Source organism: Neophocaena asiaeorientalis, unplaced genomic scaffold (assembly GCF_003031525.2).
Source record: "Neophocaena asiaeorientalis asiaeorientalis breed wild unplaced genomic scaffold, Neophocaena_asiaeorientalis_V1.1 scaffold59, whole genome shotgun sequence".
Classification (NCBI taxonomy): Eukaryota; Metazoa; Chordata; class Mammalia; order Artiodactyla; family Phocoenidae; genus Neophocaena; species Neophocaena asiaeorientalis.
This window is the reverse complement of record NW_020174268.1, coordinates 14135876-14207964: the sequence shown is the minus strand read 5'-3', so window position 1 is coordinate 14207964 and position 72089 is coordinate 14135876. Positions and strand designations below refer to the sequence as shown.

The 72089-nt window shown below is 37.9% G+C and overlaps 1 protein-coding gene across 2 annotated transcripts; it reads left to right on the top strand.

The window, feature by feature from the left end:
* Nucleotides 1–38735: 38735 nt before the first annotated feature.
* Nucleotides 38736–69674, top strand: RFC3 (replication factor C subunit 3). Of its 2 annotated transcripts, XR_003004584.1 has the most exons (10): nucleotides 38736–38931; nucleotides 41485–41622; nucleotides 44258–44325; nucleotides 46242–46339; nucleotides 48381–48562; nucleotides 49607–49743; nucleotides 49834–49932; nucleotides 51990–52059; nucleotides 53253–53517; nucleotides 69626–69674. XR_003004584.1 is itself a non-coding variant. In XM_024755462.1 (9 exons), the coding sequence occupies exons 1-9, from the start codon at nucleotides 38845–38847 to the stop codon at nucleotides 53442–53444; spliced, it is 1071 nt and encodes a 356-aa protein (XP_024611230.1). In that variant the 5' UTR covers nucleotides 38737–38844; the 3' UTR covers nucleotides 53445–53541. The 2 variants fall into 2 exon arrangements, 1 of the variants encoding a protein (XP_024611230.1); XM_024755462.1 differs by lacking the exon at nucleotides 69626–69674 and having other exon boundaries at nucleotides 38737–38931; nucleotides 53253–53541.
* Nucleotides 69675–72089: the final 2415 nt, after the last annotated feature.

The window sequence follows — 72089 nt, the reverse complement described above, 5'->3', positions numbered from 1 at the left end:
TACTCTGTCAGAGTACCAGAATAATAAGACTGGCATGTTTTTCAAAGCAGAAATTATGGAAGTTATCACAGTAAAAACTCCAGAGTAATCTCACATACAACAGATTCTCATTCACAAATGAACATATGATTCTGTTGGAACAGGGGCCTGAGGCAGTTTCATTTCTCTACTCTAAAGAAATTCTTCGTTCTTTGGAGATCAGCTCTGATATTCCCATTGGGGCACTCTTACCTCAACATCTAATTTTCTTCTAAGATGCAAGATTGAATAAATAGCTCGGCTTGTTTAAGAAACTGTTTTTGGAAGGAATAAACATTTTCAGATCTTGCTATTAAAGCTATTTTCATTGTACTCTGTGGATTTAACACTTAAGGCTTTACCAAATGCATCTGCAGAGGGCAGTATGAGGGAGCAGCCTAACAATTCTGGCCCAGAATTCTCAATGCAAGCATGCCGCTGGGATGGGGGAGACCGCAATTTCCACATACACACAACCAGGATTTTATGAGAACACCTGTCTTACCTCTGGGCTGCTTCACTTAATCATTCGGGGATCTGAGAGAGCTCCCACTGAAGGCAGGTGACAGGGTACATTGGGAGTAGGGTCGTATCTTCAGGAGCCTTGTGCTTTCTCTCCTTAGTACATCTCAAGGCTTCCAGGGGTGTTCCTTGCTCCTCGATATCCAATCCACTTGCCATAGAGCTTAGTTGGAAGGATTTATAATGAGGAAGTTTATTTATCCAATTGACACTAAAGCAATATTACGCTTAGGGAACTGTCAATAAAAAGGTAATAATAGCCGCAGTTCTTGTGTTCTCACGCTTACTACACTCCAGACACTGCAGTAAGTTCTTGTTATTTAATTCTCATAGCAACCATAATACAGGCAGGGAAACAGAAACTTAAAGGTTTAAGTAACTTGCCAGGATATGCATGGTATTGACAGGATTTGTACTCAGTCCTGACTCCAAAGCCAACGCTCTAACCTCTAGGCCACACTGACCTTGAGTTTGGTAGAAAGCCTTCTTTGAGGGAAAGAAATGTACTTATTTGGAAAAAAAATACATCTGCCTATAATATTTGGTAGCGTTTTCTGTCTGGTAGGTGCAGTGCAAATGGATAAATATCAGGGGATTTTCAAAAGGGAGAGGGAAAGAGTCTGGCTGCTTTTGAAGATCTCAATAAACCAAGGTCTCTGGGTTCTCATTCCATAAATGTTCCCTCCTGTGTCACCTCCCACTTCATCATGGCAGATCTCCACACCCTCTTCCTTTATATGTTAGCAGCCTCCAATTGCTTCTGCTCATAGCTCTTTGGCTTTGGATATATCACTCCTTCTTCCCAGAATGCAGCCCCCGAGTTCTTTACCATGAGGATTACTACTGATTCTTCAAAGTCCAGTTCCGACACCACTGCTTGGGCAATCTCCTCTGACCACTCCAAATAGATGAGACCCCTCCCCGACCCCACGCAGGACCATTTTCTATTTCTTGTGCGCACACTTGTCATTGCATTTATCACACTGTGCTGTCATTTCTTCCTTGTCTCTCTCATATCTCCCCAACTGTAAAATAATGCACGGGGACTGTGTTACGTGTTATTCACCTCTGTATCTCTGCTGAACAACCTGCAAATATAGGTGCTTAATAAATGTGGTAGAACTGACTTGAAAACTCTTCTGTACTAGAGCCATGAGCTACTTCAATAGCAGTTCAAGATGAATGAGGTTAGTATCTTGAAAGCAGTGCATTGTGCTTTTTTCGTCTTCAGCTGTAAGTGTATTAAGGATGAAAGATGTGTGTGTACTACTGCAAATGTTTCTGGAAGTAGCCCAGAAAAGAGGAATGAGACATCTAGCTCACAGCTCACCACTACAGAGGCCTTTGGGTTGGGAACTGTTTCTAAGAAAAACAGCAGCGTCAGACTGATGCAGAAATCACCTGTTTCCTTCTGTGTTGTCATTAAGAATTGTGGGTGTGTGGCTTTTTATTTATTTAACTTTTTTTTTTTTGCAACAGGCAAAGGATTTAATGCTACAAAATGATGTATGATTTGTAGTTGGTTCAGCTGGGTAAGCGTTTGCCTCAACCACTGTGAACTTATTTGTTCATCAGTCATTTTAACACTGTGCTACAAACCAGAAAATAGGAGGTTTAAAAAGAATAATATCTTGACAGAATCTGCTCAGAGACCTCTGATGTTTGTAAACCTCTGACTGCTTAGTTGGTAGATTGTCTTAAAGAGAAAGTGCACAGAATTTGATCATTTAATTTAAGACAAGAGCTAGATATTTCTAAATTTGAGGAAATTCTCACATATAATTGAGAAATTTTTACCTATAATCTTTCTCTAATATCCCTTACGCTTGCAACCCTTTCTCCTAGGAGAGGCAAGAGGAGCCACAGGAAACCAGTTTGCATTTACAAATATAGAGAAAACAGTGAACTTGACCAGCAAGTCTAGGTAGAGTTTGGGCACTACCTCTTTCAGTGACTTTGGGCAATTACCATCACCTCTTGGAACCTCTGTCCACAGCTGTAATTTTGGGATAATATGTGTCCTGATTATATCTCAAAGAAAAATGAGTTTCTGAAGATTGTGACTTTGAGGCCGTTGAGATTGCAAACTTAACTTTTGACACTTCAAATCTGAGACCTCTGCTGTCAGGCCATTTAGAATGAACCAGAAGAACGTGGGGAGAGTGTCTGTCTCCTGCTGAGTGGAAGTGGAGAGGTGTGTGGAAAGCCACTTGCAATTCACACATATTTAAAAAGCATGGTACTGAACCCCGTGGCAGAGTGATTACAGAAAAAAAGCCTGATTTAAAACTATCCCCAAGTTAAATGGTTTTCTTTGGTTCACTATTTCTGGCTTGGCAAGTCCTTGATTACCCCTATTACTGGACATCTCAAAATCAAAGGCTGACAGAGGCCACAGATGTAGGTCATATGTGTTGAGGTGTGTAGCTATCAATTTACATTTGCCCAGATAGGACCCGTGACTTGGGTACAACATTCATCACTGCAGACAATAGCAGCTCAGTATCCTGGGCTGACTCTTTGACCCTTATGTTATTGGGGTCTATTTCCCTGCTGACCCACAGGCTACACAGGTTGTCGGTCCGGTTACCTGCACAGCCAGATCATGTTCAGTGCTATAGAAACTGCCTTTGGAGATGGCTTTCGGATATCTCTTTCTCCTGCCCTCTGCTCCATTCATTTATGGACAGCGTGTCTCCTGACTTTCTTCCAAATCTTTAGAGGATGAAAAAGGAAGAAAGAAAACCAAAAGTGATGAGGATAAGCTAGGTATGAAAGTAACACTAGAATCATATACAGTGATCATATTTCCTAAAACAAGAATTGTAATTTGTGATCTGACAATAGACTAAGATATTTAAAATCCAAACTTGCTTAGAAGACTAGGACACATGGTTTTCTTGTTGACCACAATTACAGTAAGTTGTCGATATATTTTCTAAGATAATAAAAACTAGGATGGTTTAAAGAGTTGGATAACTCATTGTCAGAGAGGATTAATGGAATAGGTAGAAAGTTGGACTTGTTGACCTGTAGTTTTATTCTAACAAATTAATTTATTCCTTCATGTACTCCTTCATGCATACACTCATTCAACAAACAGTTATTGAGTATCTACCACATGCCAGGGACTGATGGAAAGAGGGTTAAAATTAAGGTGAATTGTAGAAAGCAGAAGTTTACATCTTTTGCACCCTGATTTTATGGACTGTGTTGTTTATTTATTACCTCCTATGTCTGGTAAGAACCACTTATATTCTGCTTCTAAAGAAGACTGTGTCCAGTTTGGTTTCCAAATTTTAAATCAGATATTTTGGAAATGATAACAAATATTTTTAGACTAGGACAAGAATGGTAATTGAAGGTAAGTAGGATCCTTGAGGATACCATGAAGACATCGGAAATGCTTTACCAAGGCATTAACGATAGAAGTAATGGTGAAAGGTACTTCTGCTTACCAAGCGCCTCCTATATGCCTCTCATATACTAGGCACGTGGATATGATGTCTAGCTCCTATTTCAATGGCCTCCAGAGAGGGCAAGACAAAACACAATAAATATTAACCATGCCACGCTTCCTTAAAACCTCTCAAAGGCCTATAGCAAGTCATGAGAAAGGAATCTTTCTGATCTGTTAAAGCTATGTACCTACAATCAGTAGATCCAGCTGAAAACTGGGTAGTTCGACGAGTAGAATGATATAGGAAGTCCCATGCCTGTCTAGTGTACTATGCACACACCACGTGTGGATTAGAGTAGACACTGGAGACGGAACTTATTTGTCTCCTAGTTCTGTATTAACAAACTGCTTTTCCAAACTTGACTTTCCACATCTCATCACTGACCCTAAGATTTAGCAAAGCTGAATTACCAGCTACTCAAAGTCTATAATTTCATGCCTCTCTGACTTACTTGCTCATCTTACTCCCACAGCTATGAATTCCTTTGATGACCTAGTTCAGTATTGTCTCCTTGAGTTGTCTCCTTGGCTTCTTCAACTATATGAAGTCGCTTTCCTTGGAGTTCCATAGCATTTTACTTGTCCTTCTCTTGTGACAGGGACCTCATTCCCCTTTGAATTTTAATTATGTTGTACCTGGCTTCTCCTCCATTCTCAGGACAATTGTTAGCCACCATTAAGCAATTAAATTCCTTCTTTCTACACCAAGGAGTCCAAATGGGAAGCAGCTCTGTCACAAACCACTATCTGCAATTTGGAATGTCTGCCCTGATAACTTATACTTTGAGACTCATGTTTGAGATCCCTTTGTGTAGGTGATTTTGGTATTTCTCTTCCCTTTAGCAGCCATGTGGGCCTCTAGCTGCCCTTGGGAGATGTCTGTGGTATCAGTTAGGGTTCTTTGGTTGAAAGCAGCAGAAATGGATATTGGATAAATGTTTTTTAAAAGTCTTTATTAAAAGACTATATAGAAGCTTACAGAATGCCAAGGAAGGCAGAAGAACCAGGCATAAAACAGAGACCAGGGACCTACTACAGGTATTACTTCCAGGAGAGGAAGGGCATCATCACTCAGAATCTACTCCTGGGAGGAGTCTAGTCGTTTATTGTTATTATTTTTGGATTGCTCTGATTAAGATTCAAAGTCCTGGGAGAGAGAGGCTGATTAGGCAAGCTTGGTTTACTTGCCTGCCTCTGGGTGTTCTCAGAGGTTGGGGGCGTGTACTCAGAGGAGGCCCTTCAGCATGTGTTGTGAGAGGGCCGGATCCCTTGATTTACCATCTTGCTGAGACTGCACACCAAGGAGGAGAGGTAATGTCTCTCCAGTTCTGACACCAATTCTGGTGTGTGTGTGTATGTGTGTGTGTGTGTGTGTGTGTGTGTGTGTGTGTGTGTGTTTTGTTCACACCACCAAGAAATTAACTCAATTCTGACACTATCTACCTGGAGATAGCATAAGATCCTAGAGGTTAAGGCTCAGTTCCACAAGATTGCCCCCGCTTCAGGTGCCAGTCCAAAGTCCAGGTTGTCACCTTCAGTTAGCTTCTAACTGACAGGCTGTAAATTGGAGGTTCCAAAGATCTCCTCCTTGGGTTCAATTAATTTGCTAGAGGAGCTCACAGAACTCAGAGAAACATTTTACTTACTAGGTAACTGGTTTATTATAAAAGTATATGACTTAGGAACAGCCAGGTGGATCTTCCCGGACCGGGGCACGAACCCGTATCCCCTGCATCGGCAGGTGGACTCTCAATCACTGTGCCACCAGGGAAGCCCACATGTGTTAAATATTTATGTATACAAGGTATGGGGAAGGGCAGGGTATGGGGAAAGGGATGCAAAGCTTTCATGCCCTCTCTGGGTGCACGACCCTCCCAGCACCTCCATGTGTTCACCAACTCAGAAGCTCTCTGAGCCCAGTCCTTTAGGGTTTTTATGGGGGCTCATTACATGGGTACGATTGATTAAATCATTGGCCATTGGCAATCAATTCCACCTCCAGTCCCTCTCCCCTCCCCAGAGGTTAGCAAGGGTGAGACTGAAAGTTCCAGGCCTCTAATCATATAGTGGGTTCCCCTAGCAAACAGCCCCCATGCTTAGGTGCTTTCCAGTAGTTACCTCATTGACATAAACCCAGGTGTGGTTGAAAGGGATTTGTTAGGAATACCAAGATACCTCTGTCACTCTTATAACTTAGGAAATTCCAAGGGTTTTAGGAGCTCTGTACCAGAAACAGGGAAGAAGGCCAAATATGTATTTCTTAATATAAATCACAATATCACTTCCTCCAGAAGACAAGGTACTGTTAGAGGCCAGGTGGCCCCGAATAACTGATATCTGGAAAGACAGCCTATCTGATTGAGGGATTCGCCAAGGTTCTCTTAACTGAATTTCCAGTATGCCCACATAACCTGTATTTTAAGTCTATACATCCCAAATATGCCTTCCAAATTTGGTGAAAACTGTCCAAAAAAGTTAATATTAATTATTTAGATATACAGGCTTGCCTCCCTTTTTATACTGAAAACTTTTTTTTTTTTTTTTTTGCGGTACGCGGGCCTCTCACTGTTGTGGCCTCTCCCATTGCGGAGCACAGGCTCCGGACGTGCAGGCTCCGGACGCGCAGGCTCAGCGGCCATGGCTCACAGGCCCAGCCGCTCTGCAGCATGTGGGATCTTCCCAGACCGGGAGACGAACCCGTGTCCCCTGCATTGGCAGGCGGACTCTCAACCACTGCGCCACCAGGGAAGCCCATACTGAAAACTTTTAAAAAGAGGTTTTTTTTAATGTCTGATTCATCTTTGAATCATTCTCCATCTTTGCACAGAATCAAGGCTCAACAAATATTTGTTGAATAAGTGAAATGTAGACATGATACACTTAAGTTTCAGAGTTGAACATACCTATATGCATGATTATTATATGAATAAATAAAATATGTTCACATGTGTTAAATATCTATATCTATATCTATATATCTATATCTATATCTATATATTTTTGCGGTACGCGGGCCTCTCACTGTTGTGGCCTCTCCCGTTGCGGAGCAACAGGCTCCGGACTCACAGGCTCAGCGGCCATGGCTCACGGGCCCAGCAGCTCCGCGGCATGTGGGATCTTCCCGGACCGGGGCACGAACCCGTGTCCCCTGCATCGGCAGGCGGACTCTCAACCACTGCGCCACCAGGGAAGCCCACATGTGTTAAATATTTATGTATACAATCATGCAAATAGAATTTGGTTTATAATCACCAGAATCCCTGTCAACAATAATAGGGAAAAGATTACATCATTAGCTGTTAATTATTTCCAGGCTTTTATTACGCCATGAAAGAAGTAATGGAAAGATTTTGTCCATCTCTCAAGCTTACCCTCTAAGCACTTTAGCCTTTAGTTCTCAGAGAATATTTTGCTGATGTTTTCCTTTCCTCTATTCTTTGTCGAAGGGCTCATGTCTTATTCATTTTCAATAAGGCCTAACAGTACTCAGTAAATGTCTCATGAATAAATTATAGCAATTTAATATTTGCCCTGATAGTAAGGGCTAAAACCGCTTGTCAAGATGTTGGGCCACAGCAATTATGTATTCGTGAGAAGCCAGTTTTGGCAAGAGGTGACTGTGGATCATGGGGAGTGGGGCAGCCTGGGCATGTTTTGTAGTGGGTCCCAAACAAGCCCTTCATCTGGATTGTTCTTGTTAACTGATGAGAAGGCAGGAGATGGAAGATAGAGCAAGAGGATCAGGTGGGATCCAAGACAGGCAGAGAAGGACCTGGCCTCCTTAAAAGATAAGCGACCGTTCCCAGCCTACTTAGTGGGAAGTTTGACTAGTGGGTAGGTGACTAAACCGTTGGCAAGTTCTGCTCTTACAGATGATGTTTCAAAGACCTGAATGATTACGCAGGTAACCAACTCCACTTTCACTGTCCTTTCCTCACTTAATATATTAGCAATGTTACACCTGACAAGCAGTGAGCAGCAGAAGTAGGAAATATGTGCAGAAGAGTGCCAAAGTATATTTCTCCACTTCTATTCAAATCTTTACTTACCAACAGCTTGCTATCTGGCTGGGTCTGGTTTATTCCGGGTTGTGGTCGCTCCTTTGCATGACCATTGCGTGGCATTTTCTTGCCAAATATAACTATGCTAGCATTATTGTGCTCTGAGCATCGGGAGGACGAAGGATGTGCTTTATTTATCTCTGTATCTTCAAGCTCTAGGACCGCTGCCTGGGATGATAAACTCTCAATAAATATGTATTGTTTAATATACAGAAAAAAGATAGAAGAGGAAAAAAGACAAAGGAACATTAACATTGTGATAGCCCCATGAGAGTACTCCTATTGACGCCTTCCAAGGAGCCTGCCCTTCTACTGAGGGCTGCTGCTCTATTTAACGCTTGTGAGAGTCCTGAAAACAAGTCAGTCTCCTTGTCATTCACCTGAGGTACAAATCCCTTGAAACACCCTCACTCAAGCAACATTAACTCTTTCCATAGTTAGGTCTATGCCTTTTTAAGCCTGGGCCTGCTAGGACAAGTTGTTTTGGCAATCTTGAGATTGGAAAATCCCACCAGGCCTCACATTTCCATCCAAGGTGTTAGAAGCCCCATTGAGCATCCCCCACTTTCCTGTGATCTCACACCACGGGCTGCTGTGTAAGTATTTCACCTGGGTTAAAATTATATTGCTTATTGCCCTTCCCTTCTGCTCCCTCCTCTTCTCTTCCATTTCCTCCCCCTCCTTTCCCCTCACAAGCCTTCCTACTGGGCTTTAGAACATTTAATATAATAAACGAGGCTTTGGCATCCTTAACGTCTTTATTGGAGACCACATGCACCTCTCCTTAACTGAAACCTGACCTTCCCTTGAAGACATGCCTCGGCCCTTTTAAGTACGTTTGGCCTATTCTTCCAACCCCATATAGATCTGGGCTAAGATTTAGTCCCAGCAGCTTTTTGCTACTGCATGACACTTTTGGACCATTAGTCCTTCAGCCTCATGTAAAAACGGTGGCTTCTTAAAGCCTGTACCTCTTCGGGGAGCTGTAAACTCTTGACAGCCATCTATACTTGGTCCTTATTTTACTTGTGATTTTTAAATAGCACTTCACACTGTTGACCACTCCCTCCTTTTTCCTCTGGCTTCCAACACTTTCCAACACAGCAGGAGGTGTTTATTGTTTTACTGCTTTTCTACCCGACCTTTCAAACTTCTGATTTTAGACTTCTCTTTATCTGCTCACCCTGTACATATCTGCATTTCTCAGTGTGGTGGACATGGAGACCTGCTGCCCAGATCCCCCAGGGGAGGGACCTGCTGTCATAGCTGCTGGGAGGACAGACAAGAGAGCTTTCAACTCAGCCTTGTGTGGTCTCAGCTGCAGAGAGAGCTCTCAGAGCTCTCACGTAGGGTCCATACCCTTCCGGGATGCATATCCAATGACTGACTGACTAAGGCAGGATATAAAGGCCTTGTTATTTTGACCGCATGTAGGACAGCTCTGATAGGTCATTCCACCTGGAGAGACCTTCTTGGAGCGGCACTGCAGCTCAGCTTCTCCCTTTGCCTAACCCCGCCTCCTCCACACCCCTTTTGCAGGTGTGGATTCCAAGTGCACTCCTCAATGAACATCTTGAGCACAAAACTCTGTTTCAGAGGCTGCTCCCTGGAAAACTCAAACTCCAGCATGTGGGCTATATTCTTTGCCTCTTCTCTTTTCACACTGCATAGTTTTCCTTGGTCATCTCATTCACCACGGCAACATCAGTTACCTTTGTTATACTGAAGCCTGTATCTCCTGTCTAGATCTTTGTGAATGCTGGATGTGCATAGTCAAGCTCCTCCTTTACATTTCCACTGGGATGGCCCATAAACATCTTCGGCTCAAGGCAGCCAAGACCGACTCATTTTAAATACCCCAAGGCACACTTCAAGCCTGCTGTGTACTGATTCCTACTGTTACTGAGAGAGTCTATCCAGTAAATTCATTCTCACTTGGGCTGTAGGGAATTGTTTGAGCACAACAAGCAGGGGAGCAATATTTATTAACAAGGAATTGTCCTTTCTTATTGCGCCTGCCTGGTCTTCCTTACAATTACCATGTAGTATTCGACTTACGAGTAACATTTATCCTATGCTGGTGCTAAAGTAAATAGATTTTCTATCTACTATTATTAGCATGAAACAAGGGAGCTATTAATTATCATTCTTGTGTTCATGAAATGTAAGTATCACATTTGTGACCTATTATAGATAGACTCCCAGTAACAAACAAAAAGAATAAGACAGGGACCTAATGTGGAATAGTGTATTCTTTCTTTGAATATTCACGTTACTTTTTCTCTGATTCCTTGGGCAAATATCGCTCTCTGTGCACGACAGGGGTTTGGATCACTCAGGTGGTAGCATGGTGCTTCACAGGGAGGTTGGCAGAGCATGCTCTTTGGTGATGTTGTAGTCTCCTCATTGGCCAATCCCGAGGAATTGCTTTCTCATCCACCACGTAACAATGGTAGCAATTTAGGTAAAGTCTTCTGTGCCTTGACTCCATGTAAACAAGCTTAAACTCATTACAACACTTTTTCCTTTTCTAAATACAATTTTTAAAGTTTGCTTTCCCCTATTACAGCATTTTTGGAGAAATGTATAACCACCATAGTTTGGTAAAATGTTTAGTCACTATGCCATTGATCTGGATGTCACTGTCATCTCTGGCCAAAGTTGCATGTTTTGGGAAGGTTCTGCCTTTATACAAGATTCACCCACAGTTTTCAACTCTTCTCCCATATGACGTTTGTACCTGGCAGGACTTGTGTTATGAAAGAGAATACAAATAAACACATGCACAACAAACTAGAATCTGTTAGCAAGACCTCAACAACCGCAGGTAACGATACTTCATTGAAAAAAGCAGCAGCAGCCCTCTGTGATGCTGGTAAAATCATGAGTTGCTCCAGAACCTGGTATTGAGAACAATTTCCTGGACAACTGTGAAGAGGAGTGGGAATATAAGACTTAGCTGAGAGAACTGCCCAAATCTGTAGCTATATGGGTTCTTTTTCTTCTGGAACCCTTCTATGTAGCAGGTCCTCCAAAATGACCGTAAGTGTCCTTTCCCAACCCAGCCTTTGAAGAGAGTGCCTGTTTATCTCACGGCTTTCCTCTGTCATCCACACAGTATAAATCCTGTCAAATTCTTTCCTTTGGCAAGTGTCCAATGCTGAAAAGTTTTACATTTTGGTGGCCCTTAAAGGTGTTCTATGGGCATAAATAATTATAATTTTTAACTCTTAGTAGCTAAAGAAATATTGATACACAAATGCCCTTTGTTTTAATCTCACTACTCTCAGACACTTGCTATCTTGTAGTGTCTTGAAGACACTTGCAGTCTTGAAAACTCAAATTAAGCTATCATCATCTTTTGTACTTAAATGAAAAGTCCTGTTTCTAATGTAGGCGGTTTGCCTCTATAAGTTTGACAAGCTGCTTGGTACCAGACAGCCAAAAGTGATGAACAGTCTCAGCAGATTAAAATGTAAATTTGATTGAAGAAAACAACCTACAAAAATTTATGCTTCTGTGTAATCTATGTGATTAAATGTTACTTGTTTCAAAGCTAATGTTTCTGACACTTTCGATTACAGCGTTTGGAAGTTTTATTCCACATCATTTAATCTATTTTAAATAACTCTCCTTTTTAGGCTCCACACATAGTGATGCATGTTTAGCATGAATCTCCAATGCAAATTTGGAAATAATCTCTGTCCAGTCTGCAGCAAGACTCATTTTATAGGGAGATAACAAGCTTTAAAAGCAAAACCTGCAATCCTCTTTCTTATACTGAATCTCAGTATAACCACTATTGTCTTTTTTAAAATCGCGGTAAGATACATAACGTAGAATTTATTCTCCTCACCACTTTTAAGTGTACAGCTCATTGGTGTTAACTATAGTCACATTGTTGTGCAACACATTTCTAGAAATTTTTCATTTTGCAAAACTGAAATTCTATATCCCTGAACAACAGCCCCCATTCCCCCCTCCCTCCAGCCCTTGGTAACAACCATTCCACTTTCTGTTCCTGTGAATTTGACCACTTTAGATACCTCATATACATGAACTCCTACAGTATTTGTCTTTTTGTGACTGAATTATTTCACTTCGCCTGGTATATTCAAAATTCATGAAGCAGGATTTGTAGCATGAGACAGGATTTTTGCCTTTTTTAAGGCTGAGTGGTATTCTGTTGTGTGTATATGCCATTCTCTTTATCAGTTCATCTGTCTATGGACATTTGCATTGCTTCTGTCTCTTGGCTGTTGTGAATAATGCTGCACTGAACATGGGTGTGCAAATGTCTCTTCAAGATCCGGCTTTCAATCCTTTTGGGTATATACCCAGAAGTGGGATTGCTGGACCATATGGTAATTCTACTTTTACTTTTTGGAGGAAACTCCATACTGTTTTCTATAGAGGCTGCAGCATTTTACATTCCCTCAAAGCTATTGTCCTTTTTATTACAGATTACATTAACTAAATATTGAATGTGTTAGTAATTATTAACTAATAATGAAATCCCAATAAGACAAGATTATTTACTGTCATATAACTGAGCTTTCGGTAGTTTGCATTAATTTGAAACAGTAAATTTAGTAGTATGCCGTTTTGCTTTGTTTTTATTTTGGTTTTGTTTTGTTTTGTTTTTGTTTTGTTTTGTTTTCTTTTGTTTTGTTTTTATTCATGGATTTGGAGTGTCAGAGCACTGCTCTACCATAAACTGATCTAACTGAGATTTCCATGTAATTCAAAGAAAATTATAAGCCAAGGAAAGGAAAGAAAATTGCCATTTCCAATGGTTCCCTCAGTCTGAGGAAAATTCGATGTGAGCTACTAGGGTAGAAACCTCTGATAAAGCCCCATCAAGTGAGCAGTGCCACCTTTTGGCCAACGTTATCTTGACATCCTACCTGGGATATGGCATTGATCCCTATATAGCACTTTACATCCTACTCCATTTCCCATTTGAACCAGTGTTCTGGGTCACTTCTGTTGCAAAAGAGGGTCCTATAGTCGTCACTGCTTCACTTGGTGGACATACTTGCCCAAATATCATTTGAATTTGTGTGTGTGTGTGTGTGTGTGTGTGTGTGTGTGTGTGTTGTCACTGTGAAAACTTTACCATGGTTTTCCAGAAGATAAAATGATTTCATATATCTAAAAACACTTTAACTCCAAATTGATTGCACTTAGTGCAATTCCTATCGAAAAACAGCAAGGTTTTTTTATAGACACAGATAAGCTTATTCTAAAATTTCTATGAAAAGTCATAAAATCTAGAATTGATAAAATAGTTTTGAAAAAGCAGAATAAAGTTGGAGACATCGCTACCTGATTTTAACTCTTACTACATAGAGTCAAGATAATTGGCAGAAGGATAAACACATAGGTCAATGGAACAAAACAAAGAACCCAGAAGTGAACCCACACAATATGCCCAACTGATTATCAAAAGCACTCTAATAAAGAAAAGCCCCATATTATCACAAAATCCTATTTTTATTGATTTCAGCCTCTCTGCCTCTGGATTTTTATTTGTATCATCTGCTCCGATTTACAGTGACATCTCCGCAAATTGCATGCTTCTGCCGCCTTCAGAGAAACCTTCCCTGACCATTCCAGCCTGAAATAGTATTTTCTACTTCTAACCTTAGGAAGAATCATTTAGAATTTTTGGTCAGGGGTCTAACATGAGCAATGAAAAGATTTTAGTGTTAAAGATTAAAGCAGAAGGCTAAAGTAGAGTAAAACTAAACTGCACAGATGGCTGTGGCCTGATTTTCTCTGTTGCGCTTCAGAACTTTTCTGAGAAGGGCCAGTAAAATAGGCTGTAAACTTGGTGAGGGCAAGAGCTATTTCTGTCTTATTCACTGCTGAATGTATTCCTTTATTTGGCACATGAATTTGACTGCTGTCCCTACCAGGCACCGAGGTAGGCACTGAGCCCAAAAAGGCAAGCAAAAACCAAACACAATCCTGGAACTTCTGTGCTTCTGTGTCTTCACCACACCATGTAGTTCTCAAATCAATACCCTAAGGAAGTATTTGTTGACAGATTGAATGCCTAAATTGAGGTTATAAAATGAGGGAAGCAATAGGAACCCCACAGAGATTGGAAGAGATCGTATAATAGAGTATTTTCTACCTAACGTTTGTCTAGCCTCGACTCCCAGAAACATAGCATGCATGTTTCAGCCGAAGTTTCTATTTGAAATAAAAACAGGTCTCTGGCTACTAACTAGTCCCAGCCTGAAGGCTCAGGTCTCCAGTATAATGGCGATAAGAATAAAGCAGAGCGATCTCTTTTCTTTGTGGTTTCTATGTGGCTTGACACTTACTAGTCCCCCGAACAGCTTCCCCACTGAGTGGGGTCACGCAGTGCATATGACAAGTAGACAGTGTACCGCAGCTAATTTTAAAATGCACAAGTGCCTAGAAGAATGCAAAAGGTGGAAGTGTACTGCTTCAGGACACATCGGGTAGAATCATAAACATTCAGACATCCCATAGCAGTGCCAAACCCTACCTCCTCTGGTAGCTGCACTTGAATCTGAAAAAGATGTGGGGATTAGTTTCCTTAGAGATTCTTGTTTTCAGAATTCCTTGGTTGTCTTAATAGTGATTTACAAGGGAAGAATTGTAAAACGTAAGTCCTTGGTCAGCCATCTTATAAAACACACTTTGGGTTACCACTAAGAGATTATAAATAACTATGTATAAATCCATCAACAATACTAAAAAGAAAACTAGTTTTAAAAGTCCATGTTTTGGTAGGGTGATCAGATAAAATACAGGATCCTTGGTTAAAAATAAATTTCAGATAAACAGTGAAAAATGTTTTGGTATAAGCATGTCTCATTCAATAGATGGGACCTACTTGTACTAAAATATTATTTATTGTTTTTCTGCTTGGGGGGCTGGAGGAAGGAACAAGGTATGATGGTAAATGGGCAGAGAGAATCATTTTGGGGTGATGAAAATGTTCTAAACATGGATGGTGGTGGTTCCTTAACAGTAAATTTACTAAAAACCGTTGCATTTTATACTTAAAAAGGGTGAATTACATGGTATGCAAATTATACCTAAAAAATTAGAAAATGGCCATGTTTTATATAACATGTCAATAACTGTCAGTTATTGTTGAATGGGAAATCACAATATGTAGACTTCTCCAATCTTTTAAATTCGCATATGCAGTTTCCTAGTGCATTGTTGTTGTAAAAATTAATATCTTTTCAATGTATCTAATTAAAAATAACCCCAAAGCATTGTGGGATTGGAGGAGTGCTGTGTCAAGGGAACACTGAATTTTATCCACGCTCAGTGGAATGAATTAGAAAGCAGTAGCTTCCTTCAGGGTCCCAGTTATTTAGCACTATCTGAGTGGCAGTTAGACTTGGGATCTCTGAACTGATGTGATATGAAGTTAAAAGATCTCCAGTACCAACTGACAAAACAATTATTATAATTTGCCTCCATGAGACAAAGGAGAAATCAAACTCCTAAAAGAGCTGAAAATTTCCCCCAAAGTAGGCATTTTTTATAATTATTATATTTATTGCTGCTCTTGGTATTTCTAATAATTAATGTTGTTTCTATGGAATTTAAAACCGACTGGTGGCACTGACTGGCATGAAGATGAATGTTCTTAGTAAAGGACACACATTGAAAGAACACTTTTCTTGGAGAGATCTGACTGGGGCAGAAGTTACTGCTTTTATGTTTTAATGCACTTTAAGTATTATGTTTTCCAATTTTCCTGTAAGTTCAAAAACTTCCTGAGTAATAAATATATTCTTCTGCAATACTCTTACTTTTCCTAGGTTCATTTTTCTTAAACTTGAAATTAGTATTAATGAATGATATTTAGTGTTGGTATCTTCCATGTATTGTTCAGGGTGGGATCCTGTAGGATCCCAGCATTATTTGATGGAAATAATTTAGAAAACTATATCACAAATTCCCCTGATATCTCTTTCTTGGTATGATTTGAACAGAGTCCCACCATCCATGTTTACTGCCATTTAGGGCTTAGCTTTAGTTACAGGACCCCCTAAGCATTTATGGACTTACCATTTACCATTATGGTTTTAACTTCAAAGGTTGAGGACATGTAGAAATTTGCATACATTTATATCCCACAGCTGAGGCTGTGTATGGGGATGGGTCCCTGTCTCTCGAGTGCACCTTGCCATCACATCCACACCTCTGCTTTCTTGTTCTTCACTCTTGTGAAATGACAAACCTTTCTTCTTTTGGGAAAAAAGAGACCCTAAAGGAAAGCCAGTTTCTAGTCCTGGAAATGCAAGTAAAAAGAAAGTGGGGAAGTTTCATTGAGAATTTATGTTTTGCATGAAGTAAAGAGCGGAACGTTGAGTTCATTGTTGGCTCAGTTCTATCACAAACACTAGAGTCCACTAGTCATACTGTGTGTATAAAAGAAAACAAGAAATAAGAATAATATTTATTTTAGGGGCAGGAATTTATTTATTTATTTATTTTTGGCCGCATTGTGTTTTCATTGCCGCGCGTGGGCTTTCTCTAGTTGCGGTGAGCGGGGGCTACTCTTCATTGCAGTGTGAGGGCTTCTCATTGTGGTGGCTTCTCTTGTTGAATAGCACGGGCTCTAGGAGCATGGGCTTCAGTAGTTGTGGCTCATGGGCTCTAGAGTGCAGGCTCAGTAGTTTTGGCGCACGGACTTAGTTGCTCCGTGGCATGTGGGATCTTCCCAGACCAGGGCTCGAACCCGTGTCCCCTGTAGCGGCAGGCGGATTCTTAACCACTGCGCCACCAGGGAAGTCCCGAAGGGCAGGAATATTTTTAAATGCTCTGTAAATAACTTTAGTGCTATCTAATTGTTCACTTCAATATTTCAGTTATATTTGCCTCTATTTTCACATATTTGGGTCTTTAAACATATTTTGCTTGAACGTCATGACCGTGCTATATATAGTTTTGTAATTTGTTTAATTCTTGTTTTATTTTTCTTGCAAAAAAAGACTTAAAAATTCCTCAGAGGGCAGGCGTTGGGATGTAGATCACCAAAAAAATGATGTAAATTAGTGACATTTATTGAGGATATAAGGAAGTAATAAGCCAGTTCTACTGCAATATGTTCTGCTTTTGATATAACACTATCAAGTAAAAATTTGGATTCTTCAACAAATTTCTCAAAAGAAGCATCAGTTATAGCTCCGTAACCTCGCACATGTTTTTGCACTCCCTTCTCCCAATCTCCTAGTTGTTCTTGTATAGAGAATAGGAACCACTCAGAAGTGGTTGTCTCTATGCATATATCTTGGTGGGTAGGAGGGAATCCACAGTGAAACCAAGTTTGTTAAAGGAGCCTTGTATTAGTTTCCTGGAGCTGCTGTAACTAAGTACCCAAAACTGGGTAGCTTAAAATAACATAAATTTTTTGCCTCACAGTGCTGGAGGCTAGAAGTCTGAAATCAAACTGTCAGCAAGTAAATAATGCTCTCTGATGATACCAGAGGAAAATCCTTCCTTGCCTCTTCTAGCTTCCGGTGTTTGCCAGCAATCCTCCCATTCCTTTGCATCACTCTAGTCACATGACCATCTTCTCCTTGTGTGTCTTCACACTGTCTTCCCTCTGTGTATGCCTGTGTCCAAATTTCCCATTTTTATAAGGACACCAGCTATACTGGATTAGGGCTCACCATGATGATCTCATCTTAACTTGGTTGAATCCGCAAAGACTAGGGAGTGATGTCAGAAAGATGGTGGAATAAGAAGCTCTAGACCCTCAAATTGTCAGAAGTCACAAAGAGAATTTTTAAAGTAGCAAGAGAAAATTGACTCATCACACACAAAAGAACCCCCACAAGACTGTGAGTGGATTTCTCACCAAAAGCCCTGTAGGCCAGAAGGGAGTGAAATGATGTATTCAAAGTGTTAAATGAAAAGAAAAAAAAAAACCTGCCAGCCAAGAATACTATGACTACTACATCTGGAAAAATTGTCTTTCAAGTGAAGGAGAAATAAACACTTTCCTATATAAACAATTGCTGAAGAAGTTCATCACCATTAGACCCGCCTTAAAATAAATACTAAAGGAAGTCCTTCAAGATGAAACAAAAAAATGCTAACAGCAACATGAAAGTATACTAATAAAGGTAAACATATAGACAAATACAGAACACTGTAACACTATAACAGTCATGCATAAATATCTTTAGATCAAAAGACTAAAGTATACAAATAATTATAAAATATGTTAATGGATACACAATACAAAAAGCAACAATAGACAAATGGAACTACATCAAACTGAAAAGCTTCTGCACAGCAAAGCAAACAATCAGCAAAATCAAAAGGCAACATATGGAATAGGAGAAAATATTTGCAATCCATATATCTAATAAGGGATTAATATCAAAAATATGTAAGAAACTCCTACAACTCAATAGCAAAAAAGTGGATTATCTGAATTAAAAAAAGGACAAAAAACTTGAACAGGTATTTCTCCAAAGAATAAATACAAATGAGCAACAGGTATATGAAAAAATACTTGACATGATTAATTATCAGAAAAATGCAAATAAAAACTGCAGTATCACCTCCCACCTGTTAAGATGACCATTATAAAAAAAAAAGAAAAAAGAAAAACCTAGAAAATAACAAGTGTTCATGAGAATGTAGGGAAATTGGAACCCTTGTGCACTGTTGGTGGGAAACTAAAATGGTGCAACCACTATGGAAAACAGTATGGGTTTTCCCAATAAATTAAGAATAGAAATACCATATGATCCAGGAATTCCATTTCTGAGTATTTATTCAAAAGAATTGAAATCAGGACCTTGAACACATACTGGTACTCCCATGTTTAATGTCACATGATTCACGATAGCCAAAATGTAGAAACAACCTAAATGTCCTTTGATAATGTGGTATATCTGTACAGTGAAATAGTATTCAGCCATTAAAAAGAGGGAAAGCCTGTTGTATTAGGGTTCTCCAGAGAACCAGAACCAAAGAGACTTACTATGAGGAACAGGCTCATGTGATTAAGGAGGCTGAGAAGTCCCAAGATCTGCATTCAGCAAGCTGGAGACCCAGGAGAGCCAATGATGCAGCTCTAGTCTGAATTTGAGGATCTGAGAACCAGGAGAGCTGATGGTATAAATTCCAGTCTGAAGCCAACAGGTTCAAGACCCAAGAAGAGCCAATTCTTCAGTTCAATTAAAGGCAGGAAAAGGCCAATGTTCCAGATCAAGAAGCCAGGCAGGAGGAGCTCCCTCTCACTCAGCTGTTTTGTTCCATTCAGGTCTTCAGCAGGTTGAATGAGACTCACCACATTAGGGAGGACAACCTTCTTTACTCAATCTACTGATTCAAGTTTTAATCTCATCCACAAACACCCTTACAGACACACCCAGTCAGGCTGACACGTAAAATGAACCATTACACGTGTCTCTCATATGCTGCGGCATGGATGCATCTTGGTAACGATAGGTTAAGTGGAATGAGCCAGTCACAGAAGGACAAATACTCCATGATTCCACTTATATGAGAGACCTAAAGTAGCCAAAAGTCATTGAAGAAGAGAGTACAATGGCGGTTATCAGGGGCTGAGGGGGTAGGAAAATGAGAGGCTGTTGATCAATGGGTATTAAGTTTGAGTCATGTAAGATGAAAAAGTTCTAGAGATCTGCTGTACAACATTGTAACCATAGTTGACAATACTGTGTTGTGTACTCAAAAATTTGTTAAGAGGGTAGATCTCATGCTGTGTATCTTTTACCATAATATTTTTAAAAAGAAGTCATGGATGAATTTTGTATTAACTATCTACTCTTGTAGATTATTAACGGCCTATTATATTAAGTCATTCAAGTAAAGCCCATGAATGACCTTTCAAAAATCTTATTTCCGAATAAGGTCACATTCTGAGGTAGTGGGCGTGAGGATTTCAACATAACTTTTTTGGAGAGACACAATTCAACCAATAACAAATTCGCTGTCATTTCTATATGCCAAAAATGTTATTATAGCAACTGTTACAGAATGAAATGTGTCTCTCCAGAATTCGTACGCTGAAGACCTAACCCCCAGTGTGACCATATTTGGATATAATGCCTTTAAGGAGGTAACAAAGGTTAACTGAAGTCATATGTTACAGCCTTAGGCCAATAGGACTGGCATCCTTATAAGAAGAGGAAAAGACAGGAGAGACATCTCTCTCTTCATACATTTGTGGAGGAATGGCCACGTGAAGACACAGGAAGAAAGTGGCCATAAACAAGCCAGGAAGAGAGGACTCACCAGAAGCAGTCGTGGCAGCACCTTGATCTTGGACTTCCAGCTTCCAGAGTGTGAGGAAATACATTTCTGTCGTTTAAACCACCCAGTTTGTGGCATTTTGTTATGGAAGCCCTAGCAGACTAATACAGCAACTTAACATTGAAAACACTATGTTTGTTTTCTGGTGAAGGGGGACAAAGCAAGGAAAGAGGGTAAAAGAAGAGGAACAATTTGCAGTATTTTAATTGTGTGTTGTAGTCATCGTTTCTTTTTAAAATTCTGCTAGTATTAGCAATTTCTCAAAAAGATTTAGATTCACTATTGGTTTGTAGGTGCAAATTATTAATTCATTTTTAGGGTGTCCATCAAATCAATTGCTAATCAAAGAGGAAAAAAGCAAAATTTTAAAAAAATAAAGGTTTCCTTTTTTCACACTCAGTGTGATAGTGATTAAAGAAACATAAAAAGTGACAGTTTGAATAAAATGCCTATGCAGAATGTGTGTAAATTTTACCTTACTAGTTCTAATTTATAAGCTAATATTTAACATTAAAATGATTATATCAAGTTAAAATATCCTCTTAGAATTCCACTCCAACCTATTGCTATTGCTGAATCTAATTTTAACCCTCCCCCACACCCCCGTCACATAAACATATAATATAGATATTAGTTAAGCAGTGTGTTAGGTAGAATTCTAAAGACATTCCCTTAAGATTCCCATTCCCTCAGTACCCAATGAACACTAATCTAGGTACTTCTGTAAAGGAACTTTTGTAGATATAATTAAGATTAATAATCAGGTGAGCTAAAACAGGGAGGTGTTGGAGGAAGTAATTGAAGGGATGTGACCACCAGTTGACTGAGAGCTGGACCTGGGCAATCAGAGGCTCCTCACCCCCTCCTCCATTTTGGAATGTACTTTCTGCCCACTGTTCTCACAGTGGGAGCTGTTCCAGGGACATAGTCTTGGGAAAGTAAGATGCTGCTGAGACCATCTGGACAGTATATGTGACAAAACCCAATTAAGGTCTCTTTATAAACTTTTAAGATTCTGGTGAGTGGGTGTGGAGATCTGCTCATCTTGCAGCTGTCCAAGGCAAGCCTCGTGTGTAAGTTCCCTTGCTATTAAACCTGCTAACCTACCAATCTGAGTGTTCTGCCTCTTTCTTCGGTCTCTTGTCTCATGTGTTTTGGGAGCAGGTTTAGATTTCCCCCAGGAAGCTCCCAAGATTGCAAACCAATAGAAGATTATTCTAGATTATCTCAGTGGTGCCCATCCAATCATGTGAACCCTTAATAAGTATCAATAGAAGAGGAAGGCACAAGAGTTAGTCAAAGAGATACAGCAGAAGAGGAAGGCAGGAGAAATGAGGCAGAAGGACATGGAGACCTTGACAAGAACTCAGCTGCCATTGCTGGCTTTGAAGGGTGTCATGTGCCAGGGAAAGTGAGCAGCCTTGGGAACAATCCCCAGATGACAGTCAACAAGGAACCGGGGACCTGAGTCATACAACTGCAAGGAACTAGATTATGCCAGCAACCTGAATGAACCTGCAAGTGGATTCATCTCTAGAACTTGCAAAAAGGAATCCACCCAGCAAACACCTTCATCTTGGCCTTATGAAACCAGGAGCAGAGAACTACCTGAACTATGCTGTCACCAGATTTCTGATCTATAGAAGTATAACATAATAAGCAGGTGTTGTCTTACGCTGTACCATTTGTGTTAGCTATGGAAAACTAATACAGGCAGTTATAATTGTAGAACATTCTTTCAATGCCATAGTACAATTTTTTACCCATTTAATATTTAGCAATATATATTACAAATTATAATCTTAGTTTCTCAACATTCATAAATTAGGGATATGACAAGAGGAAAAATACACAAAAAATCAGCAATGTAATAGGAAAAAGAAAGAAAACAATTTTGCTTTTTGAAAATTACCATAAATAAAATGAAAAGGCAAGCCACATATTGGGAGACAATACGCACAATATATACCTAAGGAAAGACTATATCCACCATATATAAAGAATTCTAACAATTCAATAACATAAAGCAGCCCAATTAAAAATGGGCAAAACATTTGAATGGACCACAAGTGAAGATATATGAATGGTCAACAAGCACATGAAAAAATGCTTAATATCATTAGTCATCAGGCAAATAAAAATTAAAACCACAATGAAATACCTCTCATTCAAATATACACTCAATCAAATGACTAAAAACAAACAAACAAATAAATAAATGAATAAGATACCAGATGTTGGCAAAGATGGGAGCACTCATACATTGCTGATGGAAATGTAAAATGTTACAACAACTTTGGAAAACTATTTAGCTATTTCTTATAAAGTTGAATATACCCTTAACCGTATAACCCAGCAATTCCACTCAGATATTTACTCAAGAAAAATGAGATATATGGATATACCACATCAGGTATATCCATATACCTGAATGTTAATAACATCTTTATTCATATTAGTAAAAATTGGAAACCCAAATGTCCATCAAGAGGTGAGTGAATAAATTGTGGTATATCTATACAATGGAATATTTCTCAGCTATTAAAAGTAATAAACTACTGAAACATGGAGCAACACAGATAAATCTCCAAGTTTTATGCTAAATGGAAAAAGCCAGACACAAAAGGTCACATGCTGTCTGATTCCATTTATATGAACCTCCAGGAAAGACAGATTCATAGTGATTGAAAGTAGGTCAGTGTTCTTAGGACCGAGGGTGGGGAATAAGAATAGAATGAGAAGGATCACAAGAGTACCCTTGGCAGTACTTTGTATCTTCATTGTGTGATGTTTACACAGATATTTACATTTGTCAACACAGATTAACCTGTAAACATTTTATGGTATATAAATTATGCCTCAATATAATTGATTTTTTAAAAGAAAAAGAATGGGAGCCAAAATAATAATAATAATAATGACCACTGATTTGGTCTTGAATAGAATCCAAAGCTTGACCTCCAATGCAAATTAAAAATCTGACCATAACTTCAAGATAGGTATTCTGCTGGGTTTTATCCAGGTGCAGCACTGGGAGACTGAGATAATACACTGGAAAGCTTTTCTTTGCTTCTCTACCAAAAATTAGGCTCTGTTTTAAATCCTCATCCTCCCTTTAAGCTTTTTCAGGTCAACCCCTCCAAGCCCTAGGGACCACGGGGATGTGGTCATGTGCAACTAAGTGCTGACTGTGGATGAGGAAAAGGCAGACTGGAGAAAGGGTTCCCCAGGATTTCAGTTCAGCCCCTTACTGCTGTTTGCTGCTAAGGTCCTGCTGCTGACATGCCCAGAATCTATCGAATAAAAATGCATCTGGGCACAAGGACCACAGGGCTGGGTCTGGAATGCTTCCCAGCTGGTTTCGGGCCATACATATAAGGTGTTTTCTGGCCATACACACTAGATCTATAATGAGTCATCAACTTGGAAATACACGTTCTGTTTCAAATCTTGTCTTGAAGCATTTGGCATCATTTCTTTTTCCTTTGGACTTCTTGTGCTCAGTGTGAGAGTGAATGAATTTGGCTTTGCTAATAACAGAGTTAGCCATTTCAGCAGTATTAAAAGTACCTTTTCATCCTTCAGTGTCAATTCTAACATCATCTCCTTAGGGAGGGCTTCCCTGATTACTTTAGTTAAAGCAGACATCTCTCACCTCACACTCTTGTGTCACACTCAGTCACATTGCCCTCCATGATTGTCTTCACTGTGTTCATCAATACCTGAAATTATCCTGGTGCTTATTTATTGTCTGTCTCCTCCTGCTAGAATGACATCCCATGAAAAAGGGGACGTAGTTCGCCTGTTCACTGTTTCCTGAAAACAGTGCTCAGCTCAGAGCAAGTACTTGATGAATAGTTTGGAATGAATTCAACAATGCAATAAAGGAAGAAATTAAAAAAAAAAAACAGTTATGTGGAATCTACATTGGAATTCTTTCAAACATCTCTATTTATACTTTTCATCAGTAAATATTGTTGAAAATATAAAATTAGGTTCCAAGTTATTTATCATCTACTGATGAGAGATCTATAAACAAAGGTTGCCAAAATGCAAATTGCTTTTTTGAAAAAGACTTTAATTCCCTTAAAAAGATCTTTTAAATTCTTAAAGTAAAACTAAAGTTTGGTCTCAGTGGACATATTTAACATTATTTAGCTATTAAGCAGATATACATATTTGCTTCATGTAGGCATCAAAGAACTTCAGTTGATTTTTTGCCCTTTTCATTGTTCAGAGGTTCCTATTTCAAAACTGTAAATAAAAGTTAACTGAAAATATGGAAATGTTCAGCATAAATTCACCTAGTGAATAAAATTGCAATAAAGAGAGGAAAAGGTGTGTAAGCAAAGTAGGCAACATTCTGTTTTTCTTTGATTTATTGCTGAAGGAAAAGAAAAAAGTAATGATGATTCGACACTTCCAAAAACCTTTATCATTCTAAACTATTCAAAGAAAAAAAAATTTGTAGTAGAAAAATGCAGCCTGTAGAAAAATATAAAAACAGGACTCTTCATCAGCTGAAAAACAGAAGTCTGAATAGAGAGTACCCTGGGAGCATTTATTTTGAATAGAGTTTTGTTTCTCCTCTTAGGCCCATGGGTTTGATAAATTAACTTAAATTTGGGTTTCATTGTCTTTGGCCCCTTTGACATCACAAAAACTCGTTTTTCTACTTGGATTGGTTGTGTAGTGGGTTGAATTGCATCTCCCCAAAACACCTGTGCATGTGACCTTATTTGGAAATAGGGTATTTATCTATTTATTGAATAAAAGTTTCTTTAAGTTCCATAGTGCTTTACAATTTTCAAAAGTTTCACACATTTGATTTATATAATCCCATATTAACCCTTTTTCCCTCCTACCCCTATATTGCCCCTCTCCCCTTCCCTCTCCCCGCTGGTAATCACTAGTTTGTTCTCCATATCTGTGAGTCTGCTTCTTTTTTGTTTTATTCACTAGTTTGTTGTATTTTTAAGATTCCACATATACACGATATCATACAGTGTTTGTCTTTCTATGTGTGACCTATTTCACTTAGCTTAATGCCCTCCAGGTCCATCTATGTTGCTACAAGTGGCAAAGGAAATAGGGTCTTTACAGATAAAATTAAGTTAAAAATCTTCAGATGAGATGATCCTGGATTTTGGGTGAGCCCTAAGTCCAGTGATTTGTGTTCTTATGAGAAAAGGAAGAGGGAGATTGGAGACATACAGACAGAGGAGGAAAAAACAGAGGGAAAGACAGAGGCAGAGATTAGAACGATGCATCTAAACCCAAGGAATGCTAATGATTGCCAGCAACTAGAAGAAGAGAAGCTAGGGAGAGGCATGTGGTAAATTCTCCCTCTGAGGCTCCAGAAAGAACCGACACTGCCGACAACTTGATCTCAGACTTCTGGCCTCCAGAATTGTGGAAGCATACATTTCTGTTGTTTTAGGCCACCAAGTTTGTGGTAATTTGTTATGGCAGCCCCAGGAAACAAACACAATTGTATACGGCATACCTCGTTTTATTACACTTTGCAGGAACTGTGTTTTTTACAAATTGAAGGTTCGTGGCAACACTACCTCGAGCAAGTCTGTCTGTGCCATTTTTCCAACAGCATTTGCTCACTTCATGTCTCTGTGTTACATTTTGGTAATTCTCATAATATTTCAAATCCTCCACCAACAAAAAGATTATGACTCACTGAAGGCTCAGATGCTGGCTAGCATTTTTTTAGCAATAAATTATTTTTAAATTAAGGTATGTACATTTTTTTTTTTTAGACATAATGCTATTGCACACTTAATAGACTACAGTATAGTGTAAACATAACTTTTTATTTTGGGAAACCCCAAAATTCGTGACTCACTTTATTGCTATATTGGCTTTATTTCAGTGAAACCCAACCTGCAAGATCTCCAAGGTATGTCTGTTATGTTTTAAACAAACTTTCTTTTGCTGTGTCTAAAAGTTTGCAGAGCAAGGCATCTGGTTACTTTGCAGACCACCGTGGGGCACTATAATCTGTATCTCTGGGAAGTAGCCTTTGAATGGTCTTTACTGAAAGCTTCTGTAGGCTCTGCTACATTCGAGAATTTACTTTGGGGAACAACAGTGACAACTTCAAGACTCAGGAAAAAGAATCTCAGCCACCTGGGGGCCAATTGAAAACTCTACTTTCTCATTTAATAACACTTAACATTCTTGGGGGACAAAAATCATTTAGTAACTACTTCCCTAGGAGGTAAAAGCAAATTTTCTTTGAAATGCTTACTTGGCATAGCTGTTCTTTATTCAGTGGTTCTATAATATTTTGATTTTAATGTGTCATATGAAAAATGTACTTCAAATTACTAATAAAATAAGTAAAAGTAGAGGAGGGGCGAGGATGAAAGTCTGCGTTCTTCAGTGTTTACAACATTCACTAAGGGCTTGGGCTATAATATTAAATTTATGATAGACAAGATAAAAATTTAGGAGCGATTCTATTTATTTAAAATGCACTTGAGGGACTTCCCTGGTGGCACAGTGGATAAGACTATGTGATCCCAATGCAGGGGGCCTGGGTTCAGGGAACTAGATCCCACACTCATGCCGCAGTTAAGAGTTCACATGCCGCAACTAAGGAGCAGGCGAGCCGCAACTAAGGAGCCCTCGAGCCTCAAGTAAGGAGCCTGCCTGCTGCAACTAAAGTAGCCCATGTGCCACAACTAAGGAGCCCACTGGCCGCAACTAAGGAGCACGTGCTGCAGCTAAGGAGCCTGCCTGCCACAACTAAGACCCAGCACTACCAAATAAATAAATAAATATTTAAGAAATAAATAAACAAAATGCACTTGAACTTTCAGAGCTCAGTAAATAGCTTTACTTATTACTCAGTCATTTAAATAAGAAATTTTAGAAATATTTTTGACAACTCTTCTCTGTACCCCCAAATCCCATCTAAGTATCTTCTAAATACCTGTCCTTAGTTGCACTGTCTTAGAAAAGGCTCATGTCATCCCATGACTAGACGTTCACAGTATGTTTTTAACAGTTCTCCCAGCTTCATTGTCTATTCCAATCCACCATCCACACTGTTTCTAGGCTTATATTTTTTTCTATAACAAGTCACATGTTATGAATTCAAGTTCCTCAGCATGATACAAAAGAACTTTTCTTATCTGGCACTGGTCTATGAGTGTACACAGAAGTATTAATTCTATGTAGACAGAAGAATAATTCATAAAACTCTCTTAACTGAGATATAGGCTAGTGTTTCTCAAACTTTAATGTGTATAAAAATCATCTAGGGATCTTATTAAAATGCAGACCAGGATGATGAGTGGGGCCTGAGAGTCTGTGTTTCTCATAAAGCTCTTAGGTATTGCAGATGTTTCTAATTCAGGTACCACCCTTTGAGTGGCAAGGATAGAGTGAAGCCTTAAGCTAAGTGTCTAACATAAACACTTCTCTCTCTCAATATAAGTGTGGGTCCTCTTCCATTTCCTTTTTGGTTCCCTGTCAGCTTCTTCTATAAAAGCCCATGTAAGAGAGTAAAGTCCTTGAAGACAAGGACCACGACGCCTTCCTCCTTGGGTCTCTCCTCCAGGGTCTAGTGCAGCACCTGACACTTAGCAGTCATTCCACAGGCTGTCTACAACTGTAACAACAGTTTATAGGTTAATTTATCACAAGAGCTTCATAGACATAGTGCTAAGGGGCCGCAGCAGGAGCTCGCAAAAGGGGGACTGTTTTTTCCAGCTTCCATTCGAGTTAGGTGTGTGTACGCCACTGAGTCTAGCAAATGGGATGTGCCATATGCTGCTTCTGGTCCTGGCCCACATGAACTTTCCACATGTGGTCCTGCATATTCTTTTCCTCTCCATGGGCTTGATGAAGACAAGTATGGAGGCTGTGGATGCCAGCTGGTGAAGATAGCAGAGACAAAAGAGAGAAGGAGCCTGTGACCCTGTATTACTGACTGGAAGAGAGCCACTTGCTGTTCAGGATCACTCATTTTTGATCTTTCGTAAGTGAAAAATAAAAGTCCATCTTTCTTGCATCATCATAGATTTTGGGGTCTGTTTTTACAGTAGATTGCGTATCCTACTTAAAGCAGCTGGAATTTTGTAACTTGGCAGAATGATACCATGACATTAGTGTAAGATCAATGTTGTTTTTGAACTGGTTATGGTTTTCAGTTTTGGATGGAGGGATGTTTGTAAATATAAATTCCTGTTAAATTAGCCTTCTTTTTATTTATATACCCATGTTCAAAGGTGGCTGAACCAGGCTAATTGTATACCATAAAAACCATGTTCTGATTTGAATAGTTGCTGTTTTATTTAGAATTTTTTAAAACCTCCTTTATTTAGAATGTATCTAGTTTTACCAGTGAAATGCAACATAGAAATTGCAGGTCTAATGTTTTTCTTACAATAATTAGTAGCAAAATCATGAGTAAGTCTGAAATACTAATGGTTCCTAGGGAAATATCTAAAATACAGATGTTTTCAAACCCATAACCCATGAATAAACAGAACTGCTTTTTGAAACTATATTTCTAATGACTAATATTCAAAAGCACCATAGGAAAGGACATGATAATTCAAAATTACCCGTATGGGTAAATAGTTCCTATAAAATGTAATCATTCCTCCAACTTAAGAGGTAGGAAGGATGAGGAATTTAGCAGAGTATTTGAATTAAAAATATCAGAGACATAAAAAAGTATAAGGAATATAAGGAAAATCAATGGGGTTCTGTTAGAAGTTATTACTGATCCTTGCACTTTTATTTATACAATCACATTTATAATAAAAGCCTTTTATAATTATTGGCTGTAATATATATCATCCAACTCACAGAATAAATGAAACTGAAGGGATTTCTGAGCCTTTTCATTCAGAAATGAAAAAGAAAATTGATTTCCATATTACAGATTATTGTGGAAATAAATTACTAAATGGTCAGATGTGCTTTGCTTTACATCTCTGAGTATCATTTGTGGACACATTATTTATAGAAAACGTGATTAGTCTTCAAATGTGAAAAATATAGATAAATGTGTTATATTACACGTTTTTGTAAACCAAGCAGGCAAAACTCCATTAACCTGTTAAACCAGAGTGATAGCCTTTCAGATAATAGTTACCAGCTGCTGGGATCCCTGATGCTAGGAGGCAGAGGATGTTTGCATCAGTGACCATCAAACGAGCTTCTCTTAGTCAATTGTTTCCGTTTCTGTCTGCACCAGAGTTTTCCCTCCAGGATCAAGCAGGGGAGAATAAACCAGATACTGCATGATTTGAATTTTGAGTTTGTTGCTTCTCTTTCTGAGGTTTGAATGTTACAAGGTCTAAGCAGAGTTCGCAAGCCAAGGAGGCAGGCTGAATCTGGCCTGCAGATAAGTTCTGTTGGCCCTGACAGTGTCCTTGTTTTTCTCAGGAGATTGATTGTACAAAAAAAGTGTGGACTGTGGCTTCTTTCAAAACACATGAAAGTCTATGACCAGTGGTCCAAGATCCTGCTTGTGGGTGATCTAGTGAAGCTGAGGGGCTGCCACCCCTTTTTGGTGGGAAGAAACTTACTGCATTCTCTTCCTGTTTTATTCTCCCAAGCTGAGATCATGCATTTATTTGCCTGTCCAGCCCGTGCTGGCATTTCTGTTTGTAACTCCTGTGAAGAGGAATGCAGAAGATATATGGAAATGAGAAAAAATAATCAAACAGTATGGGTTAATGAGCTGCTGTGATTATAGAAAAAGCATAATAATGTTGCTGAAAATATTATCTAGTTTATAAAAATATAATAATTTCTGAGAGAAAAAAGCAAACTATATTTTCAAAAACAATGTTTCAATGAACTGATCTAAAACTGTCATGATAGACTGCCACCCATCCTAGACCATTGTCTCTGTGTCCCATTTGCTAAAACCAGCATTCACTGGTGTTGCCATTCCACTTTGTAGAAACATGTCAACTGGGAATTCTTCCTTTTGGTAAAAGTACAGATACGAGTGCAAAAGTGAAAAGAGTGTTAGGGTTTGCAGGGCCCTTAGGAGTTATGTAGCCCAGCCTTTCATTTTTGTGGTTGAGTCCATTCAGGCCTAGAGAAAGTGACTTAATCAAAGTCAAAAAAGAAGCCAGAATGAAGCCAGGCCAGGGTGGAGCTATGCCCTGACACTCAGCAGAGAGCTTTCCATCACCGAGGAAATCCCTGGGAAAACTGCTTAGGGTTTTAGAATCTAGACACACTTCCCCTCCCGTCATCTTCCCAGTGCATTTATATCATAGTTTCTAGTTAGATAAGTATGTGGTGTTTATATTATTTTGAATCTGTGTTATGCACAGTTGAGCCACATGATAAAACGTTATAACGTTTCCTTTCTTAGATACTACATATGCCTTTTATATAATTTTTATGTTTACTGCTCTTGCTAATTGTTTTCTCATTGGTTAGTTTTTAATGTATTAATACGTCCTGCTAATTTCCCCATATTCTCTTGCATATGTATAAATCTCATCTCAGGATGTGTGAGCACATTAGATACTAATTTCATCTTCAGGAGGTAGTTATCCTCCTACTCCAGCCTCAATAGGTCGTTTGCCGAGCTTGCTCTATCACTGTTGCCTGGGACTTTCCTGCCCTGTTGCCTGCAATGCCTCTTGTTCTCTTCCACTGTGGGATCTCCTCATTACTAGATCTCTCTCTCTCAGAGGCCACAGATTAGTCATTTTTAAGACATCAAGATGAAATAATATCAGTGACAAGTGCCTCAGAACCTCAAAGAAATAAAGGCATTCTTCTTTTTACACTGGATATTTAATCACATTTTGTGTTTTTAAAGTTGTAACTGGTTTTTTATGCCATTTTATGTAAAATAAATCCTCCCTTTCAACATCTATTAGTGACTTTTTTTTTTTTTTGCAGTACACGGGCCTCTCCCGTTGCGGAGCACAGGCTCCAGACGCGCAGGCCCAGCAGCCATGGCTCACGGGCCCAGCCGCTCCGCGGCATGTGGGATCTTCCCAGACTGGGGCACGAACCCGTGTTCCCTGCATCGGCAGGTGGACTCTCAACCACTGCGCCACCAGGGAAGCCCTATTAGTGACTATTTTTAGTTTTAATATATTACCTTTCAAGAAGGTAGCAAGGGCAACTGAAGACATGTTAAATATATATCACAGTTAAATCATGCAGAAAAAAGTGCTTTTTCCCTTTTGAAATTACAGCTTCGTATGTAAAGGGTTGAGTAAAATGGGTGACAGATTTGTAATGTGCTCAAGTGGAACAATTTATATTTTATGATTTCTAAGACCAAAGAGATGAAATCCACAATATTCAAATATGGGCTTAAATACTTGTAACTAGCAATCCCAAACAGAATCTTAGCCAAGACTTTTGCAAAACTGACAAGCTGATTCTAACATTTATATGAAAATGCAGAGCACAAAGACTGGCGAAGGCAGCCTGGAATAAGAAGATAAAAAGTCAGACTACCAGAAATCAAGACCTGTCATAAAGCTACAGTAATCAGGATAGTGTGGTATCTGTGCCTGTATAGACAAATAGACCAATGGGACAGAATAGGGAGTTCAGAAACAAATCCACACATATATGTCACCTGGCTATGACAAGTTTATCCTTCAGTGTAATGGAGAAAGTTCTTTTCAAAAAATAGTGTTGGCATAATTGGATATTCACATGGGGAAAAAAAGGACCTTGACTCTTAGGTCGTAGATCACAGAAAAAAAATCAATTCCAGTGGATTTAAAATCTAAATATGAGAATAAAGCAATAAAGTTTCAAAAAGCCCACAGGATAACATCTTCATGACTTTGGAGTAGGCAAACATCTTTTAAAAACAATATGCACTAAACTACAGTGAAATTAAAAAGTTCTGTTCATCAGAAGAAACCTTTAAGAGAGTTCAAAACCAAGTCACGCATAGAAAAAAAGATATTTACAATATATTCGTTTGAAAAGAAACAAGTCAATAAGAAAGAGACAATCTAGTAAAAAAATAGCAAAAAAACTTGAAACCACTTTACAAAAGAATATTCTGATATCCAATAGGCACGTGATAAAATGCTCAACACCGTGAATTACTCCTCTCTAAACCCACCAGAATGGCTAAAATGAAAAAGGCTTGCTGGTTGGTGAGGATGCAGAGGCACTGTAACCTTTGTGCATTGCTGGTGGGAAGGTAAAATGGTGCAACTGACATGAAAAACAGTACTACAGCAATTCCGCTTCTGAGCATATACCCTAAAGAATAGGAATCAGAAGCTTGAACAGATATTTGCACACTAATGTTCATAGCAGCATTATTCACAGAAGACAAAAGATGAAAAGAACCCAAATGTCTATTGACGGATAAGTGCATAAACAAATTATGGTATATACCTACAACGGAATATTATTCAGCCTTGAAAGAAATGAAATTCTGATACATGTTACATCATTGATGAAATTTAAAGGCATTAGAGTAAGTAAAAGAAACCAGACACAAAAAGGTAAATATTATATGGTTCCACTTATAAAGGTACCTAGACTAGTCAAATTTATAGAAAACAGAATCTGCTTGCCAGAGCCTGGGGATTACCAGCACCGGGAGTTTCTTTTAATAGGTGCAGAGTTCCAGTTTGGGATGATGAAAAAGTTCTGGAGACGGATGGTGGTGATGGTCGTACAACAATGTGAATGAATGTACTTAATGCTACTGAACTGTACCCTGAAAAATAGCTCAAATGGATTTTGTGTGAACATAAGTCTCCATTTCTCTAGGATAAATATCCAAATGTTTACTTGCTTGGTTGTACACTAATTGCACGTTTAGTTTTGTAAAAACTGCCAAACTGTTTTCCAGTGTGAATATAAGAATTTACATTCCTACCAGCATGTAAGAGTGATTCAGTTTCTCTGTATCTCCACCAGCATTTGATGTTGTCAGTATTTATTATTTCAGCCGTTCTGTTAGGTCTGTAGTGATACCCCATTGTGGTTTTTTTTTTTTTACATCTTTATTGGGGTATAATTGCTTTTCAATGGTGTGTTAGTTTCTGCTTTATAACAAAAATCTGTATGCAAATGTTCAGAGCAGCTTTTTTCATAATAGCTAAAACTAGAAACAACCCAGATACCCTTCAGTGTGTGAAGAGTCACACAAACTCTTGTATCTCCATGCCACAGAATACTACTCAGTAATTAATTGTTAACTTATGCAACAGGTTACAAGGGAGTTTTACTAAGTGAAAAAACACCAGTGCCCAAAGGTTACATTACAGTATGCTTCTATTTATACATAATTCTTGAGATGGCAAAATTATAGAGATGAAGAACAGATTAGTGAAGATGAATGATTGCCCAGGGCTAGGGCTGGGGTAGGGAGGGTGGGGCTACACAAGGGGGGCTTTGCACTGATGGAAATGTTCTGTATCTTGGCTGTGTCCACGTCAACATCCTGGTTGTGATATCATCCTATAGTTTTGTAAGATGTTACCATCGGTGGAAGCTGGGTGAAGGGTCCTCAGAATCTTGCTGTATTATTCCTTACAATTGCATGTGAAGGTAAATTTTTTTTCTAAATAAAAGGTTAATTTAATAAAATATGGTATAGCTAAAAAAAAATAGCTCAAATGGTAAATTTTATGTTACAAATATTTTACCACGATAAAGGAAGAGGTTTTTGTCAGGAAGGATATGAAATATGTAACTTTCATTCCTTGCTTACAGGTGTGTAAATTGGTCCAAGTATTTTTGAAAACTCTTGTTAGTATCTATTGCAGCTGAACATATGCCTACCCTTATCACTCAGGAATTTAATTCCTAGATGCATGTGTCCAATAGAAATTAGTACATATCTCAAATATATGCACAAGAATGTTCAGCTATATTATTTTTACCAAAACATGGAAACAACCCAAATGTCCATCAATAGTACAATGAATAAGTAAATTAAGATATATTGATCAGGGCTGGCTACATAATTTACAGGGCCTAGCGCAAAATATTTAAAAATTCAGGTGCTTTGTTAAGAAATTATTAAGAATTTCAAGATGGCAACAGCAGAGCATTACACCAAGCAAAAGGCTATGTGACATTGCACAGGTGACATCCCAGGAAGCCTGCCTGATATTAATACAATGCAATACTACATGGCAATAAAAATAGGTGCAACCGACTGCTACATACAAGCGGATGAATTTCGTGATATATTGTGAGTAAAAGAAGTCAGACACAAAAGAGAATATACTATGCGATTTCATTTCTATGAAGATTAAGAACAGGGAAAATAGTATACAATGGTAGAATTTAGAATAGTGGCTACTCCAGAGGGATGTATTGAATGGGAAGGGGCATGAGAGAACCTTCTAGAGTGGTGAAAATGTTCTATATCTTGATCTGGATTATGGTTACACAGATACATACATGTATAAAAACATAAATGACAATACTTGTCTGATTGAATATGAAAGCACTCGTGGTGTCTGCTGTTCCTACCCTCCAAACCCTGTCATCCAGGCACAGATCTCAATCTTGTGCTCTGGCTCCTGTTTGGATGCGTGGTGTTGCATGGACATGTGGCTCAGAGAGCAGTGGAGGAAGACCCTCCATGCTGACATGCTCTCTGATTCACAGCACCCACATTCCCATTGTCCACTATCAACATCTGCCGTCCTGAGATACTCCTCAGAGCCAGGGACACCAGCCATGCCAGTTCACACCCAACATACTCAGAAGTCTATTAGGATACTTAGCTTATGGGCAGAAGTGCCTCACATGACCTATAGAAAACCCTACATTGTAGCACACCACGGCTGTACTTTGCCTTTATTTTCATGAGACATTATTTCAGAGACCCTCCTCTTTCATTGCAATGTAATCAGTAGATTTAACATATGAAAAAAATACACATTTAGAAAGAAAACAATTTTCATATTAAAACCAAAATAAAAATAGAACATTAGAAGGAAATTTACTCTAGTAATAGAGGTCATTCAGTTAGCATATACTCTTGATGGTGACAATGGGCTGAAGCAGCCCTTGACATAGAGTGGACCATAGGGTTTGAATTCTTAGATTTCCTTTTTGAAGCCACGAATGGTGTCATCCACACAGCGGCAAAGGGACACTAGCCAAAGAATCGTCTGCCTTCCCACTCAGTTTGAGAATCCCTGGCATTTTAAGGAGATGCCAGTTTTCCTTTTATGAGAAAAATACTTCTCTGCTAGGCATCAATCTCTCTGATAAATCATGGCTATTGTTTCTATTATAATTATCTTTATAAAAATTCAGTCTTGGGACTTCCTTGGCGGTCCAGTGGTTAAGACTCTGTGCTTCCACTGCAGGGGGCGTGGATTCGATCCCTGGTCAGGGGAACTTAGATCCTGCATGCCGTGAAGTGCAGCCAAAAAAAAAATACAAAATAAAAAAAAAAATTCCATCTTTAATATCCTGGGATATTTTAACACTGTGTGTAAATTTAATATGGAAAGCACAAACCCATTATTACCTGTTTTCTTGGAGCATAAGAGAATAAATGGTTAAGAAAACAGAGAATGGATAGGAAAAAATGGTAGGATTGTTTTCCTTTGACAGCATGGGCACAGGCAGGGTCCTGCCCAGCACAGAGGCCCAGTACGGAACTGTGTGTGTTGGGAATTACCATCCTCAAGGGAGAAACCCTCAACCAATAGAGTATGGGAGCTGGTGGATGAATGCTTCTTCCCATCTTTCCTCAATAGATGAATCAAAGAAATACTCTATTCATTCCTCAGAAAGTCCCCAGAGGGATCAAGCCCCAGTTGCCCATAGAAGTGACCTTGATAACACACCTTGCTTTGGCTTTACTTCCTCCCCTGTTTCGCTTTCCTCAGTCTCTCACTGCTGATCCATTTGATCATCTCCCTAATAACTTACCCACTTTGTTTTTGGGGAGAGGGTGGATCACCCTGGGCTAAGATGCAGGGACCCAGTTTCCTTCTAGCAAGGGCCTCAACTGTCCCCTAGAGCTTCAAAGCCCTCCTCTGGATTTTCTGCATCTAACTGGCCAATGAACAGAGAAAGTGTGGGCATATGAAAAAAGAAGAAAACTCACAAGGATAGGGGCTAAGCCAAAGTTATATATATATTTTATACCCTTAACTAGTTTCTCAGCCTCTTGAGACCCTGAAATTTCTTCCTCATTACTTCTCTTTAAAGAACCAAAATTAGATCCAGCCTGGAGAAGAACCTTACTCCTGATTCTGGCAAGAACCAATTACAGGTTTGCCCCAGAGATGTGCACTGGGATGAACTGTCAAGGGTTAGGAGCAGAACAGCCCAGGTAACACAATCCTTCATCTTGAGGGTCTTTGGAAGGTTTGGCTGGTTCTTTTTAGTCCTTGGTTATAGGTACAAGATGGCAGACATCACTGTGAATATGTCTTCTCTCAATAAAATGTAACCATTAATTATTGCATGCCTTCTGTGTGACAGGTGTTTACATTACCTCCCTTAATCTTCAAATGAGCCATAAAGCAAGTTTCATTAACCCCATTTTGAGCTGAGGAACCTGAGTCATTAAGTGATTGGAGCTGTAGTTTGCTGGCTGCTGCTGTATACTCATACCTTCTTCTCTGAATACTTTCATGTTCTGGCTCTCTTCTGAGCAGCCATCTCTCACATCCCATATATTCAAGGGTCTGGAGTGAGATTGCCAGATAAAATACAGAATGCCAATTAGGTTTTAATTTTAGATAAACAATGAATTTTTTTTGTATAAGTATGCCCATGCAATATTACTGCAAATATTGCATGGTCATAGTTATACTAAAAAGTTATCTGGAATTCAAATTTAACTGGGCCTCCTGTATTTTTATTTGTGAAATCTGGCAAGTCAAGGTGAGCTAGGTGTCTTTCTTATGCATTGTTGTCCCCTCCACACCATTTCTGCTTCCTTAGAACTCGCAACTTTGAAACACAGGTCTTCAGACTCCACTTTCTACATGAACCCCTCCTTGTTGAAGTTGTCTGCCATGCTTGTTGTCACTCACGTCAATTCATTGATTGTTTTAGCACCTGATTCACTTTCCTTCTCATGGTAATAATTTCATTATTTTTTTATGATTCCAGTATCCACATATATGACACTTCAATACCCTTGCTTTTGATTTCTTTTACCTTCTAATTTCAAACATCTCAATTCAACAGGGTAGGAGCATAGGGATTGTGGAGAGTTTTGCAGTATTAAATAGGATGGTCAGGGAGGCCTCACTGAGGAGGTGACTCCGAGCAAACGGGCTGAAGAGGGACCCAGCTCCGTTGACACTTGGACAGAAGTGGTTCAGGAAGAGGAAATCATAAGCACAAAGGCCTTGAGGTAGAAGTCTCCCAGGGTGTTTCAAAAGTTTTTTGAGAACAGAGATTGTGTCTTATACTTCGTGGTGTTATTTTTTTTCTTTTTTTTTTTTTTTACACGGGCCTCTCACCCTTGTGGCCTCTCCCATTGCGGAGCACAGGCTCCGGACGCGCGGCTCAGTGGCCATGGCTCACGGGCTTAGCCACTGCGCGGCATGTGGGATCTTCCCGGACTGGGGCACGAACCCGTGTCCCCTGCCTCGGCAGGCAGACTCTCAACCACTGCGCCACCAGGGAAGCCCGGTGGTGTTATTAATTGTGCCCAATAGTTTCTTGCCCACAGGAATAATTCAGTAAATATGATGATTCAAAGAATTCAATAAATTCTTGTGTCATAAGTGAATGAGAGGGGGCACCTTGATAGAAGGTTATTAAACATATTTGGAAATCAATTCCTGTCCTGTGGCAGTATTTAGGATTTTGAACAATATGTAAAATAAAAGCATAAGTTAAATAAGTAATTAAAATTACATACACCTAGAGAAGTGCATTTAAGAGGTGCAGTTTGAGTGGCCACATTTCTGTAGCTTTTCACGACCTTTAGATTCCTTTGTTTTAAATTCAGTAAGAATCTTGAGGAATGGAGGTAAGGAAGGGTAGTGAAGATTTGATATCAGTTTTAGCGGTTTATTCAATAAAGCTTCTTTTGGTGCCTGCCAAGTGAGAAAAGCCGGATATTTTCTGGTGCCAAAAACAGAGCTCCATACAGTAAATATTTTGTAAGTTTCTGTAGAACGAATGAGTGATTGAATGAACGAATGAAATGAATTTAGGAGGATGGTCTCTCTTAAGTTCCCGAATTTGACTCCTAGAGTATCAGAGCCAAATTTCCAATTTTGCTTAATAATTACTGTACTATGATAGAGGGTGAGAACAAAGAAAATGATTAAATAAAACAATGAGCCTTAACGAGTAGGTGATATCCGACTTTGCGCCCAATTCTGTCCGTACTAGGCTTCCGTAGTCTTTCCGCCCCTAACTCGTTTACGCCGCCGCGCAGGTAGTGATGTCGCGAGATTTGGAGCTCGCGGGAAAACTTGTTTGTGAGTCCGGAGCGGAGGGCGAGCGCGCGGGAAGTTCGAGTGTCGGACCCCGGGAACTCGGGCCAGCATGAGCCTCTGGGTGGACAAATACCGGCCCTGCTCTTTGGGACAGCTGGACTATCACAAGGAGCAGGCGGCCCAGCTGCGCAACCTGGTGAGTCGGCGGGACGGGGCGGGGAGAGCCGGAGGAGGGGAGGCCTTCGCTCTCCCGCTTCAGAAGGTGATGAATGCTGTGGAGAAAAGTAAAACTGGGACGAGGACACATTGTGGGGGCGGTGCCTGTGCTTGTAAACCAAGAAAGTCTCCCTGAGGACTGTCATCTGAGCCGAAGCTTGAAGGAAGTGGGAGAGCCCACAGTAGGGAGCTCCGGGGCGAGGAGTGGAGCGGGTAGAGGGAACAGCAGGTGCAGAATGCCTGAGGCAGGAGTGTGCACAGCCCGTCACTCGGGAGGCCAGTGCGGCTGGCTAACCGTGGGCCAGCGGGAAGAGGAGTAGGAAATGGGGGAGTTTGGGGGTGGGAGGAAGTGCAGATACAGTAAATTTTAATAGAGTGAGATGGGAAGCCTTTGGAACGTTTTGAACAGAGAAGTGACATCATCTGACTTTTTAATAGACTTACTTAAAATGTCTTGGTGTTATTGCCCGCATTTACAAAAAGGAAGATATTGGGTTTATTAATTTCTAAGGTCATTTTTAATTCTAAACTATGTGGTATTAGGTTGTCCTTAAGTTTAATTCCTTAATGGAAGATTTTTCTTTTCCTGTCGCGATGCCTATTTTTATGTTGTAGCTGATAAAAGTATCTAATGGCAGTGCTTTGTGAAAAACAAACTGAAGTTTGTAGAGAGTGGAGATGGAAGAAGGGTCTTGAGTAGAAAAGCCACTTATCTACTCTTTTTAAGGGCCTAAAGTACCACTTCCTGATGCAAGTGTTTTTGCTCAGCCCTCTGGGCTTCCAGTACCCATCTTTTTCAGAATTACAGGTACTATTGGTAAAGTTTTTTTTTTTAATGAGAAATTATAATAAAAGAACTCCATCCTTATATATGAAAGGCATTAGAAAAGTTGGTGGTGTTGTGAGAGTGAAGTGTTTTTTTAAACTCTCTTTTAAAATTATTGGTATTCCAATACTAATACTATACTAGTTTTAAGTAAATCTGTTAGTTCAGTATTTTATTTATTTTTAGTATTTAAAATACTGTTTAAATAAATCTAAATAAATGTATCCCATGGTTAGGAAAATCAGAGTCAAAGCTGTTCTAAGAAAATGCAATTTATAAATGAATACAGCTTCATTTATAGGCAAATTGCATTTTCTTACAATAGCTTCGACTTTGATTTTCTTAACCATGGAATATATTTTATATTCTATTGCCAGTTTTCTATTATATCGAATTCGGAATAAATATTTGCACAAAAATTTAGTGTATTAGTCTTGTGTTAATAGATTTGGCTTTTCAAAAGTATTCACCTGTTTACCTTTGAATCTACAACCTAATAAAAGTGTGAAACATTTGCAGCATAACTTATTTTTGGTGAGATAGAAGTTTAAAAAAATGAAGGCTATATTTGTGGAGTACCTACTATTTTCCATGCATTGTCTTAGGTAAATAGTTCCTTTCCTTGACACTTTTTTCTTTCAGTGCCAGAGATAGATGAGTTTACAGAGTATTAAAATTCACTGTAACAAGCACTTCTGTTAAGATACTTATTTTCATTTTTTCTAAAACGGTTATTTATAAAACTTTTGCTCCACAAGATTTTATGCACCTGAAGCTAAGGTCTGTGTTCTTGTCATCTTTATAGCCTTCATAACACTGATCCCCAGACCTGACTGAGCATCACAATCACCTGGGAACCTTTTTTAAAAACAAACAATCTTGTTTTGAAATGCAGCACTGTCAGCGTCCTACTCCATTCCCTTGCTCTTAATTTATAAAATTACACAGACCGACTTCCAACTCCCTGCACCTGTATTTCCTGAAGGCTTTCTCTTGCTGACACCTCTAAGCAGACTTGAAATGTCAGGGAATTAATGCCCTCTCTTTCTCTCCATTCACTTTCCCAAGCCTGCAAAGGATTGATGAGAGGTAGTGTATCATACTCCAGCTTCTCCACCCTTGGGTGGTTTAATAGTGTGGTGTATTTTGCACTGGCTTCAGGAGTATCCACAGCAGGATCACGCCCCAGATGCCCAGAGTGGTATTTAAGTTAACAAAACTGTTGTTGGCTGCCTTCCTTCCTTGCTTTCCTGCTCCCCTACTGTTTTCCTTTACCTTCCAAATAAAACCAGATGCACTCGTTTCTTATCAAAGGGACTATTTGTAGAAGCCCAAACGACGACAGGCATCAGTCTCAGTTACTGAATCATAATCTTGTGGATGGGGTCCGGTAATTAGTCTTTTTATTAAAAGTTCTCTGGAAGATTCTGACAGTCAGCCAGGTTTGGGATTTCTTGCTTTCTAGCATATAGTGTTGTATCTTACATGTACTGTGCTAGATATATAAATTATATAACATTAATCCCAGGGGGATAATCAACATTTCAGAGTTAAAGATCTGTCTCTCTATATATACATACACACACACACACACACATTTTTGAAGTTTCATAGGTAGAGACACAAAATATTTGATACTTGAAAAGTAGTTTACTTCTACACGTTGGGCAGTAGTTTGGGGAAAATGCCTTGTTCTTTTTTTTCCAGGTGCAGTGTGGTGACTTTCCTCATCTGTTAGTCTATGGACCATCAGGTGCTGGAAAAAAGACAAGAATTATGTGTATTCTACGTGAACTTTATGGTGTGGGAGTGGAAAAGTTGAGAATTGAACATCAGACCATCACAGTAAGCATTTCACTTTGAGGCCCTCCAGATATTTAGAGCAGGAATTTTTAGTCCTCATCATATAGGACCCTTTGCTGCCCAATGTGTGATTTAAGTAAGAATTTCACAGGTAATCCTGGTGTACAGGATTGAGAGTTGCTGATTTATAGACCTAAGTATTATAACCAGACAGAAGTTACATTACGTTAGAGAAGAAATATGAGCAACAGGAGACTTTGGGTAAGATGTAGGTGGTGGGATTCATTTCAGATTCGAATTAGTGTCAGTTGGAACTAGAACTCAAGTTTCTAAAGTTCATTGTTCTGAGAGCAGTAGTGGGTATGGAAAGGGAATGATTTGGAGAAAAATTTTAAACGTGGAATCCGGTGACTCGGTAAAGATTGGGCAGCTGACTGCCTGGGAGAGGAGACATGAGGCTCTGGGATGTTCAGAGTTCCCATGATCTTGCCCTGGCTGTGTTTTGTAGCCTCATGCTATGCAATGCATTTTCATACTCTTTCCTTACTGACAGTGTTTAAGATCTAGCTGAAATGTATCCTCTTGGAAGTGCCCCCCCAACCCCGTTATAATTAATGTTTCCTCCTACAACCCATAGTTTATACTTTTTAGAGCATTACTTTGTTTTGCCTTGATCATAGTTATTTATACATCTTGACTCTGACAAGATTGTATTTGTTTTGAAGTTATATAGGGTAAATTTTATATTTTTGTAAGTTATACTTGACATGTGGCATTATATTAGTTTCAGGTATACTGCATAGTGATTTGATGTTTTTATGCATTATGAAATAATCACCACAATAAGTCCAGTTGCCATCATTTTCATGTTCTTCATAGCCTCTGGTATAGTGTCTTGCAAATATTAGGCACTGAAAAAATGTAAACTGAGTGACTGGACAGTAGGTTGTGCTATTAATAGAATCTTTAGGAGGATAAATGGACTGTAGGCTAATGTGGATTAGCTTGTGTTTAGACACATTGAATTTGAGATGTTGGTAGTACATCCTGGTGGAAATTCTTTAAAATATGCAGGGACAAATTTAATAAGAAAGGTAGTAAGAAAACCTTATACATAATCTTATAAAAGGACAAAAAACAAGAGCTGATCAAATGGAAAGATGCATCATGTTCTCAGTAGTATTTAAAAGTATCTGTTCTCCCCATGTTCAGTATAAATTTTAGTGAAATTCCAATTAAAATGCAATTTATTTTTTTAATTGCGTGAAGTGATCTTAAAGTACATTTCTGAGATTAGCTAAAATAATTATGAAAAAGAAGATTTGTGAAGTGGGACATGTGTTTATTAAACCATACTGTAAGCCTACTATAATCAAAACAATAATTGCTATGGCATTGGGATAGAGGATTACATCAGTGGAACTGAATAGAGAGCCCAGAAATATGACAGCCCAAGATCTATTTCACATCAGTAGGAAGAGGATTGGTCAGCAAAATGTGCTAGCATAACTAGTTACCAACCTGTAAGAAAATAAAGTTGAATCCCTATTACACATAATTTATAAATCCAGATCAATTAAAGGCTGAAATGGTAAAATAAAACTAAATTTCTTAGAATAGAACTTCTTAGACAGTATGAACAGTGTGTGAGTCAGGAGCACTTTTTTTTTTTTTTTTTTTTTAGGAGCACCTTTTAATAAAAAACATGGGAGTTGTAGAAGAACATATATACTTGGGTATATATGAATTTTAAAAGTTTGTATGACAAGATAATATACATAAGATCAATAGAAAAATGAAGGATTATAAAAAATATTTGAAAGGAATGTATTAGATAAAAGATTTTACAAAGTGACAATGGAAAAACAACCTGGTAGAAAACTGAATAAAAAATGGCCACAGGAGAGAAAGATAAACAGTCAGTAAACCTATGTGAAGATGTTTGACCTTTGTGGTAGTTGAGGAAAAGCAGTGAGAGTCTAATAAACACATACATACGTATAAAAATTTAGAGAACACATCATCTTCAATCCAGCAGATCTTTTATTGGGAATCTGTTACATAGACGTGAAAGCAGTGCATGAGACATGCACAAGGATGTTAATTATGGAATTGTTTGAGATTGTAAAAAGCAAGAAACAAAATGCCCATCTGCATGATTGGCTGTGGGACATCCATGTTATGGTTGATATGCAACTATAACAGCCTATACCACTTGTCTGAGAAGGTTGTCTAGATGTGTTGTTAAGGAAAAGCAAAACACAGAGAAATATATATGATTGCCTCTTTTTAACAGACTCTATGTAGTAATGTATTAGTATGTGTTTATTTTTGTGTGTTATCATGGAAAAGGCTGTGAAAGGACATAGGCAGATTGTTTACAATGATGATCTGATAACAGGGAATGGTTTGGAGATTACTGGAGGTAAAGGAGAAAAGTGATCACACTAAAAACAGAATGTGTGATATGACCCAATGTACATAAAAACATGTATGTTTACATGCACCTTAAGAAAGGAATGGGGTTAATGAATTTGAAGCATTAGTGGTGGTCATCTAAAGTTTTCTTTCTTTAGTAAACATAAATTGTTTACATAATTAAAAAGAATGAAATACAGAGAAGAGGAGAAATAGTCATGAATAAACATTAAAAAAAAAAAACTTTCTTTGTCCACAGACTCCATCTAAAAAGAAAATTGAAATTAGCACTATTGCAAGCAATTACCACCTTGAAGTTAATCCCAGGTAAGTTGCTACTACATAGAAATAAACAATTTTAGAATAGTGATGTTCAGACTTTTTTTAAAGAGTAGAATGTTTTTTTGAAATAAAATTATGTATGGAAACAATATATAAAATAGATAAAAGTGAAGCTGCCCTGTGTGAGATGGGGAGCCTAGAACCTTCCTTCTTTCCCTTCTCTTTGATACCCCCCCAAGTCAAATAATTTTAATTAAGTTTTCTTGCTCTACAGAGCTCTGTGCTTTACACAAAGTATTTTGCATAGTCAGTAAGTTTTTGTTGAATTATATTGACTCATTCAGAACTGGTGAGCAAAGTGTGTCTAAAAAGTTTGTAAATGCCTGAAAGAATATTTCAGAAAGTGAATTTGGGTTCCTATTTTCTTTGTTTCAGTTTTTTGATTAGAGGGTATTGTAGTCCATCAGCCACTGTCTGTATTCTCTATCATGAGATAATGACTAGGATCTTGTTGGGAGGCACATTGAAAACTCATGCCACAGCAGTTACGTTCTGCTTAAGTAAGTGATGTAGAAATGATTGTATTGGGTGTAAAGTTGGCTAAGCCTTCAGGGTTCTACGGGGTCTGATATGTTCTTGAAGGAGAACAGAATCAAGGACATCTTCAGGCAAAGGCAACTTTATGGGCAGTGGCACAGCAATGAGATCGAGCATCCCTTTCTAGACTGAATGGAATAAGAGGAAGAGAGTTTTAAGTTAATGTGTATTCAGTAGCAGGCACTGTGTGGGAAGCTTTACATGGATTATTTAGTCCTCAGAACAACCCTAACAGACTGATATTATTTTTCCTAGGTATGTCAAAGAAAAAATTAAGGTTGGTGGGAAAGGGTCTGATCGTAAAAGTAGAGAGTGGTAATTCCATGGACAAAAGTGAATTATTTTAGATTCTGGACAAGGAAATGATTATAAAAGAAACACTGTACGTATATGGATCTAATAATATTGAATTGAGACAGACAATGGCTGTTTGGGAAAATAAACTAAAGCTGACTTCTATGCTCTCTTTTTCTCTTTGAGAGTTCCTCTGTAGCAAGAATAGTCAGAGGGTAAGCTGTTTGTTTTTCAGGTGTTTTAAATTGACATTCAGCCTGAATTAACCAGGTGACTTATTTTGGTTTGTGAGGTGCAGGACTTAAGTGCTAAATCAATGATATTGGTATAAATGACAGGTAATGCCTGTAAGTCAGCAGCTTACAGAGTACTGATTTGTGTGCTAAACTTAATTTGCTTATCCCATCCCCTTGTGAAGACCCTGAATCAACTCTGCTTGTGCTGAGAGGGACTTGTCTAGGCTTGTTCTCTCTCAGGCCTTTACTATTTTGGGGATGAGGAAGAGGAACAGAGATTAAATTTCTGTTCCAAGGAGTTATTTTTATATTTTAAATTAGCTCTGACTAGGTATGAATTATAGTGGGTACAGAAGTGTCAAAGTATTTGATAAGCTGTTGATAGCTATTGCTCTTTTTTTTTTTTTGCGGTACGCGGGCCTCTCACTGTTGTGGCCTCTCCCGTTGCAGAGCACAGGCTCCTGACGCGCAGGCTCAGTGGCCATGGCTCACTTTTTTTTTTTTTTAGTCTTTTCCCTTTTTTTCTTGATGAGTCTGGCTAATGGTTTATCAATTTTGTTTATCTTCTCAGTAAACTTAATATAAGAACATGCTTGGTGTTTTCAGTGATATTAACCAAATTGTAGTTGAGTATTGGAATATTTTTAGTATTTAATGACCCTAAAACACTTCACTTTTAAAGTTTTGTGAATGTAATAGGTGTTACTCAGTTTGATTAAAATTTTGATCACTTAAGATCTTCAACATTTTTCGTACAATGCCAGATTAAGAATAAGGGCATAATACTTTCTAAATATTTACACACATATTTACCACTATTTTTGTTTTGTATAGTGATGCTGGAAATAGTGACCGGGTAGTAATTCAGGAGATGTTGAAAACAGTGGCACAATCACAGCAACTTGAAACAAACTCTCAAAAAGATTTTAAAGGTATGTGATAAAAAGATTTCTTATGAGGCAGACACTTAAATTACAAGCAGTGGGTATAAGAGAAAAATGTAGTGGGGAATGTAAATTCCATCCATTTAGCAAATATTTATTAACCTCTTGTTCTGTGCCAAGTACTATGTTACCTTTTTTTTTCTTTAAATATGTAAAAGTGAACAAGAGAGACATGATCTCTGCTCCTGGGAATTTATAGTTTAATGGAATTGAATTTTGGCAGAAAGAGAACTATTTGTGCCACCCATGTGTTACTTTAGAACTAGATAAGTAATGAAAAAATACTTAATTTAAAATAAGAAATTGCATGATTTAAAAATAATGGTTCTTAGAACCAAAGTGACATGTTCATTATCAAATGTTTAGCTAAACAAAAGAAAATTCATACCAGCTATAATCCCTGTAATAGTTACTCTTAACATTTGCAGTATTATTTATGTGCATATATATGCATATATTTTTACAGGAGATTTTTGGATAAATATGCCAATATTTAATGCTTTTGATATATTTTGCCAAATTCTTCATGTGAAAGAGGGTATAGCTCTGTGCTACCACCAGCAGTGTTTAGGAATGCCCATTTCTCTCTAACATTTATCAACACTGGATAATTATTTTTAATCCTTGTCAGTTTGAGTGGAGAAAATAAATTGTTTGTACTTCGTTTTTTTTTTAGTGAATGTGATGATTTTATCTTTTGTTCATTGCTTATTTTACTGTTTTGTAAATCACCTGTGCATATTCCAGTATATTTCTTATCTTTCCTCCTCAGTCTGTACTTCAAAATAAATAAAAAATATTTTTTTCAAATGCTCTCCTGTATCCATTAATGTAGTTTTATGATTTTTCTTCTTAGTGTTTAGTATTATATTACTGGATCTTTTAATGAAACTGCTTTGCATTTCTGGAGTAAATGTCACTTGGTTGGGATGTGTTAATTTTTAAAATATGCTGCTGTTTTCTCACCTAGCAATGATTTATTTTTTTATCATTTTATTTGGTGCTATCCTTGTCAGATACTGGGATCAATCTCCTTGTCTTTATTTTTCCTGTTCTGTTCAATTTCGGTTCTAATTCCAGAACGTCTCCAAATTGTGAAGTGTTATCTTGGAAGGAATATTCATTTTATTATTTTCAGTCCAATGTTCTCTCAGACCTTATTGCATCAAGGTTCCTTAGCTCTTAGCCATGAATTGAGCCCTCTGAGTGCTGTTCTTAAATTGGCCCATGATATTTCCAGTGTGCTTTTGTGGGTGATTTGGGGTTCTCCTGTCCTAAAGGCTGTCAAAAACCTGGTGGATCCCAGCCACTTCCTCCCACACATAGTTTCTTGTTCTCACTTGCTTATATTTAGGGTTCTTAGGGACAACTTGTCACCTAGTTTTGATATAAATGTTGTCTTGGGTCTTGGAATCTTTACTTGTTCTGTCTGTTTTTATGGGAGAGATTCAAATGCTACAAATGCTACCACTGTCATCTTCTAGAAATAATTTAATACAATGAAATACAACAGTTGGATTCAGTCCCTACATACTATTCCTGAAGCACTTTAAGGCCAATCCTTGGTTATGACCAGATGGAATCTTATTATACAAGTAACCAGATGTCTTTATGCCTTATTTGCTACATCTCTTGTGCCAGTGTTTTCCAAAGTGTATTCCTTAATGCTAAGATGTTCTACAGAAATGTGCTCCTGAGATAAATTATTTTGGGTAAATGCAGCACAGTATATCCTTGTCGTGGTGATTTCTACTGTGTATAAATATAATAAAGACTGCAGTAAATTCTACAACAAAATAACCTCTTTAACTTTGTTTAGCCTAGTGTTTCTTAGGCTTGTTTGATCTTAGAATGTTTTAAAATAAAAATAAAAGAAATTATTCTCGCCATACCTATAAGTTTTGCATGTCTTCTCCAAAGGGGAAAGTAGTATATTAGGCTTATTATTTAGGATTTCACTCTGAATAATGAGGAGGAAGAGGAAGAGAAATACTTACGTTAAAGTTTGTTTTGTTTTTCCTTGACTCAGTCGTGTTATTGACAGAAGTTGACAAACTCACTAAAGATGCTCAGCATGCCTTGCGCAGAACCATGGAAAAGTATATGTCCACCTGCAGGTTGATCTTGTGTTGCAATTCTACATCAAAAGTGATACCACCTATTCGTAGTAGGTGCCTTGCAGTTCGTGTGCCTGCTCCCAGCATTGAAGATGTAAGTCAAGTTAAACTTTTCAGAAAAAAATTTCACTTCAGATTCCATGCGTACTGTGTGTACATCCCTGTCATGTTTGTTTTTGTGAAAACATAGTGAGCTATATCAGTAATTTAGGAATAGCTATGGCCTGGATGCTAACTATTAGTATACGTATAAACATATATATATATATATATATATATATATAAAATACCAGATACCAATATATAGAAAATGTTCTTTCCATTAAATCATCTTTTACTTTAAACAAGTAATTATTGTGGATTTTACTAAAGTAGGTAAGGGCTAGTTATTTAATGGCTTCTGGTTTAACCTGATTTAACTGGCTTATGGAGGAGGCGTGAATATTCAGGAAATAGATTGTGCAAGAAGATGATTTGGGAATACCTAGTCCCCTGTTAGGGGACCAAAGTTAGTCTGAAACATAATACATTTTTTTGTTTTCTTTATCATTCTTAGTAGCTGTCAGTAGAAATACCAGTTTCTCACAGGCAGTTTTCTGCTGTTTAATAGATTTGGGACAATTTTATGCAAAGTGGGGATAATATGTGACATTGTATTAGTTTCAAAGTAGTTAAAGTAACTTTATTATAAGTTTCACTTGTAAAAATTTTGGGGATGATAGAGTTAAAAGTGTCTATAAAGCGGCAGCACTGCCAGGTTACACCACTCCCATGGGCACCATTCAGGTCTTAGTTCCTGAATCGTGTGCACTTCAGCTTGTACGGCTCTACTTGGCAGCCTTGTGAGCAGTATCTTTGCCCCCAGCATGAGACCCTTTGTCTCCAACTCCGTGTTGCCTTGAGGAGGCAGGCTGTCAGGCTTGAAGCTGGGACCAGAGCTTCCTCCAGTTGCACATCTAGCTGCTGCCTCTTCCTGACAGCTAGGCTAGACCCCTAGCTTCCTGCTGAAGGAGCAGTGGGTTAGGGTAGGGTAGTGACCAAAAAAAAGGTTGGGGAGGGTCTATAAAGATATTAACAGAAATTGTCTCAGTATGCTGTTTGACAGATTGCCCATTTTTGTTAATTATTTTGTTTGTAGATTTGCCATGTGTTATCTACTGTGTGCAAGAAGGAAGGTCTAAATCTTCCTTCACAACTGGCTCGTAGACTTGCAGAGAAGTCCTGCAGAAATCTCAGAAAAGCCCTGCTTATGTGTGAAGCATGCAGAGTGCAACAGTGAGTGAAAGGGGGAAGTTACCATGGGAAACATTTTGGGACATAAGCCCACTTTCATTTAATTTATTGTGTTCTCTTTTTGTCATGTAGATATCCTTTTACTGCAGATCAAGAAATCCCTGAAACAGATTGGGAGGTGTATCTGAGGGAGACTGCCAATGCTATTGTCAGTCAGCAGACTCCACAGAGGTAACCGTTGTAAAAGATCACCATGAAAGTTTGGTCATTGAGATAGTATTCTAAGTTTTAGGTTAGCTGTTTTATGCTAATACCATGCCATTTAGAATTATAATTAAATCTGTAATAGTACACTTATAAAGAAAAGGTAGGATTTAATTTTAGAAATTTAGTGGTTCAGAATAGTTAGCATATGATATCATGGCTATTGGCATGTAAATGTGGAACTTCTACATAAATTAAAACAAATTTTGGAAGTTTTAGGTTTTTCCCAGAATCTTGGATGATTTAATATTAATACATAGCATGATGTATCTAGCTTTCTAATATTGAAAATCACAATATATAACTTTGTATTGATGTGTCATAGAAAGACCCTAGACTGTGGGTCAGACTTCTAGTTCTTCTACTGATTTTTAGCTAAGTGTCCTTGAGCAGGTGACTTCATCTTAGAGCTTCAGCTTTTTCATTTGTATAATGAAGATGCTATTATTTTTACTCTGCCAAGGATACTTGTACCTTTGTTATAAGAGCAGAAGAGATTGTGTGATAATGGATTGAGAACTAGAAGACCCGGTGCTCATGTGTGATGTTAGGCTTTGTTAAGAATAATATTGTGTATATGCCATCAGTATTTAGGAAGTGTGCTGTGCATATTTGCTGTACGGTTGTTTCTGTTTACTTCCTAGGTCTCTTCTTCAGTAGTAGACCATGCTGAGAGTACTTCAGCCACTGCTTGTTTGATTTATCATGACAGCTTTGATTGAGAAGGGCAGTCTGCTCTTCTCCAAATCAAGAGTGACAGTCTTAAGGCCCACTCACTACCTTTGGAACGTCTAGTGAAGGTCCCTTAGGCTCACTGAGACACAGTTTGCTACTGTTTTTTGCCTGTCAGAACTGAGAAACCATCTTTGGACTTTAGAGAGGGTTGATTCTTTTAGGAAACAGACTAGACTGAATGCAACCACTGAAATGTAAGCTTCCCTGGTTTACGTGAAAATAATCATGAGAGGATTATGCCATGTTTCTTTTCTTGTATGGTATATCTGATGAATTCTTATTTTTATAAGAAATTCTTCAAAGGAAATGATAATATGTACTCTTGGGCTACCATATAGATGAGAGGAGGTGAATAGTCATAGATAATGGGTATGTGATATTTGCATTGAATTCCTATTAATTCATTTATTTTAGTTGAAATTAATAGTTTTCGAAAAGTGCAAACGTTTTAGGTAGGTTCTTCAGAAAAGAAACCTTGACTTTAGGAAAAAATGTGCATTCCGTTCTGTAAAATATTGTCAAGCAGTGAAGAAATTTCAGGCTTTAAAGAAATAAAATTCAAACAAAGCGTGTCTTGGGAGCCTTTTACTTTCATAAAATATTTCCACGCTAAAGATGAGTTTCTTGTTTTTGTTCTGATTTTAATGAAGAAAAAGTGGCGGTAGTAGTTGAACTTTCCTGCTCTTAAGAGATTTAGGTACAGATGTTGCAGTATTTGACTATTTGACTATTATTAGATGTATTTTTAAGACTTCAGTTGATTATTACTTTACTTAATTATTCTAGCTGCTGTGGCCCTTTCCTCCAGTTTCCAAACAGGTTTTGACAGCTCATAAATGAACTTGTTCGAGTGCTGCTGTTGCCTATTTAGACTAACAGTTTTGGGAGTTGATGCCATTATGCTGTATAAAAAGAAATTTCTCTTAATTTCAGAAAACCTTGGAGCTGTGCACAAATACTGGGATGGCTTGTGTCATTCTGAACATTGGTCCACACAGTACCAAATGGCTCCTTCTGATTTTTGACCCCTTAGTCTTGATTCTTGTTTGACCTATCTTAGAAAATTCATAATTTTCTAATTTGAATAGCAGCTAATATTTAGTGAGCAATTATTATATCATTTTAGAAAAATGAACTGAAATTAGGATAAGCTTCCATAGGTGTATCTTAAGTATGATAAGCCATTTAAGAAAATGTCTGTATTGGGATGTTTAATTCGTAAACTAAGACAGTACAGAGGAAAAATTACCTCCTATTTTTATCACAGAATATTGTTTTGTTTTTTATAGGCTCCTTGAAGTTCGTGGGAGACTCTATGAGCTTCTGACTCATTGTATTCCTCCTGAAATAATAATGAAGGTATCCTGATTTCAAATTTTGAACTGTTTATAACCATAAAACTTGGACTTTGTGTGATCTCAGGGCTTTTGCTGCACTAAGATACATTGTCACCTCTTTCTGTCCAGCTCATTAGTTCAACAGATATTTATTGAGCTTCTGGTGCTTCAGGCACCTTTAGGGGTGTGTTGAAGGGGACGGGTGGGCCTGCCTTCAGAGAAGTTGCATTTTTGTGGGGTGAAATGGGAAACGAAGCAAGAGGATTTCAGAATGTTCCAGGTGCCACAAAGGAAGTAACAAGGTGAAATGGTAACAATGGAGGGCAGGGTTATGGAAGGTCAGTGATGGCTTCTGTGAGAAAGGTATGTTTAAACTAAAACTTGAAGGATTAAAAGAAGGGAACCATATAAGTAGCTGGGGAACAAGTATTGCAGACAGCAAGGCCCGGTGCACTTGAGTAATGAGGTTAAAGAAGGAGGCAGAGGGATATTGTAAGACACAGTTTTAGGGCTGATCTAAACCTAATCAACTCCCCAGCTGGATAGATAGGCTGACTGTTAGATTTTAGGGAACACACTGTTTTTTTGTTTGTTTGTATTTATTAAAATTACCTGGTAATCCTTACATGAAAAAATTCAAATGATACCAAATATACAAAGAAAAAAGTGAAGCTCCACACTCTGTTTCCATAAGACCTCTTTTCTAGTCACATAGAAATAAGCCCATATATGTGTGTGTTTCACAAAACTTCAGTGTCCTGTGCTGTTTTTTTTTCCCCTTCTTTTTTAAAATTCAGCAGTGTAGTATGGTTGCTGTTTCATGACAGTACAGATTTACCTTATTCTTTTTAGTGGATGGGTGGGATTTCATTATATGACTATACCACAGTTTTTGGATATGACCCCTGTTGGTGAAGCTTTAGGTTGTCTACAGATTATTATAATTAATAATGCTGCGGTAAGCATCTTTGTACTTATATCTTTGCACCCTTGTACATTTAAATATTTAGAGTTGGAATATGAAAGATAACTATCACATTTTTACATTATAGAATGGTATGTACTTTTGGATGAAGTCTGCTGGTCCATCAGAAATAAAAAAAGAACATATTTAACTTAAGTTTTACTTCCTTTTTGAATGAGAGAAATAAAGCATTTTCAGCTAATATTTTTAAAAAATGATTACTTTTTTAATTACTAGTTATCTTTCTTTAGGGCCTTCTCTCAGAACTTTTACATAATTGTGATGGACAACTGAAAGGGGAAGTGGCCCAGATGGCAGCTTACTATGAACATCGTCTACAGCTGGGTAGCAAAGCCATTTATCACTTGGAAGCATTTGTGGCCAAATTTATGGCACTTTATAAGAAGTTCATGGAGGATGGATTGGAAGGCATGATATTCTGACATCTATCAGTAATTCTTCCTAATATTTCTCAGTATCAGCATTTACGTTAAATTTATATTGGAAGAGCTACAGGTAAAATAAACTAACTTTACTTAATTATGTCTTATTTGTGGTTTTTGTAATAATTCCTCTGAATTATTAATCATTATTCTCTAGGTTAAATAATTGCTCCTGTACTACTGAAGTGTATTGAAAGGATACAACTAGAAACTTTAGAGTCTAGGAACATGATTTTAATTTACTTTAAAAATTTGTTTTCCAAGTATGCAGTATTGATCCTCTCATTTCTGTATACTCTCTCACCTGCTGGAGGAAATTTACACATAAGAAAGCAGGGATTGTTTTCTATCCTTCAGATGACCATTTTTGGCCACAGGTACATAAATTTTTGCTTGGTAAGTCATTACGTTTAATCATATTTTCCCTCAACCAAGAATTATATTTTTGCAGGAAATATAGGAATTAATTTTGAAACGTAATAGCATGGGTGTGGAGAAAATTGCACATACCATTTCTATTGAAACTGTAGAATTCCAGCTTTTATTTTCAGTGATTCAGATAAGCATGTTTTCATTAAGTACTTGAAGACTCCTGAAGAATATGCCTCACGTAGTTCTGAAGCAAAGGTATATTACTGTTGAAATTACTCTTTGAACAAGTATACTGTTGTATTATTGGTCCTGTCCTTTGGAGCATTTTTTAATTCAGGAATTTGGTTCATGGAACAAAGGGTTTGCTTGACAGAAGTTTATGACAGGCTCTGTATAAGAATATTAGCAAGACCTGCTCTTATAGCAGTTGGTGATAAACAATCAGGAAGTGTTTGATTGACAAAGACACAACTACACACACACTGAAAAACCTAAACCTGGGAAACTGTTCAGGTTAAGATAAATGATTGTTGCCTTTTTTATGGGGTGGCGGGGGGGTGGTACTAGTCAGGTCCCAACTGGAAGTCTCAGTCGTGGGGGCTACATGTTAGGAGGGATATTGACATTCTAACAGAGAGCTAGGAAAGTGAGGTTTGGAAGAGCTAAGACTGCTTTAATTTGGAAAAAAGGGAAGTTAAAAAATATGTATGTTAGGAGGGATATTGACATTCTAACAGAACTAGGAAAGTGAGGTTTGGAAGGGCTACGACTGCTTTAATTTGGAAAAAAGGCAAGTTAAAAAATATGTTAACTCTTCCAGTGTTTAAAATGATGCACTTGGAAGTATGAGTGGTCTTATAAATTATGTTTCTCTAAAGCAGTGCTTCTCAGAGTGGAATCCCTGGCATCACCAGCATCACCTGGGAACTCAGAAATGCAAATTCTCAGGTCTCATTCCAGGTCTACTGAATCAAACGATCGGGATAAGCCTCAGCAGTCTTTGTGTTGTTCCACCCCTCCATGTGATTCTGATGCACACCTCAGTTTGAGAACCACTGCTCTAGAGAGGGTAGACTTAGGATCAATGGATGTAGGTTGGAGAGAGGCATTTTAGTTCCCTATGAAGAAGAATTTTTTAACTGCAGCTATCTTAATAATGGTATGGGAGTCTTGAAAGCTCCTTAGAAACAGCAGGTGTTCAGGTGGAGAACTGATGAATAATGAACTGCTTACTACATGGTAGGCATTGCACTGGCTATGTGTACTATTTCATTATACCCTTACCACTCTGTGAAGTATTATCTCTGAGCTATGAATAAGAAACTTGAGATGTAGAGAAATGAAGTATAATTCATACAATAAAACGTATCCATTTTAAGTCTGCAGTTTGATTTTTGACAAAGGTATTCAGTGTAACCATCATCCCAATCAAGATACAGATTCCATCACCCTGAAAAGTTTCTTCCATATCCCTTTTGCAGTCAGCCCACCCCTACCCCAACTCAAGTGACCGTTGATCTGCTTCCTGTCATTATAGATTAGTTTTGCCTGTTCAAGAATTTAGCGTCAAATACTGTATGGTCTTTGGTTAAGGCTTCATTCTCTCAGAATTATAACTGACATTCGTCTATATTGTTGCATATTTCATTAATTTCTTTAATGTTCATTGATCAGTGTATGTTTATATACACTTTTACAACCCATTGACTTGTTTATGGACCTTTGGGTTTCCAGGATTTGTTTAGTATGAATAAAGTTGTTCTGAATATTTCTGGAAGTCATTTTGTGGACCTATGTTTTCACTTCTCTTGAGTAAATACATAGGAATGGAATAATTAGACCTAAGATAGGTGTCAGTTTAACTTTTAAGAAGTCACCAGATTCTCAAAGTGTACCATTTTATATTCCTACCAGCATTGTATGGGCATTCTAGTTGTCTCTATAAAATTGGTTTAATTGATTTTCTATATTGTCTGTTTTATATTTCATTGATTACCTTTTCTATCTTTATTAATCCCATCCTTCTTCTTTTGATGTAGTTTGATCTTATTTTTCCAGAGTCTTAAAATGGACGTTTAGGTAATTGACTTTAGACCATTCTCTTCTATCGTTTAAAATTACAAATTTTACCCTGAATACTGATCTAACTTCCTCTTACAGATTTTGATATCTTGTGTTTTCATTTCCATTTAGTTCAAACTGTTTTTCAGTTTCACTTGAGATGTTTTTCTTTGACCAAATGATTACTTGGAAGTGTGTTGTTTAATTTCCAAATGATTGAAAAATTTCAGATATATTTTAAAGGCTTCTCTACCCTTGTTAATTTTCTGTCATTTACTAAGAGGACTATTGAAATCGCTAACTGTATTTATGGATTTGTCTAATTTAGTTCTTCTGGGTTTTCATGCATTTAGAAGCTCATTAGGTGCATAAAATTTTAGGATTGTTATGTCTTCCTGATGAATTGACCCCTTTATGAACGCTCCTCCTGATTTCTGGTAATATTCCTTACTCTGAATCTATTTGATCTTATATTAATATTACCACTCCAGCTTTCTTTGATTAGAGTTTGTATGGTAGACATATTTCTTATAGCTAAGGTCTGCTAGCATTCTCTCAGTTTTGATTATCTGCAATGTACCTATTTTGTCTTCACTCACAGAATTATAGGTTCATTTAAAATTTTTATTATTTTTTCCCCTAGCACTTCAAATATTTCATTCTGCTACCTTCTGATCTCTATTATTTCTGATGAGAAGTTAGCCAGTAACATATGATTGTTCACTTTTACATGATACATTACTTCTTGATGTTTTCAGTATTTTTTTTCTTTGCCTTTTAGCAAGGTGACTATGATGTAACTAGTTGTAGTTCTTTGTGTTTATCTTACTTGGGCTTTTAGTTTCTTGGATCAGATTATTATGAGTAGTATTAGTATTAATTTAGGGAATTTTTTTGCCATTATTTATTCAAACCTTTTTTTCTGACCTTTTTTTCTCATCTACTTTGAGACTCCTTTTACTTATATCCTGGAATACTTGACATTGGCCCACAGGTGGCTGATTCTCTGTTCATTTTTCTTTAGTCTTTTTTCTCTTGAGTTCTTTGGCTTGGATAATTTTATTGATAAATCTTCAAACTCGCTGAATCCTTCTGCCATTTCATATCTGGTATCTCATCTAATTTATTTTTCACTTTAGTGTTCGTACATTTTAACTCTAGAATTTCCATTTTGTTCTATATAGTTTCAGTGTTTCTATTACAATTTCCTATTTTCTGTCTCCTTGTCAGCATGTTTTCCTTTAATTCTTTGAACATGTTTATAATAGTTGCTTTGAAGTCTTTCCTGAACCCAGCATCTGGTCCCACTCAGTTTATATTGACTGCTTTTTCCCTTGTGTATCATTATACTTCTTCCCCCTGCCCCTACACCAATGTGTGGTAATTTTGTGGCTGAAAACTTTACTTTTACATAATATATTTTAGTAACTTTGGATTCTCTTTTGGTTTTCTGATTTTTTTTTAATGTTTTTTGTTTGTTTCCTAGCTTACCTATACTTAAACTCTGTAATTTATCTTCCTTGCATTGTGCTGCCACTGATGTTTCTACTCAGTTGTTTTTATTTTAGCCTGGCTTCATCTTTCTGTCTGCACAGCTTAGTGATCAACCCAATGATTTGGGTGGAGTGTGAACTCAGACATCTTCAAGTTGAGACTTTAAGTCTGCTGAGCTGTATGTGGGTTGAGGAAAACATTCAAGGTTGCAACCAGTTCTCAGTATCCCTTGGTTTTCATTTTTCCACTTAAGCGGTCGGTCAGGTATGTGTGAATTAAGAGCTTGTCTTAGCCACTGTGTGGCTCTTTCATTTCCAGGATCTCTCAGTTCACTATCTGATTGATTTCTTAGTGGTCATGAACTGGACTTGCAACCTTGGTTTAGCAAAGCTATGGGTTTTCCTTGTTCCCAACTGTTAATTCAGTCTAATACTCTGGCTGCAACTAGCCTTAAACTTATAAAGGTACAGTTTTTACTGAAGAAGTGGTAGGTACAAGGTAATAATACCAAATATAGAAAGTCATGGAGTTGCTACCATTTTTGTCCAAATCTAGTTTTTCAACAATAAACATTTTTCAAATTTGTTGTCTGATTTTGATCAATTTTCAGTGTCATGATTGGTTATTTTTTGACAATTTTGTCTGTTTTTATACTTTTCTGTGGAGGGAAATTACTCAATCTCCTCCTGTTTCAATTAATAGAAGTAGCCCTCCACTGACTCATTTCTTCATTGCTTTTTTTGTATATGCAAATTTCAATCTGATGTAATTTTCCTTTACTCTGAAACAGGTTTAGCTTTTCTTGTGGGGCAGATCTTCTGGTGAATTCTCCCAGGTTTTTGTTTTTGTTTTTTGGAGGAGGGGGGTTTGGCCTAAAATGGCTTTATTTTGCATTCTTTTTGGAAAAGCATTTTTAATGGGTATAAAATTGTAGTTTGACAGTTGTTTTTCTTTCTGTATCTTAAAAATACAGTTTTGTGTTTCAGTTTGCATTGTTTCTGAGGAGACATCTACATTCTAATTTTTTTCCTATGCGTTTTTTGTTTTATTTTACTTCCTATGGCTCCTTGTAAGATTTACAACTTTTCTTTATGACCAATTCCAGCAGTTTAAGGTGTGTCTTGGCGTGATTTTTCTTTGTGTTCATACTGCTTTATACGGGCTTTACATTTGTTTCAGTTCTTGGATTTGTGGATTTGTGTTTTTTGTCAAATTTAGGAAAATTTAGCCATTTTCTTCATTATTTTTCTGCCCTCTCCTCTGAGACTCTAGTTACATCTCTGACTTCATGATAGTGCCCGTAAATCACAGGGTTTCTATCTTTTTTCCAGACTTTTTCTCACCGTCCTTCAGTTTGAATAGTTTCTGTTGCCTTTAAGTTCACTAATCTTTTGCACAGTCTAACTTGCTTTAAAGATCATCCAGTGAAACCGTCTTTCTTTAAACAGTGTTGAACTTTGTTTTCACAGGCAGTTATTTGATTAGCAGCTTGATCCTTTTCATGCTTATTTTTAACCTTTTTTAGGGTGTGCCTAGAGTAGTCTTTATCCCTAGTTGAGCTTTACAGCTGTGGTTTGATATTTCTAGTGTTGATCGAATGCCCCAGAGATCATTGAAGAGCTACATCCTGGGTCACCAGAACTCACTGTCTTCCAGCCCTGTGTGAGCTCTGGTAATTATTCAGCTTAGTTTCTAGTAGGTCTTTCCCCAGTAGTTTTTTTGTTGTTGTTTGCTTGTTTTTTTTCTCTCTGCCTGGCTTTGTGGAGTCATACTCAATGTATATGCAGCTTAGTAATCAGCCAAGGATGCAAGGCAACCCTTATGCAGATTTCTGTTGCACTTTTTCTGTATAATTCTCCTCTTTCCAGATCTCTGCATGTATGTTCAGCCACCCCAGTCTCTGAATTTTGCTCTTTTCTCCTCAACTCATTGTTGTCACAGTTGTCTGCCTGGGTTTGCCCTTCCTACCCTGTAGGCTAGAAAGTGCCTCTAGGCAGAAATCAGGGGTGATTTTAGAGTTTACTTCCTTGGTTTCTTTTCTTTAACGTATCAAAGCATTGCACTGCCTGCTCCAGTGTCTGATGTAGCATCCCTTTTATGTTTTGTCTCGTTTTCTAGTTGTTTACAATGGAGGGCAAATCCAGTATCAGTTACTCTTTTTTAACTGGCAGTAAAAGTCTTGATGTCAGGATTTTAAATGAAGGCCCTGATTCCTGGGTGTGAATCACTATCTTACGTAGTTCTTTAAAAATGTATGATTTACATTTTTCCCCCCAGCTTTATTGAGATATAATTGATATATAACATTGTGTGAGTTTAAAGTGTACAATGTGTTGACAGATACACTTACATATTGCAAAATGATTACCACCATAGCATTAGCAATACCTCCCATCACATCACATCATTCCAATTTTATTTTTGTGGTGAGAGCACTTAAGATCTACTCTCGTAACTACTTTCTGGTATGTAATACAGTATTATTAATTATAATCAACATGCTGTATATTAGATCCCCAGAAGTTATTCATCCTAAAATTGGTAGCTTGTACTCTTTGACCAGTGTATCCCCATTTCCCCATTGGCCAGCCCCTGTTAACCACCATTCTATTATCTGTTTCTATGAGTTCGGCTATTTTAGATTCCACATATAGGTGATATCATGCGGTATGTTTCTTTCTCTGTGTTAATTCTTTCACTTAGCATAATGCCCTCAAGGTCCATCCATGTTGTCACAGATGGCACTGTTTTCATCTTTTTCATAGCTGAATAATAATTATGTGTTTGTGTATGTATGTATATCACATCTTTATTTGTCCATAGATGAACACTGAGGTTGTTTCCATATCTTGACTGTTGTGAATAATGCTGCAATGAACATGAAAGTACAGATACAGGCTTCATATCTTGTTTTCATTTACTTTGGATAAATACCCAGAAGTGGTGTTACTGGATCATATGGTAATTCTATTTTTAATTATTTGAAGAATCTCCATTTACATTTAGAGTAATTATTGACAGGTAAGGACTTATTAATGATATCTTATTAATGGTTTTTTGGCTGTTTTGTAAGTCCCTTGCTTTTTTCTTCTGCTGCTGCTTCTTTGTGAATTGATGGTTTTCTGTAGGGGTATGTTTTGATTCCCTTTTCTTTATCTTTTGTGAGTCTACTATAGATTTTTGCTTTGTGATTACCATGAGGCTTACATAAAACATAGATATAACAGTCTATTTTATTAACAACTTCAGTTGCACACAATAACTATCCTTTTACTCCCCCTTCCTCTTATGCTTTTGATGTCACAATTTACCTGTTTTTATACTGTTTATTCATTAACAAATCATTGTAGCTATAGTAATTCTTATACTCTTGTCCTTTAACCTTTGTACAAAAGTTAAGTGGTTAACACTTAACCATATTACAGTATTAGGGTATTCTGAATTTGTGTACTTTTACCAGTGTTCAGTACATTTTCATATTACTAATTAGTGTGTTTTCATTTCAATTTGAACTCCTTTCAGCATTTCTTATAATCAGGTTAGTGGTGATGAATTCCCTCAGCTTTGTCTGGAATAGTCTATCTCACTTTCATTTCTGAAAGACAGCTTTGCCACATAAAATATTTTTGGTTGGCAGTTTTTTTCCTTCAGTGTTTTGAATATATTATCCCACTCTGTCTTGACCTCTAAGGTTTCTTCTTAGAAAATTGCTGATAGCATTATGGGGGTTGCCTTGTAAATACAAGCTTTTTTCTGTTAATGCTTTTAAGATTCTTTCTTTGTCTTTGATATTTGACAGTTTTATTATAATGTGCCTTGGAGAGAATCTCTTAGTTGGGTGACCTATGAGCTTCACGAACTTGGATTTCCAAATCTCTCCATGGACTTGGGAAGTTCTTAGTAATTATTTCTTTAAATAAGCTATCTGCCCCCTTCTCCCTCTTTTCTAAATCTGGAACTTCAGTAATTTACAAACTGGTCCTTTAGATGATATGTCATAGATTATGTAACTTTCTGTCCTCTTTTACATCTTTTTTCTTCGTTCTTCTCTGATTGCATAATTTCTGAGTTCTTTCTTCCGTCTTACAGATTTTTTTCTTCTGCTTGATTCATTCTGCCATTGATATTCTCTGTTTCATTTCATTCATTGTATCCTTCAGCCCCAGAATTTCCATTTGGTTCCTTTTTATGACTTCTGTCTCTCTGCTAAACTTTTCTTCTTCTTTTTTTTTTTTTAATTGAAGCATAGTTGATTTACAGTATTGTGTTAGTTTTAAGTGTACAGCAAAGTGATTCAGTTACATATGTATTTTTTTAGATTATTTTCCATTATAGGTTATTACAGGTTATTGAATATAGTTCCCTGTGTTATACAGTAAATCCTTGTTCCTTATCTATTTTATGTGTAGTAGTTTGTATTTGTTAATCCCAAACTCCTAATTTATCCTTCTCCCCTCCCTTTCCCCTTTGGTAACCATAAGTTTGTTTTCTGTGTCTGTGAGTCTGTTTTGTATATAGATTCGTCTGTACTACTTTTTAGATACTACATACAAATGACTTTATATATTTGTCTTTGTCTGACTTTACTTAGTATGATATTCTCTAGGTCTATCCATGTTGCTGCAAATGGCAATATTTCATTCTTTTTTATGGCTGAGTAATATTCCATCATATATACATATTTTATATATATATATCATATATATATATGCCACATCTTCTTAAGCCAATCATCTGTTGATGGGGATTTGGGTTGTTTCTGTGTCTTGGCTATTGTAAATAGTGCTGCTATGAGCATTTGCTAAACTTCTTATTTTGTTCATTTATTGTTTTCCTGATATGGTTCAGTTGTCTTTCTGTGTTTTCTTGTACCTCATCAAGCTTCCTTAAAACTTGAATTCTTTATTGGGTAAATCACAGATCTCCACGTCTTTGGGTTTGGTTACCAGAAGATTACTGTGATCTTTTGGTGGTGTCCATGTTATCTTGATTTTTCATGTTCTTTGAACTTTTGCATTATTTCTTTACTTCTGAAGTAGCAGTCACCCCCTCCAGGCTTCACTAACTGCTTCTGGGAGAGAGATACCTCCCATCAGCCTTATTAGAGATTCTGAGGCTATCTTAGACCCTTTTTGGAGTACACCTCCTCCATGCTTCTTGCTCCCTCTTGTGGCAGAATTCTTAGGCTTTATGCCTTCTCTGGATCCTTCAATGCACCAGGCTGAGTGCGTGCTGACAGCCTCTCTTTTGTTTCCCACAGGTGGTGCTTAGGGTCAAGTTTGTGATCTCTCCCTGGCCTGCAGATTTGGCCAGCTTATGTGCATGCTCACTAACTATCTTCCAAAGCTTATTCTTGCTGCCACCATCGGGAGCACACGCAGGGAGCTGACCACAAGATGGGGAGTTTGTAGGTGAGGCACACAGAGTGCTTGAGGTTCCCGTGAGCCAGTTGTGATCCACTGGTAATGCATTTCCAGCAGCTGTTGGGCAGGTTCTTGGTGGAATTCACGACACGGTTAAGATCTGTGCCTCTTACTGTCCTTCAGTAGTTGTATCTGCGACTCTCCCCACTTCTTCTTGCCCACAGTCACGTAACTCATGATTCTATACTCTGGATGGAGCAAGAGAGAAAGGAGCCCCTTTGGCATGTTGTGTACAGCTGGGGCAGCTGGGTGTTCACTCACATGCTCTCCCTTTCTTCTGTGGGATAAATCACTGTGAGGAAGATCACTCTTGGCCCTAAGCTGTGCCATCCCTCGGTGGAGGGGTGATGTGGGTAAAGTCAAACTGTCCCTCTTAGCTCCTCCAATACATCCAAACTTTTTTTTTTCCTCCAATGGAATTCTGGGACTTCTCTGGAAGCCTGAACTTTTGAAAAGTCTCTCTTGTCCTTGAGTGAATGTCTAAGTTGGTGTTCTCAGGGGCTCCTAGATGGTGGTTGAAAGAGGCTGGGGACAGTTTATAGGCCATAACAAGGTCCACATCTGGGACTGAGGTCTGTTTCCCTATTACCTGATGGATGGCTGGACGAGACTCCTCCCGGGTCCCTTGGCTTATGGTGCTGGATTCCACAGCTTCCTGAAAGGGATTTCTTTCCATAGGTGGATGCCAAATTTTATTGTTGGTGGGAAGACAAAGATGAGGTGCATCTTAAGCTGTCGTGATACTGATGTCACTCCCCTTTGATTTTATGTTTTTATAATATAAATTAAATTTTGTTCCTAAGGTTTGAAGTTGTGTAATATGTGTCACACACACACAAAAAACCTCTTGCTGTGGTTTTTCCTTAAGTACTGTGTTATACTTTGAGTTATAGAACTGAGTAATAGGAATTTAAATGTTATTTCCAAATTACAGCCCTCCAAATCATGAAACACATTTCTTAAAAATTACAGAATCAACCCTTAGCAGCCATTTTCTTTCTACCTAGTTCTCAAGAAAGACATAATCATTTCATATTTTTCAAATTGATGAACTAAATTTTATTAGCTATTTGCCCCTTGGTTTCTTTCCTGTTTACAATTCCAATAGAAATTTGGAGTATTATCATGAGATGCTCTTTATCAGTTTGATTGTGGTATGAAAGACATAATAAATTACTTTCAGTAAAGGAAAGTGGTCCCTACAAACCTTAACTCTCATTTAAATTACAACCTAATGCTGGTTACAAACACTGCATGGTACCTTTGTGGCTTTGTACTTTCTGTGCCTGTTTCAGCTCTTTTGATGAGCTGATCGCCTACTGAAATTACCTTCTCTGTAGATAGCAGCATGGAAACTTTAGCAACTTCCTGAAGTGCGGCTGTACAAAATAATCACTAGCAGTAGGCATGGAAAAAAGTTCTTGGTCTTTATGTGGGACACTGTGTTAGATTCTTTACAGGCATTCTCTCACTTAATTCTCTTAATGATCTTGAAGTTGGCCATTATTATCCTGTTTTACAGGTGAAGAAACTGGATCCAGGCAGTTGAGCACAGACTGCCCTCAACTACATGCATAGCCACCAACCAAGAAATAGGCCCTCAGTACTACCCAGCAAACTCACATTTCTCAGATCCAGTCTCCACAATGCCTTTTCCAGAACTTCATTTAGAGCAGATAACCTTATCTCCTTACCAGCCAGCTACCAAAACCAAATATGTATGCATCCTATATTACTGTATGTTCATTTGTATGTATCCAATTTACTCTGTGTGCATTCATATTTTCTCTTAATGAGACAGAGAAGCTGCTCATCTGTTTTTAATCCTGTGCCTTGGATTTCACCAATTTTAGCCTGTCTCTCAAAACCTATGATGTCCCTTTGTCCTTGTCTCTTTTGTCCTCAGTCCCTCTCTCAAAATTGGATTGTTGCTTTGGTTTTTATTTTCCTAATGTCATCTTATTAAAGTTTCCAACATACAGAAAACTGAAAAAAAAGTGACAATGAACATTCATGCTGGTATTTTACAGTGAACATTTAACTGTATTTGCTTTATCACATATCTACCCATCACTCCATTCTTTAGTCATCTTATGTTTTTGCTGCATTTCAAAGTAAGTACGTTTTCTCCCAGCCTGTTAGCATGTATATCATTAACTAGCCAGTTTAATAGGCAAGAAAAATGCATAACAGGCATAAGGAAACAAAAGGATGGTGGAAAATTGTTTTTTTAGCAGGTGAAATTATTGTTTACCTGAAAAATCCTAAACAATAATTCTTTTAACAAATTAGTGAATTTAGCAGGCTCGCAAGATATAAAGTTAATATACACAAATTAATTGTATTTTTATATAAACAAGTAAATTATTGGAAAGTAAAGTTTAAATAATTTACAAATACAATGCTAAAATAATTAGTAATAAGTTTAAAAAACAATGCTTAAGACCTGTACATTGAAAATAAATCATTGTTAAAAGAAGGTAAAGAATGTGTATAAACGTAATGATATATCTTGGATAAGCTGAGTGCATAAAATAATATAGGTGTAGGCTGTCTTTACACAAAGGTTAGATGAGAATGATTTTTGAATTGTTGAAAGAAGTCAACTTTGCTCATGTCATCTAAGGGAAAATCTATTCTTAATTTTTCGCCACCCCCTATCTCCTGTTTTGCAAAGATTGGATTCTTTAGTTGATAATGCAGTGCATCTAAACGGTGAATATTTTTGTGTAAGGTCATTCTTAAGCCATTACACATATGCTCCTACTGAAGTCTTTGGGAAATTAGTTGTCAGTGAATCCTCTGGCCTGTAATCTTATGGGAAATCAATTTCCAGACATTAAATAACAGACATAACTATGAGTACATTCCCCAAATTGTGTAGTTGAAGACTAAATTCTAAAATTGACTTTCTGATATCAAATTTTATGAAAATGAATTAATATCTATATTGTGAAACATTGGTAATCCACGAATGGGATTTATTAAATTGCAGCGCAATGGGGTACTGAAAACTAAATATGAGAATATCCTATCAGAATTGCACAAATATATTGAGAAACGTTCTCAGTATAAAAACCAGTAAGCAAAGAATTTAACCTTGTTTGCAAGCATTGTTAGCTGGGAATAATTCCCATTTCTGATGTTTCCTTCCTGTAAAGTGAGATCTCTTAATGTCATTGTAGGTCTCTCTCCATCCTTTATTCATCCAGCTCCTAGAGAGATCGAGTCTTTTTTGATTGTCAACTTTGGGAAGAATAAATGAACCTGCTTGACTTAGCTTCAGCTTTCTTCCTGTTTGGAATGAGCCTGTGTGTTCTAAGTTATAAATCTTAACTAGTCAGACTTCCTACCTACAGGGAGGCCTATCCACCTCTAGCACTGCACCCCCGCCCCTGCCCCCCAACAAACCATATCCTGCAGCCTGCCCTCTATCAGTAACAGGCATTATTTTGACTTCCTACTTTACTGTTTTGTTGTACTTCTCAACTTGTTTATAAGCCTAGTGTATATTAAAGGTGCTTTTTATTGGGGAGGGGCTCTCAGAGATTCCCAAGTTTTGTTTATTCACCAGCAACATTGAGAAAGAAAAATAAACGAAAAATTCGAGGGGGACAATTTGGTCAGAAGCTTTTTGTGCATCCGGGGCCCACACCATGGGTCTTGGACTTTAGTTTGAGGGAGAAAGCTTGCTGGTTTATAGAGGCTTATTTTAGGCCAAATGTGTTTTTACACTTTTGTACTTGACTTTGAATTTCTGCCGCCTGAGAAAAATTTTAGCTGTCATGAGGTATTTTGAGCTTAGCAGGTGACTGTAACATATGACTTATGCAATTTATGTGAGAAAATAAGACACAACCCTCTGGCTGTGTTGGGGGCTTCAGGTAGATTGCTTTAGTTTACTGCACAGGCCTTGCTCTTCCTTGTTGAGACAAAGATTCCATTGCAGAGAAGAGTTTTACAACTGATTTACACATCGGTTGTCAGAAGAATATTTGCCACTTTTCAACTGCAAGGCAGCTGAATTCTGCATGTGAACAGAGCACTAGAGATGTTCTAGCTTTATATGGTTAGTACCAAGCCTAGGTAATGTAGATTGGAAATACTAGGTTCTATTCCTCTTTCAGGATCAAGGAGGGCACTCTGGAGGGACTGACTAACCTTGATTCCATGTGGCATTTCCTCTGACTTTCAAGACTCACTGTCCTATCATAGAATCTCAGATTGGCTTTATGTTAATATCGTAAGTTATAACTCTGGCTTGATATCTGACACCCAAATTGTGGTTTCACCCTTGTTCTTGTGTTAGAATTAATGAACAAATAAGAGATGTGAGCCCTTATTATATAATGCCATCCCCTTAAGATAGAAATTCAACTAAATGACATTATTACAAACCCAAAGGTAGAAGGAAACAAAAATGCTCAGTGCCTGGAACTGTTTGCCTCTAGTAATAAATTCATTTGCTTAGGAAAACAAGAAGAAACTGTAGTGGTTTGAAAGATGTGCTTCAGTTTTACTGTCAAACTCAGAAGCAGAGAAAGATTAAAAAAAATAAAGGAACACAGGCCAATTAAGCTGGAAGAAGAGATTTTTAAAATTTATTCATTTATGTTAAGGAAGAGTAAAGAAGAAAAGGACATCTTAAAGATGACATTTTAGACCAATATAAAAGGGGGGAAAAGCAGTACCCAGATTCCAACTGCTCTAAAAGAAGGAAAGACATTTTTGTTATTAGATCAGAAATGCTGACTGGGATCCACACAAATCTAGCAGATAGCAGATCTGATTCCTTCAAGAAAGGCCAAGTCACCGAGGGATGATGACTTCTGAAAGCCATAGGTCCCCATTCAGAGCAGTTGGAGAACCACTCCTTAAAGAGTGGGACAGCTGTACCAAGTGGTTATAAAAAACTGGGGCAGGATTGAGGAAGGAAATTCATGTGAAATATTCAAAGCATTTTTCAGCTGAGTTTCCATATGACACATCATTGCAGTTGAAACAGGCATTACCTTTGCCCTGAGGGAACTTACTGACCTTGGTCAATACATTTATGAAATGAGGATCCTAAAAGAAAGTTGAGAGAAGATGTGATGAAATCTAGATATGAGAATCAGAGAACAAGTCCAGGCTTTGATTAAATGTCTGATGGAAGAATATATCTAGGCGGGGATTATTTATCTCATCAAGAGTAAGGTAGACAAAATTTGAACAACGAATCCAGAACTTGTTGATTTATTCTCTATGATGATGATGATGATGATGAAGAATCCAGAGAAGTTATAAAAATAACTGAACCAGAAAGCAAAGATGAAATAAATGGAAGGGAGGCGCTAAGTTTCAACAAGTAGCATTAGCTCCCACACGGATTAGAGAAGGAAAGTGGCCACTTTAAGAAGTAGATTAAATTGTTAAGCTCAAATAGCCTTCCTGAAAGGAGTGGGGAAATAACAGTGGGAAATTCAGTACCAGTGGTATGATTCAGTACTTCAGAAAAAAGATGTAGTTGAACAAAAAAGCTACTCAGACGCTGGGACATTTAAAACTTTTCCCCAGGGACACAAGCTTCAGAAGCATCAAAATCACTTAGTATAGGAATCTGTTCAGGGTGGGTCTTCAGCCAAAACAAATTGGGAATGAATGGAAACTCTTCTCTAGGGGGTGAGTTTCACTGCCCAAGCAATCCTGGAGCCAGAGGCAGTGAGGCAGCCACTGTGGCACAGGACCAAAAAAGCCTCTTTCTGAGAGGTGATGCACTTATGTCACTACATGGCATTAGGGGCCCAAGGTTTAATAGGAAAATGGAATTAAGAGGTGCTGGATGGGGAAGAAAGGTACTTGAGTTCCTGTGATTGGAGCTGACCCCATTACAGTTATCTAAATGTGCGAGGCAGAAATGCCTCAAGTGACACTCTGTGAGGATGCAGGAAGCATAGATATTTTTTTTTTCTCACAAAAATGTAAATGTAAAGAAATGTAAATGAAAGTGCTAAATGCAAGTGTAGTCTCAAAATAACTTCTTGTTCGGAGAATTTTCCTTTGGCTTAAGTAAGCAATCCAGACAATTGGTCTTGAATGACAGACTTCCTACTACGTTGAATCCAAGAATATTTTTCTTTTTTGCCAGACATCATCAGATTTCTCTTAGGCTCTTGGTAGCCCTGGTTCTGGGAATGTAATTTTGTAATTGATCTAAGGGCAGGAGAATGGCTTTCTAAACTAGATGGATCTGGAAAAACCTTGTGATAATTCTGTGTCCTGTTAACTCTTAGGGTTCTTTAGAAGTGAGGCTCCTGAGGGACTAAGTATTGAATTACTATGACTTCTGGGGCTTCGGAAACTCCAAATCCATTCCAGAGAGGAACTGTTGTAGTTGCTGAAGAGACCCCACTCTACCAAGGCAGAAAAATCCCTCTTGCTGAGCCTCGGTAGAATAACAAATCAGCAAATGGTTTTTGTTTTGTAATTGAACTTTGCACATTGAACTTTAACACACAAGAATTTGATTTCAGACTTTAGTTCCCTTGGATTTCAATGTTTTTGAATTTCAACTTGTAAAAGAATTTAGTCTTTGGACTTTAATTTATTTCATGAAATTTAATAATAGAAAGGAAATCGTGTTCAAAATTGAAGCATCTCTTTATAGGCGTTTTATTATCGAAGTATCTCCAAGATAGCATTTAATCTCTGCAGAACCTTTGTCATGCTGTATTGGACAGCATATGTGGACATAATTCGGGACAGAAAATAGAATAGGGATACATTTTCAGCTTTTGGTATGGAGTGGATTCAAAGTTGATATATTGAATGTATTCATCTGACACATTGCAGATTCTTGTGGGGACGACTTTTAAGCTGCCTGCCACTAGACCCAGGAGGAAACTCAAAAGAGCAGAGACGTGTAGCTTGTGATCTTATGAAGGTGGCCTCCTGAAAGGTCTCCCAAGGCAGACAGCTACAACTCTTGCTGACCATAGGCTTTGATGGAAGAAATTTTCACATACTGAGGTATGGGGAAGTCATTCTGGGCTTATAACGTGATTTGGCTTGAACTTTCTCATGGCCTGTCAAACATACATTGTACATCTGCTTTAACCATTAAAGAAAAGAGTGTCACTCATCATCCAGTTATACAAAGAGTTAAATCACAACCCACTGCAGTTGCCCCACTGAATTCCCTAAGGGGAATTCAGGATGCAAAAAAAACAAAACAGGATGAAGCATTCTGTCCTTCAGATATATCGGGGGTCCTAGATAGTTAAGGTGCATATCTAAGGAAGAATTTCAGTGACTCCAGATTCTTGCATCTTCCTATACATAGAAAAACACTAAAATCATTAACTTGAGATATCTGTTTTTTGTGATTAGCAGTAATTTTTTACCAAGATATATGCTAGACTACATGTATTTCCCAGCCAAAAAATTCATATATATACTGGCTCTTCCCCTACCTCTTCAGAGCAGTCCCTTGAGAGTTGTTTCCTGGGCTATAGTCCTCAGTTTGGCTTGAATAAAGCTCTCTTCTATTCTTATTATAGATTTTTTAATTGATTATTTGCATCCACAGCTTCATGCTTAAGCCCAGTGAGTTAAGAGAATCAAAATCTGGGGAATGGTCCTCTTTCCCACTTCTGATGCTTTGGTCATGTGAAAGGAGCTCAATTAGTTGTAGGTCTGGGCTTCCCTCTGCCCCATCAATCACCCTGCCTCTGAGGAGATTCTTAGCCTATGAGTCCATTTTGGAGGAATAACAGGGCATGCTCAGCTCAGCTCAGCTCCCGTCTTTCTCCTCTTGGAAGTGACCATGAATTCTCCTCCATTATTCCACATGGGGAGTCCTGCCCTGGTCCAGTGCTTCTGTGCCTAGCTGGGTAAGTCTGCCCAATTCTGGACTCATTAGTGAGTCCCAAGATATCAATATAAGCCAGGTCTTCCAACTTGACCTCTATCAGATATAAAAATGATATTTTGGCTTCATCTTTTCTCTTTTGACTCCTGATGTAAACTTTGGTGCTCTGTTAATACCTAGGTTGATTACTCTTTCAGAGTCCTTAATTTCCTAATCTGAAATTCAAGTCAATTCAACAAATATTCAGCACCTACTACTATATATTATTGGCTGGGCACTAGGAATACAGAAATAAACAATATCTCATTAGATGGTGACTACTTATTTACACGCCTAAGTATAATATTAGAAAAAATATGTATATCGTAAAGATCACACAAAGGAAAAAGCAATCAGTCTGGTGGTTTGGAGGTAGGTATCTTTCATGGAGAAGTACATTTTTGAGCAAAATGGCCAAGCAGGGGAAGTATATTTTTAGCAGTAAGAACAGGACATAATAAACACATGGGCTTATGAAGTACATGTTGTATCAGGATATTAAAAATAGTTGATAATTCCTGAACATAATTTCTTTGATAGGAAATCAGGATGGAGAGGTAGAAAGGACTGGATCATGACCATTCAAGAAACTTAAACTTCGACATTATCTTGTCAATGAGGAGGAGCCTTTGAACAGCTGTACCCCAGAGAGTGATAAGGTCAAGTTTACGAAACAGACCAAATGACTTCTAGATTTCTTTTTAGCTTTACAGTTATCTGATTTGTGTCTTGGGCCTTGCTGTAGATTTAGAACATTTACTTCTCAGCTATCCTAAGTCAGCTCTTTACAACATTGTATTAGGATTAGGTTTGGCTGCATAAACAGAAAAGAAGATAACAGTGGGTTAAACATGACAGTTTATTTCTCTCATGTGAAAGCAATTTGGTGGGCTAGTCTTATGGCTCTACAGAATTATTGGTAATCAGGATATACTTCCAGCTCTTCATTCTACAAGCCCTAGAGTATGAACTTTGTCCTTATATTTCAAGATGGCAACTGGAGATGCAGATATCACGGTCATATTCTAGGATGGCAGCAGGACAAAGGAGACTTTAAAGAAGATTTACTAGAGGTACCTCCTACATTTTTACTTCTCAATGTCTGGGATTTATTTCTGTTGGTCACCTCTGAAGTTGGAGAAAAGCTAGGCATATGATGGCACTGAGTAAAATCCTTTTTTTATTTTTAAATCAGAGAAAAAGTGGAAAATGAATATTGGGGTAAGCAATTAGCTGTCTCTGTTCCAGTCATAGAAAAATGAGGTATCTCTTTACCTATTTAAGTGGAAATAGAAATGGTAAGCTATCAAGTATTGAGAAAGTATTGCTCAGAGAATTTATTTTTCTGATTCTAGTTCTTAGTCCTACCTTTTTCTTTAAACTATGGCATCGTAACCCCCTGAATTT

Excerpts from the sequence above, each read along its gene's own strand:
- RFC3 (XM_024755462.1), top strand. The coding sequence starts at position 38,845 with ATGAGCCTCTGGGTGGACAAATACCGGCCCTGCTCTTTGGGACAGCTG. Across the intron at positions 49,744-49,833 it reads GAAGCATGCAGAGTGCAACA|ATATCCTTTTACTGCAGATC; the intron begins GTGAGTGAAAGG and ends TTTGTCATGTAG. Across the intron at positions 52,060-53,252 it reads CTCCTGAAATAATAATGAAG|GGCCTTCTCTCAGAACTTTT; the intron begins GTATCCTGATTT and ends ATCTTTCTTTAG.